The sequence below is a fragment of the Tachypleus tridentatus genome, chromosome 7 (assembly GCF_004210375.1).
Source record: "Tachypleus tridentatus isolate NWPU-2018 chromosome 7, ASM421037v1, whole genome shotgun sequence".
NCBI classification, from domain to species: Eukaryota; Metazoa; Arthropoda; class Merostomata; order Xiphosura; family Limulidae; genus Tachypleus; species Tachypleus tridentatus.
The window spans coordinates 174,729,459-174,801,547 of NC_134831.1; the positions used below are offsets into that span (position 1 = coordinate 174,729,459).

At 34.0% G+C, this 72,089-nt stretch overlaps 2 protein-coding genes and 1 long non-coding RNA gene across 7 annotated transcripts; 1 reads left to right on the forward strand and 2 right to left on the reverse strand.

The window, feature by feature from the left end:
- Positions 1–1,702: 1,702 nt before the first annotated feature.
- Positions 1,703–17,527, reverse strand: LOC143257306 (uncharacterized). The gene is made up of 3 exons (XR_013031778.1): positions 17,359–17,527; positions 2,252–2,321; positions 1,703–2,091 (listed from the first exon to the last, which is right to left on the reverse strand). It is a non-coding gene; the product is annotated as an uncharacterized LOC143257306 (long non-coding RNA).
- Positions 17,528–17,878: 351 nt separating this feature from the next.
- Positions 17,879–29,684, forward strand: LOC143257298 (3-oxoacyl-[acyl-carrier-protein] reductase FabG-like). 3 transcript variants are annotated; one of them, XM_076515746.1, is made up of 10 exons: positions 17,879–18,074; positions 18,396–18,474; positions 20,135–20,274; positions 21,974–22,066; positions 22,904–22,989; positions 24,944–25,037; positions 25,273–25,342; positions 26,275–26,311; positions 28,499–28,553; positions 29,477–29,684. In XM_076515746.1, the coding sequence occupies exons 2-10, from the start codon at positions 18,417–18,419 to the stop codon at positions 29,630–29,632; spliced, it is 789 nt and encodes a 262-aa protein (XP_076371861.1). In that variant the 5' UTR covers positions 17,879–18,074; positions 18,396–18,416; the 3' UTR covers positions 29,633–29,684. The 3 variants fall into 3 exon arrangements, with proteins under 3 accessions (XP_076371861.1, XP_076371862.1, XP_076371860.1); XM_076515747.1 differs by lacking the exon at positions 17,879–18,074 and adding an exon at positions 18,081–18,135; XM_076515745.1 differs by lacking the exon at positions 17,879–18,074 and adding an exon at positions 18,106–18,149.
- A 9,802-nt stretch (positions 29,685–39,486) lies between these two features.
- Positions 39,487–45,227, reverse strand: LOC143257294 (uncharacterized). 3 transcript variants are annotated; one of them, XM_076515741.1, is made up of 5 exons: positions 45,168–45,227; positions 43,569–43,641; positions 41,998–42,026; positions 41,206–41,400; positions 39,487–39,800 (listed from the first exon to the last, which is right to left on the reverse strand). In XM_076515741.1, exons 1-5 carry the CDS (start codon positions 45,210–45,212, stop codon positions 39,777–39,779), a joined length of 366 nt encoding a protein of 121 aa, XP_076371856.1. In that variant the 5' UTR covers positions 45,213–45,227; the 3' UTR covers positions 39,487–39,776. The 3 variants fall into 3 exon arrangements, with proteins under 3 accessions (XP_076371856.1, XP_076371855.1, XP_076371857.1); XM_076515740.1 differs by having other exon boundaries at positions 39,487–39,952; XM_076515742.1 differs by lacking the exon at positions 45,168–45,227 and adding an exon at positions 44,802–44,855 and having other exon boundaries at positions 39,487–39,952.
- Between the last annotated feature and the right edge of the window lie 26,862 nt (positions 45,228–72,089).

A 72,089-nucleotide genomic window follows, 5' to 3' on the forward strand; every position in this document is an offset into this window, starting at 1 on the left:
ACTATTGTGTGATCAGATTCTCACTGATCAACTGTCTTCAGATAAAAAAATCAAAACTTCGTTACTTTGTTTCACAGTTTTAGCGGAAAACTACACAAGCAGGAAATAGTCAACAGAACCCCACGCTCACTCTTGTGATTGAACCATCACTACAACTATGAAACCTCAGATTCACCAACAGAGTAGTCTAAACATCAGACTACGACTAGCCTTAAAAAAACATATCAAAATATCACATGTACCGAAAATGTTCATACGAATATCGATATACAGAAGGAAAGAAAGAACAAACTTACTTTACTGAGTTTACTCTGACATGCTTGGGACCAGCAAGGTCTGAAAACGATAAAAAGATAAAAATTGAAAATGGAGAGAGGATTTTATTCTTACAGTAACAACGTTTTTAAAACAAATAAAACTGTGAATTTGTTTCATTTAATGTTTACATTGAAACCTCTATCAACATTAAATTACTTTCTCGAATTATTAATAAATAAATAAATAAAAAGCATTGTGTGCGTAGTTACACCAAAACAAAAATAGTACACGAAGAAATCTATCGTAGTTATTTCAAAGAATGCTCACTGTAGTGATTTTGTGAAGATGACGGAGTACCGTGTTAATAATAAAACTATATTTTTGGGGTGGAGGTATAGAGGTATAAATACTATGTAGTGAAATTACGCAAGAATTTTTACAGTAGTGGAAGGTTACTGCAGTGCATCAGAAAGATTCATTGCTTTTGAACTGTGTTCACTAATATATTCAATTATTAATTAACTAACTAACTATCTCATCCTTTTTTAAACAATATCCGTTTCACTCTGCGTCACATGTCATCAGGATGTTACGCCCAAAACCTCTCTCTAGACTATACTTTGGATTATTTTATGTAAACATAAAGAATAATCTATTCAACATCAGAAGTATTTACCATTACATGAGATAAAATGTCCGTTGTTGATATTTTCCATCCTCATCTTCCAGGGATGTAAAACGATAAAAGATCAAAGACATAAGAATAAAATATAAAAATAATTATGTTTATATTTGTATCAGTTTTTAATTAATATATTTTGAGATAAAAATGTATCCAAATATATTAGCATTATCACAAATATATTTGTATTCTCATGTTGTTTGTCAACAACAAATGGTGTTAACATACGATAAAAGATTAGTTTTATACTACACACACAAACACATAGTTTTGATATAATAACATGACTGTAGTGACGTTCTTGTTTGAGAAATTAAAGTCGTGATTTACTTTTCAAAGCCAGTGTATTTTTTTTAAATAAGTATAATCTGAAACAAAAATGTTTATATTTAAATCGGAATACAAAATTTTAAACTCGATATTCATTATAACAAGCTTGAAATTAATCTGTGATATGTTTAGTAAAGTTCTATTCATACAGAAAGATGCTGGGTAAGTATAATATTTTCATTAAAAGAGATTAATGATTTTATGTGATATGACGTGAATTTACAAATATAAAGATTATCTAAAAAATATTTGAATGTTAACCATGTATCGACTCAGCTTTAATGTTTTCGAACAAAACTTTGAAACTCTTACTAATACTTGTTTGTCTTTTTCATTTCTCTGTGTACATCTATTTGCTTTTTCTTTATTAAACATTTGTTTCGAGTTGAAACCAGTTACGTATATATCAAAGAATGGACAAATCTTGGAAACAGAACTAGGTATATGCCAATTTATTCTCTCTCACAATGTCAGTTAAAAATCAAACTAAGACACACCCACAAGTGCTCTTCTCAATAATATCTCTATCCTGGTAACAACAGTTACAATTTGTATGAAGATGTTTTCCTTCAGTTAAAATCCAGTATGGCATAATTTATAAATTAGTACATTATCAGGAACTATTATTTAAATATTTATTATGTATTAAATACTTCTATGTTATATAATGTTTGGTCAAACCTTTATAATATAAGTTGAAAGTGCTTTACATTCTAACCAAGATTTTGTCAAATTTTTCTAGTTTCTACCATTGAAAGTCAGCCTCGCTCCCAGGCGTGAGAACACCACGGCAGTGGCTCTACCCATCCCTAAACGTGAACCTAAATGATAAGATATCAATTAATGTATGTAAATTTATAGAAGAATAATTTATAATAAATGGAAAAATATAAATAAGATGTTGATTATTTTATTTTAAATTTATCATATCAGTGATTTATATTGTAAAAAAATAATCAAAACTAATTACATTTCACCGACCTGTGATTAACGCCACCTTTTGGTACAGTTTTTTCTCTTGATGTCGTGAAGTAGCCATTGATGAAATTATCTACATCAAGAAACTATATTTAATGTGTCTCTTTTATTTTCTAAAGTCAGTAAACTATAATATAAACAGGTGTGTTCTATAACACCTAAGAGATACAACAAAACCAATATTTATTGTTGAAAACTTTCAACACCGACATTCAAGATTTGCTGATGTGTTGTAGATTACTGGGAATTTTATTGATACATTGATTTAAAACAAGATAGAAAACTGCACGAAAAACTACCGTTATCTTCTGCATATGTAAAGTAGCAAAATATATGTTTATTTATCACATACTGTATCTTGTGGGGATAAAATTATATATCAAAATACCTTTTCTCACGAAGATGTTACAAGAGTGTTATTTATTTTTTTAATTCTTAATAGTTTATATCGATATAAACATAAATTTGTAGGTTTTAATCAATCTCATAAAAACCTGAGAAGGAATTCATGAAAAATTAGACTTTCTCCTTTGACTGCCTGTAAGAAATATTTCAAAAATAGGGATATAAAAGGTAAAAATATAAAGAGAGAAATCTTACTTAGTACAGTTTTGCTGTTGTTCTGTATAGCTACAGTACTGTGTAAAACTGTGAGGACAACAGAATATATTGTCATTTTAATGTGGGTAATTCTTCCATTCCATTACAGAATGTAAATTTCAACATTATAGTAATGTTTCACTGATCCGTGTTAACAACTGAATGAGACAGAGTGAGAAAACTTATTATTATTTAGAATTCCTATATACTTGTACCAAGAGTATGTCATAAAAGTTCTGCTTCAATGAACATACTAATGAAATTTAAGGTATGAAATAACTTTCATGGTACCTTATCCAATGTCTTAACTACATAGAAAGAAGCTAGCAAGGAGCATATGGTAAAAGTAGATACTACAGGGTGTTCGGAAAGTCACTGTGCATTTTTGTAATCAGCATTCATTCAGTCTATTTCAGGCCAGCAATTGATAGCGGTGTTTAGATACAAAATAAGAAGGATCCAGGCCTGTATTGATGCTTACGGGGGTCACTTTCAACATTGTTTATAATTGTCATTCATATTTACCTCCTGTATTCTATATTGAAACATGTCTGTTAATAAACATACAAGTGCACAGTGTAGAAGTGTAAAAGAAGTCAGTTTAATAGCACTCCACAAATAAACTTTGATTAAAAACAATTTTTAAAATTATATATTAAGTTTTATTGTCATACCAAGGCCCACAAAATGTAGATAATTGTCACGAGAGCAGAGATTCCTTTTAAAAGCTTTACATGATGCAGGTTGAACATTCTGACAAATTGCTACAGACTTGAAATGTTCCCCAAACACTGCCAAGTACACCCTAAATCGTGACACCAAGACAGGTAAATATGAAAATAGAAAAGGAACAGGCAGAACACCTAAACACTATGACACCGATGTTAAATATCTTTGAATATTGAACTTTCTAAACAGAACGGAGACTGTGACTGATCTCAAGCATGAGATAAACAACCATGTACCAAAAGACAGAAAAGTGTCCAGATCTACAGTATCAAGACCTCTCAACAAGAATGAAATATTTGGTTGTGTAGCAGTTAAAAACCTTCACTTAGATCTACAAATATGAACTGAAATTTGCTAAAAGGTGCAAAACTGGGACTGTTGATGTTTGAGAAATAGTGTTATGGACGGGAAAAATAAGTCCAAGTTTGAAATATTTAATTTAAAGTGTTGGTTGTAAGTCCAACGAAAGAAAGGTGAAATAAACTTATCTCAATACATTACAACTACCATGAAGAGTGGTGAGACAGTGTCGTAGTTTGATGGTGTTTTATTGCTGAGGTGACAAAATAAATAGAATAATGGATCAGCACAAGTACAATCAGACACTGATCCATCATGGTTTGAATGTTATTCGTAATGGATTATAATACCAAGAAGATCATGACACCAAACACACATACAACTTGTGCAGAAATTATTTATCTAAGAAAGAAGATGCTGTAGTCATTAAAATGATACAATGACTAAATAAAGTCTGTAATAAAGACTCATGTCCTTCAGTTCATCATTTAAAATATACTTCTATTTATCAGTGCAAAATACAGTCAGAGCATTATAACGTGCGTAAATTTACTATTTATTACAGGTAGTTGTGTGAAGTTTATTTTATGTTAAGTGCACTGTTGATACACTTGACTTTTTTTATTCAAACATTATGTGATTTAATGTTATATACAGAGAAAATAACATATGAGCTAATGTGAAGATTCTTCCATTGTTCTTTAAAAGAAGACTGCAACCTCACACTTTTGCTGGTACAGTGATAAAATAATTATGGGTTCGATAGCCAGAATATGTCATAATGGTTCTGCTTGAATGAACATACTAATGGAATTTAAGGTCTGAAATAAGTTTCATGGTACCTTATCCAGTGTCTTAACTACATAGAAAGAAGCTAGCAAGGAACATATGGTAAATGTAGATACTAGAAGAAATCAGTTTAATAGCACTCCACAAATAAGTTTAATTAAAAACAATCTTTAACACTATATATTAAGTTTTCTAGTGACGCCACAGAACAAAAAATTGTCAGCAGAGCAGAGCAGAGATTCCTATTAAAAGCTTTACATGATGCAGGTTGGACTTTCTGACAAATTGCTGCATACTTGAAATGTCCCTCAAACACTGTCAAGTGTAACCTAGATCGTGAGATCAAGACAGATAAATTTGAAAATATAAAGGAAGAGACAGAACACCGAAACACTGATGTTATATATCTTTGAATATTGAACTATCTCAGGGTGTGCAACAGGCGGCCCGCGGGCCACAACCCGGCCCGCCAAGCCATTTAGTGTGGCCCTAGTTGTTGTAATCTAACCATGTGGCCTGATCTGTAATCCAACGCAAATGGAATATTTTTAAAAGCATCGATCCTACGGGATTCCCAGGCTTCGACTCGACAAACTTCTAAAATTATCTTTGCTAGAGAGGAGCAGGCCGAATTCGATTGGTCGGCCTCCTTAGGGCATGAATAGGTGACGTGCACTAGCACTATTGTCTACGACTCAACGTCATGTCCTGAAACTCGCCTTCGCCCGCTGGCGACAATTTTCCCTAACCTCTGCTGTCCGTCATTCATTATTGGTAAAAATTTTATTATCTTTTACAGTTACTACAAGAGATTGAAGGTAAATTGATTATTATTTAGCATATTGTTGTGACTTTACTGAATTTATTAAAATTTTTGCTTTCAGATGCATCTGATTCTATGTACAGTGTGACCTCGTTATTCGCGGGGTTACGTTCTTTATCCTGCATACTGTTATGTATTTCACTAAATTGTACCGTGCGTTACCGGGCTGTTCTTTGCCGTTTGCGTTGTTGGGGAAGCTGAGGCAGTCAGCCAATAGCAGTCCAATCTTGTTTGGTGAAGACGACAATTGATAAAACGGCTTGATTGAGTAAATACAACAGAAATCTCCTCGAAAAGCCCTTTCAGTCTCTGTGACCTACAAAACGCAGTTCGCGCATAACCCGCGAATATGCGGGGCCGCGAATGGCGAACCGCGAATAGGCGAGGTCACACTGTATTTTGCTATTCTCAATTAATTTAAGTACCGGAAGGCTATGATCGGGATGCCAATTTAGAAACATGTGTTTCTGTCCATAAGAGGTTCCATGTGTAAATAAATTCTATGTTTTTTTCTACTTTGCTATTTTCGTGAGAATAATTTTTGTTTTGATTTCAGGGCTAGTAAAATGTCAGCAGTTAAGAAACGAAAAATTGATGATGAGGGAAGGTTATTCAACAGTGAATGGTGCACAAAATATCTTGTTGTCCCACATAATCAAGGTGTTGTCTGCCTCGTCTGTCAAACTACAATTGCAGTCATGAAAGAGTACAATATTAAGCGACATTACGCAACTAAGCACTCCTCCCAGTTTGATGAAATTGTTGGTCAGGCACGAAAGGACAAAATTGAACATTTAAAACATCCATTGAAAAGCAACAAGGTGTTTTACCACTTTCAAGAAAAATTCAGAACTGGTGACAAAACTGAGTTTTAAGCTTTGTGAATGTATGGCAGAAAAGGGAAAGCCTTTCAGTGATGGAGAATTTATTAAAATTGTTTAACAATATTCACAGAATATGCATGTCCAGAGAAAAATATTTGGTGGAGCAAACTAGCCTTTCCCGCTTTACTGTCTCACGCAGGACAAAAGATCTTTCAGAGGACATCAAAGAAACTTTGAAAGAGAGATTGAATTCGTGTGAAGCTTTCAGTCTGGCTTTGGATGAAAGCACTGATATCAATGACACATCCCAACTTGTCATTTTCATCAGAGCTGTTACTGCAGGCTTTGATGTTTTCGAAGAGTTTTAGATATGGCAAGCCTTTCCTCCACAACCACAGGACAGGATATTTGTGAACAAGTGCTTAAGGTTGTAGAAAAGTTTGAACTGAATCCTTATAAATTATGTGGTGTTACAACAGATGGTGCTCCTTCCATGACAGGTAGGACAAATGGATTCACCAAGAAATTTCTAACTGCAATTGGAGCACAAGACGTAGTTGTAAGCCATTGCATTATTCACCAAGAGAGCTTGTGCACCAAAGTTCTGGATTTTGCAGAAGTCATGAAAAATGTCGTCCAATGCGTAAATTATATTCGAACACGAGGATTAAATCATCGACAATTTAAAACTTTTTTAGATGAGCTGGACAGTGAGTATTCAGATGTTTTGTACTTCTCTGCTGTACGTTGGCTTAGTAGAGCTGCTACTTTGAAGAGATTCTGGAATCTCCGAGAGGAGATTAAGTTCTTCATGGAGAGCAAACGTCAGAATGTGGACTTCTTGAGCAATGAGAACTGGCTGAATGACTTAGCATTCCTCACAGACATTACACAGCATCTGTCTGATTTAAACTTAAAACTACAAGGGAAAAGTCAACTTGTGAATAAGTTGTTTGAGCATATTTGTGCTTTTGAGAAGAAATTGGAACTTTTCCAGGTTCAGTTGAGAAGAGCCATATTGACCCATTTTACATGTCTTGCAACCAGGAAACTGGAATTTCCTAATCTGGATTGCACCAAATATGGAACCAGTGTACAAAAGCTGCGTGATGAGTTTGCAAACAGATTTCCAGATTTCAGACAAACTGAAATTAGATTGAAATTGTTCGCTCAACCTTTTGATTTGGCAGTGGAAGACAGTCCTGATGATTGCCAAATGGAACTCATTGAACTGCAGGCTGACATGGACACTAAAAGGAAATTCTCTGAAAACAGTTTGCTAGACTTTTACAAACTCTGTGTACGTGAAAAGTTTCCCAATTTGTCCCGTCATGCACAAAGAATTGCCTCCCTTTTGGTAGCACCTACTGCTGTGAGCAATTTTCTCCAAAATGAAGCTCATCAAAACCAAATGTAGAAGTCAGCTGACTGATGAACATTTGACCAGTCAGTTAAGAGTGGCAACCACTTCTGTCAAAGCTGATATTGACAAGCTCTGCATTTTGTTTGTTTTGTTTGTTTTGGAATTTCGCACAAAGCTACTCGAGGGCTATCTGTGCTAGCCGTCCCTAATTTAGCAGTGTAAGACTAGAGGGAAGGCAGCTAGTCATCACCACCCACCGCCAACTCTTGGGCTACTCTTTTACCAACGAATAGTGGGATTGACCGTCACATTATACACCCCTACGGCTGGGAGGGCGAGCATGTTTAGCGCGACGGGGCGCGAACCCGCGACCCTCGGATTACGAGTCGCACGCCTTACGCGCTAGGCCATGCCGGGCCGGACAAGCTCTGCAAGGACTCTAAATTTCAAGTGTCGCACTAAAATGATCACTCATGCAAAAATATAAAATATTATTGCTTGCATTTTGAGAATTTTTTTTAATTTATTGTGCATGTACACGAATAAGCTTGTTTTTTAATTGGCCCCCGCTTGATTGATGAAGTTGGTTATATGGCCCACCGACGAAAAATGTTGCACACCCTGAACTATCTGGACAGAACGGAGACTGTCACTGATCTCAAACATGAGTTAAACACCCATGTACCAAAAAAGACAGAAAAGTGTTCAGATCTGCAGTGTCAAAAACACTCAAAGATAATGAAATGTTTGGTTGTGTGGCAGTTAAAAACCTTTACTTCTGAAAAGAGCAAAATCGAGACTCTTGATGTTTGAGAAATAGTTTTATGGACGGGAAAAGTGAGACCAAGTTTGAAATATTTAATTTAAAGTGTTGGTTGTATTTTCAACGTAAGAAAGGTGAAATAAAATTATCTCAATACATAACACCTACCATGAAGCGTGGTGAGACAGTGTAGTGATTTGATGGTGTTTTACTGCTGAGGTAACAAAATAAATAGAATAATAAACTACCACAAGTACAATAATATACCGATCCATCATTGTTTGAATATTATTAGTAATGGATTATAACAAGTACAATCGAACACTGATCCATTATGGTTTGAATGTTATTCGTAATGGATTATAACAAGTACAATCAGACACTGATCCATCATGGTTTGGATGTTATTAGTAATGGACGTAATGGAAAACAAGTACAATCAGACACTGATTCATCACGGTTTGAATGTTATTCGTAATGGATTATAACAAGTACAATCAGACACTGATCCATCATGGTTTGAATATTATTAGTAATGGATTATAACAAGTACAATCGAACACTGATCCATCACGGTTTGAATGTTATTCGTAATGGATTATAACAAGTACAATCAGACACTGATCCATCATGGTTTGAATGTTATTACTAATGGATTATAACAAGTACAATCAGACACTTATCCATCATGGTTTGAATGTTATTCGTAATGGATTATAACAAGTACAATCAGATACTGATCCATCACGGTTTGAATGTTATTCGTAACGGATTATAATACCAAGAAGATAATGCCACCAAAAACACATACAACCTGTGCAGAAATTATTTATCCAAGAAAGAAGATGCTGTAGTCATTAAAATGATACAATGACCCTCACAGAGCCCGTATCACAACCAAACTGAGCAAGTCTGGGATTTGGTTGATAAAAAACGTCAGTTCTAAATGCATTTTATAGTAATGCATTAGAGACACGTCAAGTAAAATCCCAAAGAACACTTTGATTAACTATGTTGCAACAATGCCTGAAAGACTGTTTGCAAAAGTGGGCAACACAAAATATTAACTGTTTGCTCAACTCAAACACTTCCATTGAGTTTCTGTTGTACTAATTATAAATATTAATAAAATGTTGATGTTACATCTGTGATAAAGACTCATGTCCTTCAGTTCATTATTTAAAATAAACTTCTAACCCTATCAGTGCAAAATACAGTCAGGAACATTATAACGTGCTTAAATTTAATATTCATTACAAGTAGTTGTCTGAAGTTTATTTTATTTTAAGGGCACTACTGATACACTTCACTTTTTTACTCAAAGAATTATGTGATTTAATGTCACATACAAAGAAAATAACATATGAGCTTTTGTGAAGGTTCTTCCATTGTTCTTTGAAAGAAGACTGAAATCTAATTATTGACTTTGTCCTATCACTTTAGCTCAATATTCTTTCATTTTTTAATGAAAGGAAACTGCGAGCATATTTCTTTTAACACTAACTTTACTTCGTTTTTTACGCTGAAACCTTTGACCTTTACTCGCCGGATGTGATGCGAGAAGACTACTGCCCCAATTCAAACATTACAATATCAAGTGTCAGCACATTTGTTATATTATTTATGACAAATATTCACTTCTTAAATTATTTTAAAACATAGCACGGTGTAACATTATGTTGCCCAATTTTCATGTTTGTAACATTTAAATGAAATATACATAAATGTTTCTCCCTGCAGGTAAAGCGATCAAATAATGGGTTCGATAGCCTTCGTTGGACTCAGCACAAAAGTCGATGTGGCTTTGGTATAAGAAAACATATACACACACAGAAATAGTTTTAAAGAACGTGATGGTCACACACAAACACAAAACGTTTTGCACACTGAAACAAAAAAGATGTATAAGCTGGATCACAATTTGTTAATGTTTCATCTTTTAATTATTAAATTTCGTAAAAGTTTGGTTTGAGAAATATTTAGTGAAATCAGACGACTTCTGACGTAACTAAACTGACATCTTATTTTGGTTCAATTGCGACGTATAAGAATAGAGGGAAGGCAGTTATTCATAACCGCCCACCGCCAACTCTTTGGCTACTCTTTTACCAACGAATAGTGGTTTTGACCATCACATAATAACGCCCCACGGCTGAAAGGGGCGAGCATGTTTGATGTGACGGAAATTCTAAAACATGACCCTCAGATTACGAGTCGAGCGCCCTAACCACCGGGCCATACCGTGCCTTTTGACTGTGTTCTTATACTTTTGCATAGTACTGTAATGAGTAAGGTAATACTCGTACATAACAACACATGTGTTTGTATATCGTGATAAGATCTGTGATAGTAATATACACAATAATATATTCATTTGGTGAAACACATATACAATATCTACTCATTCTTTCATTGTGTCTCGCTGTTGTATGGATAAAGAAAACAATAACACGATGTAATAATCAACAAATTATTTAAACAGTTTATCATAACAGTAGTGTTACACATCATAACATGTGAACCAGGATATTTAAAACAACAAGAACAGTACACTATAAATATATGATACCAGAGCTAATTACGTTAAGACACAGAAAATTGTCAAAAACACAAACTGTAACATACACCAAAGCTACTCATCTTGAACTCGATTTCCCAAACAAACATAATATCAGTATGATCATTATTATATGATTTCACACACAAAGATGATACATAATTACTTTTTATCTGTTAAAATACTTCAACTAAAATGTATGAAGGACTGTTGTCTGCATGACAATCAATCAGTATAACACCAATGAAGAGATACTAATTGGTAGTGATAAACACCAGAGCCAGTGATAAACAGGAACCACTTGATCTTAGACCCTGTCTACAAGGGTCTAATTGTAAAATACAAAATTTTAAAGCAGAATGAAGACAGAAACTCAAGATGCGTATGTTGTTATAAAGCCAAAACCTGCAACATTATCAATATTTATGTGTAATAGTGACTAATTTCCATTCAATATTTCAGGCATTCATACAACTTGTTATAAGCCATATCGAATATTGGTTGAACTTGTTCTAAAACGACATCAGGCATTGGTTGAACTTGTTATAAAAACATCGTCATGCGATGGTTCAGATTTTTAATATAAATCACATCAAACATTTGTTCAAGATATTATACAAATTACACGAGACGCTGGTACAACAAGTTATGTAAACCACACCAGACACTGGTTCAATTTCTTATATAAGCCATATCGGATATTGGTTCAACTTGTTACATAAACAACGTTAGGCGTGTTTGAACTTGATATATATATCACAACATGCTTTGGCTCAACTTATTATACAAACTACAAGTTATAGAAACAACATTAGACATGCTTCAACTTTTAGAAATTACATTAGACATTAGTTCAATCTATAATACGAACTACACAAGATATTATATTAATCACATCAGACACTGATTCATCTTGCTATGTAAGCCATATCGGATATTCGATCAATTTGATTTATAAACCACATTAGACATTGGTCAACTTCTTATATAAACATCAGACATTGGTTAAACTTGTAATGTAAAGCAAATCAGGAATTGGTTGAACTTTTTATATAAACCACATCTCATATAAGTCATATCAGATATTGCTTCAACTTGTTATATAAGCTATGTCAGGCTTTGGTTCACCTTGTTATATAAACCACATCAGGCATTGGTTGAACTTATTACTCAAACTACATCAGATGTTGCTTCAACTTATAGAAACTACATTAGACACTGATTCAATCTTTAGAAACTACACAAGATATATTTAACTTTTTATATTAATCACACCAGGCAATGTTTGAACTCTTATAGAAACCGCATTAGTCATTGTGTTTAACTTGTTACAAAACAACATCAGACACTGATTCAATTTGATATATAAGTCATATCGGATATTGCTTCAACTTGTTATTTTAACCACACCATGCATTGGTTCAACTGGTAATATGTAACCCAAACTACAAATTGGTTCAATTGATCATATAAACCATGCCATAGATTGGTTCACCTCATTATATAAATTGCATCAAACATGCATTGGTTCCACCTGTTATATAAACCACGACAAGTATTGATTTAACTTGTTATATAAAACACATCAGTCATTCGTTCAACTTGGAAAATAAACCACATCACTTGTCGGTTCAACTTGTTATATAAACCACGTCATGCGTTGGTTCAACTTGTTATATAAATCACGTCATGCGTTGGTTCAACTTGTTATACAAATCACGTCATGCATTTGTTCGACTTGTTATATAAACCACATCAAACTTTGGTTCAACATATTACATTAGACATTGGCGCAACTTATGCAAACTATATTAGACATTAGTTCAACCAATTATACAAACTACATAAGACACTGGCTCAACCTATTATGCAAAAAACTTTAACGTCTAAGCTTGTGATGTAGTACAAAAACGTTGTTCTCTGCTTTATTAATACGTGTTAATAGCCATACCAGCCGTCCTGAGGTGAATTTTTACTTGAAGTGGATTTCTCGTCATAACTCGTTTTAAGTGCTAAGCCTAAACCCCTTGTGTTTTTCTTCGTACTTTTAATTTTAATTAACTTCTTTGTCAATGGAAATAGAAATGTTTAAAATTCAGTTTCAGTGATTACCATTTAATTGGGATAGAAATGTGAGTTATCGTGTTATTCGTGACGTAACAGCCTACCAATGTGAAAAAGCCCAGATGTTAATGTCTCGCATCGTGAACGACGCATGAGCAACTAAGAGTAAACTTTAAATTTTCCTTTTTTTCTCCAAGGAATGCGCAAAATCACATTTTCAAAAAGCCAGAAAAGTCAACTTTTTAAATCTAAGAACTACGGTTAGCCTATACAGACTCTAAGTATTTAATTTTAATGAATCGAAGTATTGCTTTACAAAAGTTATTATTCTATTCAAACAATTTTTTACCGTATAGTAATACAATTAAATATAAATACCTAAAAATACTTTAACTAATCGGACTTTTTAAGAGTAGTAAATCTTTCCTGGGTCATCCTGTTGGTCAGTTTTTGTTTTAATGCAAAATGAGACGTTTTAATGTTATCTGTAACTGACGAACTGAAAAGTGAATCGTCCGAAAAAAACTGAGTAAGTTTCCTAACCTTAAACCATCTGGTTGTTTTATCACGTGACAAGAAATATAAGGTGAACTGGGTAGTTTCAAACTATTGTGACTTGAGATATTATGTGATTTGTCGTAATAACCTTTTGCTGCAACTGGTGTGTCGTATTTGAAAAATAGTCATGATTATTTTCTCTTCTATTTTCACGGTGAAAAGTACACCAAAGAAAATAATGGTGATTCATCATTCTTGGGCCCGGCATGGCCAAGCGTGTTAAGGCGTGCGACTCGTAACCTGAAAGTCGCGGGTTCACATCCCCGTCGCGCCAAACATGCTCGCCCTTTCAGCCGTGGGGCGTTATAATGTGACGGTAAATCCCACTATTCGTTGGTAATAGAGTAGCACAAGAGTTGGCGGTGGGTGGTGATGCCTAACTGCCTTCCTCTAGTCTTATACTGCTAAATTAGGGACGGCTAGCACAGATAGCCCTCGAGTAGCTTTGTGCAAAATTCCAAACAAACAAATCATCATTCTTGTGTTTTGCCTTCCCTCGTTTCTCTCGTGTTATACTGTGGTTGTCATGACACATATTTACGACTTATTTACCAACGCTCTCAAAAACACCGCTTGCCTTTGTGGAGTTGACAGAAAACAATAAAACTACACAGTTTCAAACTTCTTGGGTAAAACGAAATCTTGAACTTGGCCGGTTACAACAAGAGGGAGAGTGAAACATGTTACTTTTCTATTGATCTCACACTTTGGTAAAGTTAGGGTTTTTGTGATATTAAAAGTGTTTTCCCAGAAACCACAGAATCCGCCTTTACTTCTTATATCCTCCCTTTGTGTTAGATATTCTATTTAAAACGTCTTCTCAAAATGGCACCTGAACATTTTCGAGAAGTAAGAACAGAATCACACCGCGTGTTGTTAGTTTGAAGTGTACTATACTGGGCAGTGCTAATGGGTCAACCCTATATCTCAGATGGTGAAACACTCTCCTAAAGTGCGACAGGTGTCGGTATCGAATCCGAGCCGTAGAAATAATTATAAAAAAGCGAAATTACTGAAAGAAAAAACTGTAGTCAAACTAGCATTCATTCTCAACTTTATGATGATGCATGAGGGCGGGCCTCGTCTCTGAGAGGAGGAAAAATATGGTATTTTGAGTTATCACAAAGTACCTTACTAGCAGGTCTTAATCCACTGATTACTGAGCTCAACAAGTTAAATAATATAGTCCGTACTCACTCTCATTGGTATTGCTAGGTGGTTAGGATGCTCGACTAGCAATCTGAGTGTCGCGGGTTTGAATCTCTCCATCTCACCGAGTCTGTTCCCACTTCCAGCCGTGGGAACACTATTTTTACGATGTTCCAAATAGTAAACACATTTACCTGCAAGTAGTTCTGATACTTAATTGGTCATTCTTTCTTGATTGTTTGGCAACACTAAAATATAGTTGCAGATAAACTCAGTAAATTGGCAGCTTTTCACTTGTATCCATACTCACACTTTTGAAATAGATACTACATCAAAGTCCGACTTACTTTCTTTCTTAGCTGTTTTGTACATGATAATGTAAACATTCACCAAAGCTTCTCTCATTCTGTGACGACACCAGTCTGTTTTAACAATCTCAGTTCAGTCTCTCTAAAGATGGTTTAGTAACTCTTATTACGAACTTGAGAGCGTTGATCGTGGTTAGTATCAACAGGAACGTTTCTCAAGATGTCTCTCTTCTCAGGAAATATCCACTATGTAACATTTTTTTTTATTTTTATTACTATAAATCACACTTTACCTTAATAATAATAATTGCTCAATACTTGAAACATTTGAAAAGCCACAAAATTCTTCAATAAACATTATATAGATTCTTTAATAAATCAGGTAAATTATACAGTGATTTTTAATGAACACAAGACATAACTAACACTTCCAATTAACGTTTAAAGTGTAAATAAAAATTTAAATTTATAATTAACCATAAGACCTACCACACTATTGGTGTATGCGGTTGTAATTGTATTTATCATATCTGTGGTGTCAAAGTAGTATTTCCACTTAAAAAACAAATCTTATGTAATGCCAACAGTCTAGACACTAAGTAAATGTGTAAATCAGTATATGTATGTATATATTGTTAAGGTACGTTCATACAAAGCTGAAAGCGACCACTATATATAATGTGTAGGGAAGTAAAGTACAATCGCTAGACAATAGTGTTATCTGTTTTTGTTGGTATATTAATGTACATATGCAATATCTGAGTAACAACTTATTCTGCAAACGTAATACATGTGTATTATGTTTCTAAATGTTCTAGTTATTAAAACGATTTTTATTTAATCTTAGTAAGTTAAATTCATTTTCTGTAGACTTCTGATAGATTTGTTGTAATATATGTTATGTAATCCTCATCGTGACTCTTACCCTCTATATTACAGGTTTAGATACCTTCCCAGCCCTACGATTATTAATGACCATTTATACTTTAAAAAGTAACGAATAAACTAACCCTATACAAAGAGAATAAAGATTACAATTACATCTTGAGTACACGAACATATGAATATCGATTAATAATAATTATTAATAGACATCTATTGTAAAATGTTAAGTTGGATAACTTAATATTAAATATATACATTGGAAGATGTAGTAATATTTTTAGAAGTAGTCTCATAACAAATCAACCTTTCCTCTGACAGACAGTTACTGTTGCCATATAACTAACCTGCTTATAAAAGTCACATAAGTTCATCTAAAATATTTAGATACATACTGATCTCGTTAAAAAATGATAGTTACTGGCATTCAGTAACACACCGTTATTATCGTAGTGGATCACCCCATACTGATTATCGTATCTTGTTAGATATTCAGCATATACTGAATAAACTCCCAGTCTACTCTTTGTACCAACGAATAGTGAGATTATTCATCACATCATAACGCCAACACCACGATCATTTTTTGTAGGACGGAGGCTCGAACCCACGACCCTCCGATTACGACTCGAACGCTCAAACCACTTGGCCATGCCTAAATCGTTTGTTCACTCTCAAGATATGACACTGATGCATTGTTACTAAAGATTATATGATTTCATTTTTTAAATAGTTACATGAACATCACTTATCTTTATATATAAAACATGTATTTTTAAATAGAATTATTCAAAGGTTCGTTATCAATAATTTTTAGAGGATATTTAACATAATTCAGTATTTTTAATTAAATTATATAATCTATCATAATAATACTGAGTTTTTATCTAAAGTAAAACTACACATGCACGCACACAATAGGTAGATGTAAATTTACTTGTAATAGACGTTTTGTAGAACACCATGTTGAAAGCTTATCCAAGTCTATCTTTCGCTTTTACAATAACATTATCAATTTATTTATTGGTATTATTACGTACGATAAGGTTTAGCCCTAATCAAACTAACGCAGAAAACGTACACATATTGATAAAGACTTAATTGATGTCAGACCTAAAACAAATTGACTTATAAATATAAATGCGATTAGAATTATTTTGTGTTATTCTAGAAATCCTGTATTTGAAGAAGTACTATTGCAATAAATATATTAATTTGTGAGCATAATTTGCTAGTTTTAAGTAATAATATATAAAGATTGATTTTTAAAAATTAATAACAAATATCTGATCCTATAAAAATACACCAGGTTTTGGTGACATACATCTACCATATACAACAACCACTGACTGTGTAGAAGTATTTGAAAATGTTGTAGTTAATTTCTCGAGTTTGACTTACCTATGTACTTTAATTCTACACCTGGGAACAAAACACATGTTTAGTGAAAGCTAATTTTTCTGGATGTACGAGACCAGAAACCTGTAAAATTTAACCATAGACTGTGTAAAAGTATTGAACTTTTTCTCAGGTAATTCTTGCTAGTCAATCTCCCAGCGAAGAATCAAGCCAGTTTTCCCTTTACGTGAAGATGCATAATCTCCTGGTGGTGTAATTTACAAACTATCGACACCTGATTAGTTTACACTGGTGAAAAAGAAATATTAATTTACAGAGTTAACTGAAATTACACTATTGAACCATTAATAATTAATATTAAAACAGTTCATTAATTAAATTACGAACCCTTTTACATAAAATTTAAAACTTATTTATTATTAAATAATAATATTTGTTCGTGTTAACTTGATCACCAGCTAACTACATATAGTTGTTATCCCTTAGGGTGCCAGGTTAACCTGGTAAAACGTTGTAATTATAACTGTTGTACACTTTATATTCCATAATAAAAAAGTTTAAATTCATCTTTATCAGTCACCTCGTTTTGGATGTTGTAGATAGAACAGAAGTTACAAAAAAAGAGTAACATTCTAAGATGAACCTAACCAACCAATCAGTAACTAGAAGCTCCCCTGATTAACGAATCAACAACCAGCAGTTTGTTTGACAGTAGAGGTAAAGATATCTACCAACAGCTGGAAGTTAACTAATTCCTGGTAAGTCTATTATTCTACATGAAGTAATGTGATATATAAATCTATAAGAAAGAAAACATCGGTAAAATGAACAAAGTTTGTATTTCTCGTAAAAATATTGTATTTGTGTAAGAATACATAATTTGTTTATTGTATTTTTATCTCTTGCTATTGGCATCAGACTTGTGTTAATGTTTGAAGGTTATTTATATTTAACGCAATATAATTAAAGCTGTGTGGTTTTTTTGTTGTTTTTTTGTTTTCTCAAACTAACATTTTTAAAACGGAGCCATACGTCGTTGGGACCTGAGAATAAATTTGTATGTTGCTGTTTGTTTCTAGATTACTTGTATAACAAACAGGATGGCAACCTTTATATCTACAGATAAGAAACTTGACCAGAAGGTGGCGATAATCACAGGTATGTAAAATTCTATAATAAAAACATGTTGTATGTCCTCTTACCGTTACCATTCAAACAGTACATCTGATACATATTTCTATATCCATTATCAATCATTCAATACTATTTTATAATAAACGTATTAAATATGTTTTTATTTCACATTGCTATATTTGTGAAATACTGTGATAAAATATATTCCTTCATGTATAACAAACAGTCTCGTTTGATGGCAGGAAACAATATCTAAACGATAGATATTTTATACACAAACATTTGTGACCAGAAATAATAAATTTAAAATGTCGTTATGATAAAATGATAACTGGTATATACTTAGGGTTTGTGAAAAATGTTACATTTGGACAATTTTAGTCTGAATAAACATGTTCCTGGTAAACGACCCCAGCACCTCTATATTACGGTGTTTTCGCTATATTTAGTGCCTTATCAGTTTATTTTATAAATTTGTATCATATAAGAAACGAATGTTTCTCAACATGACTACAGATTAGCTAATGTTGTAGCTGATTTTATCAGTGACTACTTCACAACGTTTTTGAGCAAAAGCTGGACCAGCAGGTGGCGTTAATCACAGGTTCATGAATATAATCAACTTTTATTGTTCGATATTTAACTCATACAAAAGCCAGTGTGTGTCTGTGTATTGTCAACTCTCTCATGACTTCTTGAAATAAAAGGATTCATAAAAACTAAAATGCATTTATTCAAATAGAATAGTTCGATTATTGTTTGCTTTTATGATTTTAGTGACGTGGGTGAAAGAGGTATGTGAGGGGGGATTTACATCGTGAAACCTTATAAGTATAGTGAGTATATTGAGCTTAAAGTGAAGATATAGCGTGGGATCACCTAGACTAGAGCCAACTGCATAAACTTTAACATCAAAATAAATATATCGATTCAATTTTAAACTTAAATCGTTTCTGAATTTAGCTAATTTATTAAAAATAAACCTCTCTAATCAACAGAAATTCTAAAGTTAGAAAACAAGATTTATTTTTCCAGTTTCGTTGTTTATACGTTTCACTTTATACTTACAGTACATAGACTAACAATAATATTAGGTTATGCTTTTCTTGCTATGCAACATAACATAAGAACCATTGTTGGAATGTTGTGTTACGAATTTTCATATATTTTAAGAAAAACAACTTTCACTTCAGATAAATATAAAATAATATATTTTTAGTATGAATCAATGTTTTGCCTTTAACAAAACACACTGGATAATTTATATATATCAGAAGTTATTAATTTTACTTATTTTTACTAATAATTATTAATGAATGCGTTACGAATTCATTTCATAAATGACCTTAATTCTGATTGGCTTACAAATGAATTTACCAACGTTTGCCTGCCTTGATTACACTTTACTAGCTCTTTATTGGTCAAACTTTATTTCACAAAATGTATTTATTTCAGTAAGTCATGAAATGTAAGGTTTAGGTTACGTGTGAGGTTGGGGTGGTCTTACCTACCTCGTCGTTTGTCACTGGCTGTAAACTAGTAATAAAATAAACGTTTAATACAATAAATTAAAATGAACAACATTCATATTAATATTGATAAACTAAGTGTCCATTCTTTCCCTGTTTGTTTGAAAGCTATAAACTCTTTCTTCTTCTACTTAAGTGGATATCTAAACATTTAGGTGCTACTTCAGGGATAGGTAGAGCCACTGCTGTGTTGTTCTCACGCCTGGGAGCGAAGCTGGCTTTGACTGGAAGGAACCAAGAAAATTTGGCAAAATCTGCTGAAGAATGTGAAGCAGTTTCACCTCATAATCTAAAGGTTTGACGAAACTTAATATAACATAGAAGTATTCAATACAAAAACTCAATTTAGACACAATACGATGTAACATAGAAGTACTTAATACATAATAAATGTTTAGATAAAAAAAAATAGAAAAAAACTATGTTTATACTCCAGATATATATTTATATTCATTTTATCCATCGTTTAATATTCGAACATATTAAACCTGATGAAGCCACACTAGCGAAACTTTGGTTAATTTTAAAATTGTATAGAGATATTTGGAGTGTAAAGGTAGTTTTTCTAAATATTTAACCAAAATGTGTAAATCACTTCAGTGTGCACTTTAAATGGGAACAGGTAGGAAATGTTTAAATAACAAATATTGTAAATGTAGTATCTTATAAATAACGCCATATTAGTTTTTCATTGAACTAAAATATGTTCATATAAATTGGAACTGTTGTTCCAAGTATGTAGAAACTAATGAGAAAGTCTAACTTATTTTGACCTTTAATTAAGAAACAAAATATAAAAATAAAATATATAGTTCTTACAACTCTGGTATTGTTCTGGGTCTATATAAATGAAACAGATTAAAGTATCCTCATATCATGGTTTATAATGCATTCTTTTAAATATACGTTTCTCAACCTAGAATATTTGATTTGTAAACAAGTTTCATAGCAATTAAAACGTAATAAATTATAATTAATAAGTGATACATTATAATTAAAATACTCAATTATAACAAGAATGTAACAGATTATAATTAAAGCTTGATAAATGATAAGTAACATATGATAAATTGTACGTTAGACTTTATACATTATAATTAAAACAATTAATTATAATTAGAACGTAATAAATATAATTGGAATGTGATAAGTTATAATGAAATCATGATTGTACTAACAACAAAATACACTGTACTAAGCTTTACAACAGAAGGAACATATTTCTACAGAGGAGTTTATTTTATGTGAACAGTTTCCAAATTCTGTTGGTGTTGTTAAGTTTATTTATAATGCAGAAAAATGAAGAACAAAGTTGTAGATTTGTGCATGCGTGAAAGACGTTTCATTACTATTACCATATATGGTGTGTCATGGCCGATGCAGATAGCAGATACTATCCATCCACCTAATGTTTTGTGTTGTTAAACACAAAACTATACAATAGTATCGAAACTCAATTATTAACGTTATAAACTCTCGTGCATTACCTTTCAGATAACTGGGGTAGCTATGTCACGTTAGTGAAGTTTTAAATTTAAATCATTTATTTGAATTTCAACAAAACGTGATTCTACGTGACATCAACAATGTTTCTTTAACGTCACAATGATTCAGGAGTGAAAATATTTTGATTTCTTTACTATTTTATAAATAAATAATCTTGAAAGTCACCATATTTTTTATTTCTCCCTCAAACATTCATTTATTACCAGAGTTTTGTTCTATCTTATTAACCCACCAGAAATATAGCAGAATGTCTACAGATATTTTTAATACCTGTAGTTAATACCTAGCTTCAAAACAAATCTGTTTTATTTGAAATATTTTAACATGTTTCTCTTTTTATAACTTACTACCTTTTTAATACAACACACGGTGTAGTAACATATAAAAAAATACAACAGTTTAATTCAACAGTTTACTGTGATACACACAACTCAGTATTTTTATTCCTGTTTCCTAACTTGAAATGTTCACTTTCTTTTGTATTTCAGCCTTTGTGTATTGTCGGTGATTTAACCATAGAATCAGATATTGAACGGATTATGAAGTCAACAATTGATACCTGCGGAAAACTGAATATTTTAGTGAGTTTAGTTATTACAAAAAATATAGATTTATCATATTACTTCTATACCATAATTATTTTTCTTTCGTCTTGAGTCTAATTCTTAAACATTTGAAGGCTAATGTTCCATTATTATTTGTAGCCAAAGTTTAACCTGACAGGCCCACCTTTTAAAAGGAACATAAAAGTCTTAGCACTCCAAGTAAAGAATCTAAACTGGTAAAATTTTAATGAAAGTATTTTACTTAGCCTATGGTTACATTTTTTTATGAATTAAATTTATGTCCGAGTAAATTACAAATCGTTCTAGAATAGCCAGTTATTTACAACTGTACTCAAGCCTTTTTAGGCTCAACAATACAGTTAAATGCTAAAAAGAAAATTGTTCTATCGAGAGATGAAACGCTTTTCGTATTGTAATTATCTATGACACATTTTGTAATGTAGTCTTCCTTAGAATTCATCTGTAATTGTAAGTCACTGCTCTTTAATTGAAGTGACACAGAACGATCAGAGATTCCAACGTGTATGTGGTTACAAATCATGGAAATTCACTAGATCACGATATATAATCACAATCTGTACTCACTAAAAGTAAGAGGTAGTAAGAAAAGAGAAATTATCTCAAATGAAGAGATCATTACAGTGTCAGTTGCCTAGTAACAAACTCAATCAGCATCAGAAGTTTCGGTCTTAACCCTAACAGCTGCCAAAGCTCTAGAAACCAAAATGTCTAAAATTCCGTGAAACACTTAACATTTTACACGCCTTTTATTTGTGAATCGAAAAGATTCAAATTAATATAAATATAAGAGGAAAAAGTTGGAACATTAAAAATGTTTTGTTTTTTCTTCAGGTTAACAATGCTGGAATAATAGCATTGGACTCAGCTGAAGATGGTTCTTTGCAAACACTAGATTTGGTGTGGAAAATCAATGTTCGGTAACGAAGCTAACATGTTGTAGTTATGTAGAAAAGTAAGGAAAATATACACACAATACACACATATATATATGTAGACAAACAAGGAGTGGACTGTGTGTATATACAATTTGTAATCAATACTGTACACACATAGTAATATTTGTTTCTAATCAAGTACAAAAGCTGGCTGTTTTCTGGCCATCATAGGTATTGAAACCCGGTTTCTAGCGTTTTACGTCCGTAGTTATACCGCCATGTCACATGAAGGTATATAGTAGTTTTATAAGAAGGATAAAGAAAATAATTAACACACATAATAGATTTATACAAAAACTATCTGTTTTACTTGGTGTTGTCGAGCTTTTTGAAAAAAAACAATAACATATTTCGAAAGGTAGAAAAATGTTTTATGAACTTATGAAAACAAAACTACGAAACTGTTTTAAATCAGGGCTTTCTTATGAATAATGTTTTTGGTTTTTCTTCACTGGCAAGTATAAATAGGCCCTTATGGAGAATATTTAGATTATCTTGTACACGTGTTAGTACCCGATCTGGTGAACAGGATAAGCCTACTTCTGTGTCTCACATTCCCCGTCATCCTTCCACGAATATTAAAATTTTAAACGTAAATATGTATTTCATATCATGTTCAGTTTCCTTTAATGTAAATTTAATATGTTAATATGAATGTGTTACTGTACTCACTTTATGATATTCATGTATGAAACACACAATAAACAAAGTGTAATTTTTCACTTTATAATATATCAAAACAACAATCAACTTCCCGTATCTAACCATCCAGAGGAAAATAAAGTAGAAAAAAATACATTGGTTCACTTCATTTTATCATAACAAGTGTGATAATGTAAACCTTTTTATTTTTACATAATGTATTTTATGGTAGACAACGCTATTTTATTTTATACATTAGGCCTATTGTTTTCTTTTTCCCTCACGACATTCTAATTCTGCATATATTTCTTCTCTGTATGAGTTAAACGTATAGGTAATCATTTGTAAATAAATAGACCTGTAGTTAGATGTTAACTAAAACTTACAGAAAATGACAACTCTGCTTAAGAATTCTTCATGCTGTATATATGTTAATGGTGAAAAAATGACCTGTTTGGGTAACAGACGATAGACGTGAAAATCAACTTAAAATTGTGTTTTACGCACATTCGCGTGTGAGAAGTGTGACTTGCGTATAGAACGCAGCGGAGAAAGAAAAAAAACCAAGCAACAAACAAACACGTTTGTTTGGGAATTTCGCACAAAGCTACTCGAGGGCTATCTGTGCTAGCCGTCCCTAATTTAGCAGTGTAAGACTAGAGGGAAGGCAGCTAGTCATCACCACCCACCGCCAACTCTTGGGCTACTCTTTTACCAACGAATAGTGGGATTGACCGCACATTATAACGCCCCCACGGATGGGAGGGCGAGCATGTTTGGAGCGACTCGGGCGCGAAGCCGCGACCATCATATTACGAAGCGCACGCCTTAACGCGCTAGGCCATGCCAGGCCTAAATAAGAAAACTTTATACATATATTAAATATAGGGAAAATATTGTAAGACTAGCTTCTGGAAGTTTCAAGCTTTAGTTTATTGTTATTAAATTTGGAATATTGTTTTCGATATTAAAATAAAGAAGTGTGTACGTTACGTTTAAATTCGCTATTAAATGTTTTTAAAGTAATATGTTGAATTAGAGAATATGAAATATCAAGTAGTATAGAAGTACTTCAGAAATAAAACACATTTGAAAATGAAATTCTAGTAACTTGTAATTAATATTCATATCGAGACAAATTTCATTCATGATAAGCGATGGAAAAATGTATAGGATCGTTGTGAAATTGCACGGAAATAAATATAATATATATATATATATCCTGTAGAGATATGAAACCGAAACCAGTTTAGTTTAAAAACATTCAAAATATTTTTATTCCATGACATCCAAGTGCTGTGTACCATTTGACGATGCTAGCTGTTCCTCACCTGATTGAAAGTAAAGGTTCGATTGTCAACGTTTCAGGCGTTCTCGGCAAAAGAGGAGTAAGTAGTCTAACATGGAAGAGCCAATGAAAAATTGTAGAATTTGATGTAATTAAAATTTAATAATGAAATGAAAGTTTTTTTTAATTATCAGTGTGTAATATATCTTGTTTCACCTCTAATATCACGTTAATAGTTATCCTATAATTTACTTATAGTTTCCGATAATAATAGTAATTATTTCATGGTCTAGATCTAATTTCTAATCACATTTTTTATCGATTTTTTTTTCTAGTATGTAGGAGCTCTCTCCTATACCATTTCGAAGGGCGCTTTAGATCAGTTTACCAGATCTGTGGCATTAGGTACGTTTATTAACAAATACACATATCTTGAGGAACAAACACAGTTTCATATAAAAACATCTGGTACTGTTTATTAATTACAAGTTATTTTTTTTGAAGTAAGGTTTTGTTTATTTGCACATCCTAAACTATAGATTCTCTCGTCTGAGTGATTAAGTTATGTTCAGCCCCATCTGTTTCATCATCACTTTTGACCAGTAGGTTCCCTTCTAGAAATGGTTACTGATAAAAGTTTACAGAAATTAAACCAAAAGTGACACTTTTGAATCCTAGATTAATCAAATATAATTCCTTAAACGTTCGTCAGAAGGGGTTAACAACACCACTAGTTTCTAAAGCATAACCTTAAGCCTAAAAACAAACTAACTAATTTTATAGAATAAGACACATTTCAGTCTGTATTTTCTCAATATGATTTTTATTAGCATTTTATATTTAATTTCATTATAGAATACGTAAATTCTAACTTCAGTCTTTAAGGTTGTTGTTACTGTAACCTTTCATTATTAGTTTAAAGAGTTCGTAAAAATTCTGTTTTGCCCGTTGATCGATAGTAACTGTCCTCCAACGTTAATATACTAATGTAATATTACTACATCGATTTAAAAGTGTAACAGGTTATTCAAAATATATTTTACTGGTGTATTGTCAATACACCGTATAATCTCTATAAACGTTATCTACGTTATTTATTATTTACTGAAATAAGAGTGAATATTTCTTAAAATAATCTCGATTATTTATTACTTTTTGATCTGTTTTTGTCTTAATATAATTTCACACCCTTAGAAAACTTTTCTCCATGATAGTTTCATATAAAAAATTTGAAAAGCTGGTAGCAGTGTTTATATTAAAAGCATGGTAACGTAAACCAGAGAAACAAATATTTATCACCGGTTGGATTTGTCTTTAACATTTTCTTATTTTTCCAGACCTTGCTCCCAAACAAATCAGAGTGAACTCAGTAAAGTAAGTGTGTTTTTATGTATTCATAACCTATATTCAGAAATGTGTTTCGAATATGTATCATATTCAATTTGATTTATTCAAAACTGGGCTCAGTTTATTGTTTAACGTATTCGCATTGTGAATCTGATGTATAGGCGGAGAGTATTTTGTTTTGGTATCTTATTCTGCCACATATCACATACATATTGCAATACATGGTGTGTGTCACGTCACGTTTTAAAATACATATATATATATATACATGTGATTTTATTTATCATATATATATATATATATTTGAAAACTTAACGTTGCTTAAATAATATAAATTTAGATTTACTGTATGTTATTGTTGAGTGTCTCTTAACAGGACGGAAATACTCAGGAATTACTTTTTGTAGTGGATGGTATAAGTAGCTTAGAGCTTTAACTCTGAGTGAAACCAAGAATGTAACACAATTAACATTTCTAAAGTTCATGAAATAATTTAAATTGTAAGACTGACTTAAACTCGTCCCGTCACTGGGGACAGGTTTCCTTTGGTTTTTGAATGTTACGCAAAGCTACATGAGGGCTGTCAGCGTTAGTCATCCCTAACTTATCAGAGTAGGACTAGGAGGTAGGCAGCAAGTCATCATCACCCACCGCCAACTTTTGGGCTACTCTTTTACCAAAGAATAACAGAATCGACTGTCACATTATGACGCTCCCACACCAGAAAGAGCAAGCAAGTTCGGTGTGACAGATATTCGAACCCGTGACCTGTGTATTTAGAGTCGAGTACCTTAACCACCTGGCCATGCTAGGACCCTGGGGAGGGTACTTTTTTAAACTGTATAATATTTTTGAGTTGTTAAAAATTAATTTTTACAAAGGGTGTTTTATTCCTTTATTCATAACATGTGTTAAAGAAGGTGAGGAAGGTGCTCTTTGTACATTCAGGGTAAAGATACCTCTCTTCAAATACTTGTGGAAGCTAAGCCGTCCCAAGTCTCTTATACTTCCCATCACTGACCTTAGGGTTTATGGTTTACAGTCATTGACGATCCTACAATATTTACCCAAGAGTTGGCGGTGGGTGCTCATAATTTGTCTATCAGCTCAAAATTAAGTACGGCTAATGCAGATAGCTGTTTCTGTAGATTTAAGCTAAAGTTGTAAAAAAAAACACAGTCATCCAGTTTTTATCTAATTTATATTATCTGAAGACAGTTAATCAGAGAAAATTTGGAGTTTTTTCCAGACCTGTAAAAGAACAATTATTTTGAGGAGTTTCTTATCTCTTGTTAAATATTAAAAAGTAGAAATTAACGTATTTTATGGATGCTTCACAAATTCTGAATTACCTCAATCACAACTGGACAAAATTATGATTATCAATGAGATAGGATATTAGATAATCTGTATTGTTTGAGTTAATAGTTATTCTGATATTTACTGTCGGGAAGGTCTAAGGTTCGAGACGAAATACTACTCAACACGTTCTGCACTATCAGCCACGGGCTCGTGACATAGCAGCAATCAGTTCCGTTTTACGTATCAGATTCAACATAGCTTTTCTGGTGACGTGTGCTGCTGGTTATTTGACTTTCTATTGCCAATGGGTCAACACTATTACTGTTATACCTGGCTATTTCGATTCACCTGTTGCATAAGATATCATTCAGGTTGTGAGTTCCACTTCCTTATAATAATACACTTTATATTTTTGGAAACTGTCTTCAACTTCGAGAAATATAGGAAGCTCGCAGAATGAAATTTCCAATTAATGTACAGATTTCTTAGGAATTTCACGTAAAGATACATAAAAGGTTTTCTGAGCAATACCGTCTCTATATTTGTTGTTACACACTGGACTTCAAAGAGAACAGCTAGGTAACACGATAACAACACCCTTCGCTAATCTTGTGATTCTTGTGTGATATAGGCGATTCCCGGTGTCACACTTAAGACTATACATGTATTTTTTACTCTATTTATAAATGATAATTTAATAGGATATCTATATTTATATTTAGTTTGATTTCTGTTATTAGTTTTAATTTATTTTCTTCGTATTTCTAATACGTTGAACGTATATTGTTTTTAATTTGTGAGAATTTATAAAGAATAGAATACTTTGGTTGGTGTTACCCTGCTGTTAAAATTTGTAAATAATGTTTTAAATATTTTACATGCTAATACTCTCTGCTTATTTTTATTTTGCAGTCCTGGACTTATTGAAACAAATATATTTTCAACTATTGGATTAGACGCAAAAGAAGTACGTGAAAAGTATATCAGTTTGTTGATATATAAATATAATACAATTTATTTAAATTAGAAAAAGTCACTAGATTCAAAGAAAATACTGTACAAGAATGTTAATTAAAATCAACAATATAGTGTTTGTTAGCATATTGGTGTCATTTTTGTTTACTATTGTTTGTGGTGCAAATGTTACTCGGAACATTCTAACCAACAAAGTAACGGATCCGTTAGCTATTTGGTTCGCGGGTGTTTTTCTTACAACAATGTCACATCTGGCTATCTTCAGTCTTCGTAAAAAGGAATCGAACCAATGGTTTCTGGTTGTAACTCCGAATACTTACCACCGCCCCACCGTGGGACAGTTTTTTATATGAACAGTGTACAATAATGTGCTTTTTTATGTTGATCATGTCGGTATATGTGGGGTTATGATAAACATTTACATTTTATAGAACTAAAGTATTTCTTCATAGTCATCATAAGGTGTTGGAAATGCTGTTTTTATTTATTTACAGGAATTAATTGTTCAGTTTCAAGTTTATTTTTTGTTCATTTAATCTCAGATCCCTGTTAGATAGTGTGTGTGTTTCTACCATACTGATAACAATCATACTGGTTTATAACTCATTTAAAATTACAATATTGAATATAACATGGCATAAATACATTTATTTGAGTAATAAATTTTAATGAATTCGTAAAACATTTCGAAAATAAAATCAGAATAAAACTAACTGGGGATATTTATTTTAAACCTAACATCAAATACACACTATAATTTTCAACTGCATGCCAGACGTTTCAATGAACTATTCGGTTTAGTTGAATAAGTGATGAACATATACGAAAGTACAATTTATATATACACTTTTCACTTTTTAACATTGAAAACTAACGTTAAATGCAACTAAATATCTTTAAATCTATGTATTACAGGTTATGAAAGAAGCAACCCAGTCATATCCGCTTGGTCGTGGAGGACAACCGCAAGAGGTCGCAAATGCAATTGCTTTTCTCGCTTCTGACGAAGCTTCGTTTATAACCGGAGAAACCCTTGTGGTAGATGGCGCTAAAACTGTCTCTTACAAATAAGTTTGTTTTTTTGTTTTTCTTCTTCAACAATAAAACCAAAGTTACTAATTTATTCCGTATGTTCTTTATTTGTGTGATAGTAGTTAAGGTGGTGATTTAACTGATCTAAGTCTATTAATTGACTGTTTTGATCTTTCTTTTTGGTGTAATACATTTTTTTTCTTTAAATAAAACATTACTAATTCATTCCGTTCAGCCTCTAGTTATTAATTTGAAAAAAATGGTCATTAAGAACAAAAGAAACGAAATTGTAATATTGTTTATAGATTTTTTATTAAATGGTAAATTAGCTAGGTGACAACAACCAAAGTATTCTATTCTAGATCAATTTCAGTCACAAATGTTCGCTTACTAAAACAGTTCTAACATAGAAATTCTACTTTTGTAGCAGCGTGTCTAATTTGGGTCGATGTTTTTGTAGATCATTTAAAAAACTTGAACGTGTTTGATACAGTTATATTCTGAACAATTTCAACGCGAGTGAACAATCAAATGCTGGCCTGTATTCCTGGATAACAATCTTGTCCAACAGTGTGATTTGACTGCTTCCGAAATATATAGAACGTAACATTTCTATACAACTGTAGTGTATTTATAGTTCTGCAGAAAGACATTACAGACAACTACAGTTATATATACAACTCTGTGTTACAGAAACTTCAATAGTATTTATACTTCTATCGAATAGATACTACAATTGTATTTACAAATAATATTTCACACTAGATCGTATTTACTTTGATCCAGGGTGAGATACTATTCTTCGCCTGGGAACAAACCACTTGGTTAATGAAAGGTAATTTTGCTGGTAGATCAACATAACCAGAAAATTTCCATATGCTACTGACTGTATAGAGGGATCGAAACTGTTTAATTTTATACGTCAATCTACACAAACATTGTTATTCTACACCTGGGAACAAACCACGTGATTAGTGATAGCTAACTTTACTGGTTCATTTGTAGAAGTATTGAACTTTTGTCAGTTAATTCTTGCATATCGATCTGCCAGATCAGAATCAATCGTATTTATAACTCTACGGTACAAACACTATAATTGCATTTACAATTAACTCTATATTACAGACTGTTCAATCGTATTTATAGCTCTATAGATTAGACACTATAATTGCTTTTACAACTCTATATTACAGACTTTAATCGCATTTATAGCTGTATAGTGCAAACACTACAACTGTATTTACAGCTCTGTATTACAGACACTTCAATCGTATTGATGGCTGTATAGCATAAATACTACAGTTGTATTTAGAATTCTAAATTACATAACTTCAATTGCATTTACAGCTGTATAATACAAAACACTACAATTGTATTTACAACTCTATATTACAGACACTTCAATCATATTTATAGCTCTATAGTTCAAGCACTATAATTCTATTTACAATTGTCACGTGACGAGGTCGTCGACTGACCTACGAGCAGACCAAGTGAGTTGAATCGGTTTAGCCGTTGGAGCTTCGACTAATACTAACTGCTGTCACGTGCAAAATTTATTTTAAGTGATGATGTCGTGACGAATGGAGCACTCAGGCACGAACTCAAGTCTTCACTGTTGAAACAAAAGAGACTCGAACCCGGGACGTCCAGTAAAACACTTTATTTATACTTCAAACATTTTACACTACACATATGTATATATAGATCGTCAGTTATTTCTATTACCATGGTGACTGGTGTTATGGAATAATTGCATCAATAACACTAACCAAGAGCTTGGGTATGAAGACATCTTTTTCTTCCATTAAGATTCTGACTCAGATACTCAGCTGTTGGGATTACTTAGATGAGTAGCTAACTGTCTCACTGGTCTTATTTTACCAGCCCTTTTATATCAGTAAAAGGGTGATTATCGGCTTACTCAAAGAAACAGCTAGTTTCCTGTTTACTATTTCTCTGAGTTTCTTTCGTGAAAAAACTCTTACCGACACACCATTAAACTGTCAAACTTTGTTTACGAACTCCTATGTCCTCCAGTTAATTACTAATTCTCTTTTTAACACGGACATGGTATTTAACTGACGTCATGACCTCTTCTCTATACATGTAAAGTATTTCCTCCACCAACCAAGAACAATGGTCCGATTATAGCGTCGTCTCATTAATCGAGGTCTTCAGGTTAAACATGTAAGTCTCTATATCTCCTAACAAGTTCGCTGACGTCAACTGATTTTGTTTCACATTCATGAGACGTATTCTCGATTTTAGTTTCTAGCTTCGGTAATCTTCTCTAACTCTGAGAGCGTCTATTTGTTCAATTTAAACACATAACTGAAATCCTTCGGTGTTTTAACTGACGTAATGTCCTAAGTTGTTCTGTTTATAAGCATTGTTGCTTTAAAAAAATCTTCGCTTATACCGCACTTTCAAATTACTCGCCGGACAACACGTTTCTCAACCTCTTTTCTTCAAATGTTGTTATTTTCTGAACATCATTACTTTGAAAAATATATTTACTTGTACGGCATCTTTCTCTGTTTATTCCTACAATTAATAATGGGGAACATCCATATACATAGCCATGCCTCTCAATGATATAGTACAGAAACTACAACTGTACTTAAACTCCAGAGTACAGATACTACAATTGTATTTAGTGCACTCCAATAGAAATAATACAATTGTATTTACAGTATTGACCAGTAGTATTCACAGTACATTCGAGCTATCTAACATATTGACCAGTAGTGTCTGTAGTTCATGTGATCTGACTAATCTATTGACCAGTCGTATCCATGGTATATCCGATTTGGCCAGTTGTAATACAAAACACCGGCGTCAATGATATTTCTGGACCATATGTTGATGTACCTATTTTAATGTTTGACCAATTAGTAAAGTACATTTCAGCCTGATGACTCAGCGGTAAATCTTTAGTTTTATAGCATTACAATTCAGTGTTCGATTTTCGCTATACGACAAACACACCAAAGTTACTTTAAGTTATCAGAGACAGGACTTACGATACCTAAAGTCATTTCTTTTTACCATCTATTTATGATTGGATTCTAACAACCAGACATACTTCCCTTTGTTTTACAAATCAAATCTGTGATCATTAGACTATTTACAACGTGCTACACATATTGTGCTGTCATCTACATTCAATAATTTCGTTATTCCAATTGTTAAAATATTAAAAGTGAATCTTTTTTGTTTCTAGAATACAAGGAATTACACATTTTTCTTACTTTCTAACAAATATTCATTTCAATATTTTTCATGATCATGTTAATAATGGTTCAACGGTAAGCCTGAAAGGTTATAACAATAAAATTCAGGACTCGATTCCTATGGTGACAACAGCGCAGCCACATAAGCAGGTTTTGGCTTAAAAGTAAACAAGCATTTTGTTGTTGTAGAACAAGAAAAATAACCAAACGAAGATTTATCTCTCTGTCTCTCTCAATTTTTTTAGCATTAGCCCGTGATGTGTTTTTATAGTTTTTTTCTGTAAGCAATTAATTTATTTCTCTTTTCATACTTTGTAAATAAACACCTCTGCAAGGAAACTAAATCACAAAATTTAAACCAGTGTCTTTAAACGTAAAACAAATCAGAATCAAAGTAAGAAAGTTTAGCAATATAACACACTTTTCATATCTTTGCCAAAGTATTTCACAAACTGTTTTATTTGACCCTAACTAGATGGCAGCACATTACGACTAATGTTTTACCCCGTAATTGCAAAGTTGGTTCTTAGGTTTCTCTTCCTGTTGTTTAGTTGTTGTTCTTTCTTTTTTGATAATCTTTTAACCGCAAAATTACACAATGAACTATTTGTTTTCTAGCCACAAATGGTATCAAACCCCTAATTTCAACATTTTGAGTCTAGAAGCTTATTGCTTCCTCTATGTGGGGAACAGCTCTAGAACTTGCACTGACAATGTGGCGTCCTTATCTATGCAATGTGGGGGGTGTCATAGGGCGCTAAAATGACCCCAGAAGGTCAACCAGATACGATGCATGTCTACGAGTAGGTTTTAAGGGTCATTGAGTTCGAATATGGTATCACATTTGGTGTTGCTTGTACCCTTCAGAATCTAAGGACGCCATTTTATCTCACTCAAATGCCAGAGGTGCTAAATTTGGCACACGTGCTCAAGTACCTCAGCAGGTGTCCTAATTGTTTTCTGTATGGAGACAATACCAGTACTTCAGAGCGTATTTATAGGAGGATATTTATAATAATGGTGTGTTTGCTTTGAGTAGCATTACATACTTAAAGACATCCTTACGTGAGACTTTCTCTTACCCTTAGTAGCTAAGAAAGAATATATTTACTGACTGGGTAGTATTTGATTACAATACCTTAAGAAAATAAAACTGCTATATTAAGATGTAGAAACAACAATAACAAATTATTTTCCATAAACACAACGAGTGGGCATGCTAAGATACACGTGTGGTCAGTTCAAGTAAGTTAGTCCTCGCATGTTCCAAAGTCCATTAGATGTTTTCTCAGGATATGTAGCAGTTTCGAAATAAATTATTTAGTTGTCAAATAACTCCCACGGTATTCTCAAATGTATACATTTCTGACATATTCAGGATTTCAATATTGGATACTTTCTTTGTCTGCAGGTGACATGTTTGAGGTTTCAGTATAATATAACTTGTCTGTTGCTGACATACCTTTGATTCAATACAGAATACCTTCTTTGTATGCTGCTAAAATGCGCTGGATTCCAATACTTTTTCTGTTGGCTACATGTTTAAGATCCTGTATGGAAAGCCATAATTATTGTGTCATGATCTCTATCCAATGTGGGATATATTGTTGATGGCATTTTAGAGGTCCCATGAGAAATACTTTGTCTGTTGTATGTGATGAATTTACTATTATATATTTATTTTAATATCGATGGGCCTGGCATGGCCTAGCGCGTAAGGCGTGTGACTCGTAGTCTGAGGGTCCCACATATTCATTAAAGATGTAGAATATTCTCAGATGTAGGAATCAACAATGTACTATGTGTATGTAAATGACAGTACTGTTGTTTTAGCTAAAGTTTCTATAATCTTGCCTGACACTTATAAAAGGCCTCACATGATTAAGAAAAAATAAATGAAAACTGAGCAGGTAATGTTGTTCCCCATTAATGTAAAGTATTCTATTATTCCTTTCTGCGTTTGTCTCTCCCAGTGAAACAGTGAATTTACAATGGTAAAATCAGAACTTCGATTCTCTTCTGTGAACACATGAGACAGCCTGAAGCTGTTGTGCTATACGAGAACACACATGTACTTCTTGTTGTGTTTACTTATTTTTTCCCTTTTGAGCAACCATCTTTTCGCATCTGGCTGCAGATAGTGAGAAGTGGTAAAGATGTGGGACGTTCTTGGCTGGAACACTCACATCTGCTCAAATTTTATTTTAGTTCTTAATCATGTCGTCCAGCGAGATGAGGTTAAACTGAATGGACGATTTGTTTATTTGTTTTTAATTAATCACAGTGGGATATCTGTGTTCTAACCACCACGGGTATCGATACAGGTTTCTGGTGTTATAAATTCTGTAACGGATTTTCTGTTACACGTGTAATTTAATATGTACGCTTGTTTCAGCGCAGTTTTATTTTTTGCCTGTGGGTTATATTGCGCAAGTTCCGCCTGTTCTCGAAATCTGTAGAAAATTCTTGAGTGTAAGAATCATCACTGTTCCTTTTACGAAAACGCGCTAGAACATTGTTGAAACTTCAAGAACTCGCGTGTTTGTATAAAAGCAGTTAACCAAGAATCAGTAATGGACAAAGGTTATTATAGGACAGCTACAGTCAGTGTTCTATGAGCATCGGAAGTTATAATTGTTATTAACGCCTATTAATCTGGAAATACAGAATTTAATACAGAATACCTTCTTTGTATGCTGCTAAAATGCGCTGGATTCCAATACTTTCTCTGTTGGCTACATGTTTAAGATCCTGTATGGAAAGCCATAATTATTGTGTCATGATCTCTATCCAATGTGGGATATATTGTTGATGGCATTTTAGAGGTCCCATGAGAAATACTTTGTCTGTTGTATGTGATGAATTTACTATTATATATTTATTTTAATATCGATGGGCCTGGCATGGCCTAGCGCGTAAGGCGTGTGACTCGTAGTCTGAGGGTCGCGGGTTCGCGCCCGCGTCGCGCCAAACATGCTTGCCCTCCCAGCCGTGGGGGCGTTATAATGTGACGGTCAATCCCACTATTCGTTGGTAAAAGAGTAGCTTGATAGTTGGCTGTGGGTGATGATGACAAGCTGCTTTCCCTCTAGTCTTACACTGCTAAATTAGGGACGGCTAGCACAGATAGCCCTCGAGTAGCTTTGTGCGAAATTCAAAAACAAACAATCAAATAATATCGATGTTTGTCTAACAGTATGTGGAAACCCTACCATCAAATCCATATGTGCTAATTAAACATCTCATTCCAAAATCATGGACATTCACATAGAGTTGGTCTTCCCTTTGCTAATATACCAGACTCCCCTCTTCTGGAAAGAATCTTCACTATATTTTGGAACAAGGCTGCGGGGATTCGCTCTTATTCAGCCACAAGAGCATAGTGAGTTTGGGCACTGATGTCGGTCGAGAAGGCCCGGTTCGCAGTCGGCATTCCGTTTCATTCCAAGGGTGTTCGATGGGGTTGAGGTCAAGGCTCTCTGCAGGCCAGTGAAGTTCTTACCAACCTTGACAAACCACTGTGGCATTGTTATGTTGAAACAAAAAAGAGCCTTCCCCAAACTGTTGCCATAAAGATGGAAGCACACAATTCTCTAGAATATTAATGTATGCTGAAGAATTAAAGTTTCCCTTTACTGGAACTAAAGAGCCCAAACCATGCAAAACAGTCCCAGACCGTTATTTCTCATTTACAAAACTTTATAGTTGGCACTATGCATTCAGGTAGATAGCGTTTTCCTGGCATCTGCCAAAGCCAGATTTATCCGTCAGACTGCCAGATAGTGAAGCGTGATTCATCACTCCAGAGAAAGCATTTCTTCTGCTTCAGAGTCCAGTGACGGTATGTTTTACATCACTACACCCGAAGCTTGTCATTGTGCATGGTGATCTTAGGCTTGTGTGCAGCTGCTCGGCCATGAAAACCCATTTCATGAAGCGCCCGACGAACAGATTTTGCGCTGATGTTGCTTTAAGAGGCACTTTGGAACTCAGTACTGAGTATTGTAACTATAAACAAACGATTTTTATGCATTTCAGCACTCAGCAGGCCCCTGCTGTGAGCTTGAGTGGCCTACCGCTTTGTGTCTGAGCTATTGTTGCTCCGATACGTTTCAACTTCACAATAACAGCACTTATATTTGATCGTAGCAGTTCCAGTAGGGCAGAAATTTGACGCACGGATTTGTTGGAATAGTGGAATCCTATGATTGTGCCACGTTAAAAGTCATTGAGCTCTTCGGTACGACCCATTCTTCTGCTAATGTTTGTCTATAGAGATTGTATGGTTGTATGCTTGATTTTATTCATTTTTTAGTAATGGGTGTGTCTTAAATAGCCGAACCCACTAATTAGAAGGACTGTCCATATACTTTTGGCCATGTAATGTATTTATAAAAGCATGAAATTTATACTGTTAAAGCTGTATTGCGAAAGTCTCACATATTCACTAAAGATGTAGAACATTCTCGAATGTAAAAATCAACAATGTACTATGTGTATGTAAATGACAGTATTGTTGTTTTAGCTGTAGTTTCTAGAATCTTTTATAGACACTTATAAAAGGCCTCACATGATTAAGAAAAAATAAATGAAACTGAGCAGATAATGTTGTTCCCCATTGATGTAAAGTACTCTATTATTTTTTTCTGTTTTTGTCTCTCCCCGTGAAACAGTGAATTTGCAATCAAGAGTTCGATTATCTTCTGTGGACACATGAAACAGCCTGATGCTGTTGTGCTATACAAGAACACACAACTACTTCTTGTTGTTTTTACTTGTTTCTTTCCCTTGTGAGCAGCCATCTTTTCGCATCTGACTGCAGACAGTGAGAGGTGATAAAGATGTGGGGCGTTGTTGGCTGGAACACCAATATCTGCTTTTTTTTTTTTTTTAATCTAACGAGTCGATGTTAAAGTGAATCGAAAATTTCTTTGTTTGTTTAATTTTAATTAACCACAAAGCCACATGATGGGCCACCTGTGCTCTAACCGCGATGGGTATCGATACCAGTTTCTAGCGTTATAAGTCCTGTAACGGATTTTCCTTCATACGTCTATTTTAATATATACACTTGTTTCAACACAGTTTTATTTTTTTCATGAGACCCAGCATAGCCAGGTGGGTTAAGGCACTCAACTCGTAATCCGATGGTTGCAGGATCGAATCCCCGTCACGTCAAACATGCTCGCCAAACATTCGTGGGCGCGTTATAATGTGACGGTCAATCTCGCTATTCGTTGGTAAAAGAGTAGTCCAAGAGTTGGCGGTGAGTAGTGATGACTAGCTGCCTTCCCTCTAGTCTTACACTGCTAACTTAGGAACGGCTAGCGCAGATACTTCTCGAGTAGCTATGCGCGAAATTTAAAACAAATAAACATTATTTGCATGTGGTTTATATTGCGCAAGTTCTCTCTGTTCTTTAAATGTGTAGAAGATTCTTAAGTATAAAAATCAACATTATTTGTTTAACGAAAACGCGCTAAAACATTGTTGAAACTTCAAACATCTCGCATGTTTGTACAAGAGCAGTTAACCAAGAATCACTAGTAGACGAAGATAATTATGGGACAGCTACAGTCAATGTTCCATGAGCCTCAGAAGATAAAATTGTAATTAACGCTTATTAATGGGGAAATACAGAATTTTACCAAGAACGTTTATAGATTTAGAATATTAGAAACCGTTCAACTTCAGTGAATTATTTCACATATTATTATTTCTGAAAGGATATTAAATATATCCGTCGGTAAAAATCAGAAGTCAACAGTATGAAGCCAATCAAGCTGGCCAGCTCAAGCGAGATTTGTAACAAGATTAGCTCAGAATTAATTTGCTCGTCGTGGACCTGGATCGTCGATAAAACATCCAGTTCTAGACTGGATATAAGACGCAGTAATATGGCCACATTAAGAATTTTATTAGCCCTAAACATTTCAACTGATAGAGGCCTCCTCGAGACAAAAACTCTGCATGTAATATATTTATAGTAATAGCTTGAGGCCCTGGATTTCAACCTTGTAAGTCTATGCCTTAATTCGAGGTTGCTCAGTATTGTTTGTAAATTTGTAAAACTGTTACATATAAACCATCAAATAACTATCAGTAAAAACCGTTATTATAAATTGTATTGCTTTTTTTGTTTGTATATTAAAATATATTTGCATTAAATAAAAGAAAATTGTTTGTATCAACGTTGTTGGTAAATATCATAAATTTGATACGTTATAACATTTCATTAAGTTTCAAATACAAATTTCTGGTTATTTGATATAATAATACGTTACGCACGTAATACAATAAATCGGAGACTCGTCCAGGATAAAGTTTCATACGTAACAGTCTGCAGACACACAGCTGTAGCACAAGGGGGCAAGACAAACCATGTACTTCCAAAGTAATATGGACATATCTGGATATAGTGTAAAGTTTTATTTGCGTTGGTTTTCAAATAAAGGAAACAAATACATTATCATATTGACATATAAAATTAACTGATTTAAAATTTTACATTACAATATCAAAACTGACCCCTGCGTGTTTTGATAATCGACGTCACGATAACAATATCGAACAAAGAAATTTATACCTGATCGTTAAATGACGTCACTCTGAAACGTCATATTGTTCTTTCAGGTATGACCACTTTACGACACTTAATTTGAAAGATTCCATGTTCCAATAAACAAATTTATTGACACCTTTTTGAAAATACAGCCATAATAACATTTCACCCAAATATGTTTAGATAACCCTAACATTTTAACAACGTAAGAAGGAGTAAACATACATGAAATAAAACAAAAATTACTTTATAAAGTACAAACATATTGAGGTGTTACAGCAGTAGCTGGAAAATTTATAGTCTCTTGGCTCCACTGACGTTCTAATAATATACACGTTTTGTATCATGTCCACTTCTACTAGATGTTTGCCTTGATAAGCATGTTTCAAAAGATGGGCTGTTTGATGCCCTGGAGAGATTAAGATAGCTCAGTGCTCTTGTTGGATTGGAAAGCCCGAGTATTTTGTCAGGGTTGAATAGCCAGAATGTACTCGCGTGATTGGATACCTTGGATGTTCTGGCAGTAATGGGTTGTCAGGATGTTTTGGCGGTATTCGATAGCTAGGGCGTTTTGGCGGTATTGGATAGCCAGGGCGTTTTGGCGGTATTGGTTAGTTAGGTTGTTTTATTTTTAATTTTGGAAGAATAGCTTAAAATTTAAAGTAAAAATAATATAATTATAAAATAAGAAATAAACTAAACTAATGTAGAAATTGGGTTATATTCTGATAAAATTTTGTTTAATTTCTTTATTTGTTGTTAAGCCTAAAGCTACACAATGAACTGTCTGCATTCTGCTCGTTTTGTTACGAGACCTCACATTTATCGCTAAACCATTAGAGCCCAGTCCGTTTAATATATTTCCTCCCCCTTTTCGCACTTGATTCTACTGGTATTTATTGCAACAAAATTATATGTCAAAACTAACATAGTGCAAATGTAATATGAAAAAAATTAAAACAACTGGGTTTTAATAATAAATAACTGTTAAATTATACACGATCTTTTGAAGTTCTATAATGGGAATTGTTTTAGCCCATCAGAATACCTTATACTCAGCATGTGACTGAGCGCCTAAAAGTGAGAGATGGTAGCACCCACACTGAAAACGATTCAGACAATTTAGTATTTAAATTATTGTAAATATGTTTAAGAATAGTTATCAAGTAAGTCCAATAATTGAACAAAAAATATCTGAAAATTTAAACTTTACTTTGTCAGGTAAAATGCTCTCGTGAAGCTTTTCAGAAAAACTTCAGGTACAAATAGAATGCTTTTTAAGATAAAATTTTAAACTTGATTTGGTTATTCTGAATTACATTAGTCGTCATAACGTGTCTCTTTTGTTTCTCTTTATGTATTACAAAAGTAAAGAAACTGGTTATGGTGAAATAATATCCTTGTGACCTTCAGTTCTCCATTATCTCTTCATACGTGCACAGTTTAACAGAAATTTATTTATTGCAACATTTATTCATTCGAAAAACACTGAAAATTCTAATACAGTTCAATGTTATTTGAGAGTTTCAACACTATCGGTAATAATCGATGGTTTGAACTCGATAGAACCAATAATTACTGACGGTTTGAATTAAGTAGAGTGAATTGTTATTGTTAAAAATTAAGATTACATAAGTGATGCTCCCGATGACTCAACTTTAAATGTGATGGATAAAAACACTAAAACTTAGGTTTCTATACTCTCGGTGAACGGAGCACAATTAGCCCATTGTGTAATATTTTACTTAATAACAAATAAAATGTATTATAATTTACATCAAATTCAATTTTTTGAATAATTTCTGTAGGCTAACCTTGCAATGAGTCTCTACGTCAGCATAGTAACCAGGCATGTAAAGCTGGTGGGAGCACTTAAAGCTTGTATTTGGATATTTCACCCACCCGTGCTTCCATCCACCACCTTTTTGCCATGTCCAATCTCTTCGCGAATTTCCACGTTGCCCACCACTACCACCTGAGATTACATCTACGTAATCCCACCGCTTGATCTTAAATAAAACACACAGAAGAAAACTGCATTTATTAAATACTGTTCGAATTTCATGAATTGTCTAAGGAACTTGTTTAAATTAAACAAAAATGCTATATTATTATTTCAATTAGTATTATTAAATGGCTAATTTTTAGCATGGTGGAATATTTGGCTTTACCGCCCAGAGGGCAATTTTGTACAATTAGCAAATATTTAACATTCACTGCTACCCGGACTTTTATTAACTGTAACATCAAAATAAATACACGACTCCAGGTCAATACATTCAACAATGACATAGTTACTGCCTGTTAATAAAATTATCTTATATTATTTGTTTGTTTTTAAGCACTCAGGTAAAAACATGATATAGAAAAGTCGCGTATTTTTGTTTCATTAATTTATTCTTGTTTGTCCATATCTAAAAAAAAATGTATTTTTTTTCTATTTTTTGATACTCTTAAATAAGTGAACGGCGAATAAAATATTATTCATGCATTGTTAAAATATGATTTTAACTTTTGCTTTAAATAGCAAAATGATTACATATATTCTGTCATTTTTAAAGTTTTATAACTTCAAAGCCATGAAAATAAATAATGTTTTGACTCACCCGGCTTGTACTGGAAACAGATAATAATCCTATAATAAATTTTAAAAGTCATTAGATACGTTTTCTCAATTACCAATAATGAAAATTTATATAATTCTACTTAAAAATAAAATATTACTTTAGATGCTTGTTATCAATTGTAAATAATGAGCATTTATACAACCCCAAATAAAAAAGATAAAATTACGTAAGAAACTCGTTGTTGCTTATAAAAATGAGGATTAATATATTCCTTTTTTGCAAATGTTGAATTGCATTCGATGTTTATTGATAATTATTAAAGTTTAACGTTTACATAATTCTATTTAAAAATACAAATTACGATATACACCAGTTAATCACTATTATTAATCAATGTTTATTGGTTTATTCAATATGTGTTTATAATATTTGGCTTAATTAAGGGTTAGTGCGAAGTGTCGAAAAGTGTCAGTGCCGTCTGTTTTACCTGTGAAATACGATAAATTTCGTAACCCTAAAATCAGTAGACGAAGTTCAGATGACTCACTGTTTAGCTTTACACTAAAAAAAATAACAAGAAGCTAAAGCCGAAATTGAAACTTTAATTGTGTCTGGTAAGTGACACTAAAATACAATCGATTGGTGGTTCGCTAAGAATATAATTATTTTTTAACTAGTGTCTTAATTTTAAAATGGCGGTAAATTACCAAGTTGTGGTAGAGTTCAGTATCCTATATCCTGCTTTAGGCCTTGTTTACATACTTTTGCAGTCAACTTTATTTTAATATTTTATTGTTTTTCTTACTTATCTGTTAAACAACTAGATTGATTATATGTTTCCTTTATTATATTACTAGTCCTATTTTCTATTATCAAACAAATCTATGGTTACTTACAACATTTGATCTATAGGCGTATTAAAATTTCTACAACAAGCAATTGCCGTCTATTCAATTAAATAGTCTCCCTAAAAATCTGTAAAATAATTAACAAACTTATTTACAGCCTCATATATCTTATAATCATGAAGAAATCTCTTCTAAGTTGTTATAACATTACATGAAGTAATTGATTCAGATACTACTGTGAGCGCTTGTATACTTTTTAAACAAAGGTAGTTAAAAATGGGATATGTTTCAATTACGTCGCATGACATGGAACAACATAAGTTACACAATTAGTGCAAAAATGATCTGAGTTAGAAGAAATAAACAGAACAACTTGTAGCGAATACCAAAAGGACTTTGACTGTCAATGATTTTGTGTTTCTTGTAGGCCAGTTGCACTAGGTGACAGCCAATAAACCTACTTCAATGGTGTCGACGATTTAACAATCAGACGCTATTTTTCAAGATAGTTCTAGATGAGTATATTTTCTCTGACGCTCTGAGAGCTTCTCCTTACAGGTTTGGTGCAATGGGGTGTTTTGTGGTGATTTAATTACGTAAAGCTGTTCTGAACACAATACTTACCATTTTGAGGACCCAAAAGACCGAAGATGTAAGGTGTTGTGTTTAAAACTACATTAATTTCATCATACCTGGGCTATGGGAAAGACCTCTCCTTTAATTTTTTTTTTGTACAAGATGTATTTCTGAAGCACTACCCACCTGATAAAAACAGGGTCACTATTCCCATCTCCACTGAGAGCCTTGAGACATAGTTATTACTGTTCTCTGTGGTCTGTAATAATAAACAGTTAAATTACTCCCTGACATTTTTCACTAGTTACCTACGGTGAGTATTAACTAAGTATCTTACCTCATAATTCAATTCCACTATTTTATTACATTATGTTCCACTGCATCGAAAACAAAAGTCGTTTAATGTTTCTATATGCAATATAAAGAACACTTTATAGCTTTACGTTTTATTTTGTTTCATAGTTCAATGAAAGATTTAATTATTTCGAATTTCCTTATTGTTTTCTTACTTGTACTGTCATATCTCACTTTCAGACGTGAACAATTAATTAAATACATTACAAGAGCGAAATACTGACAATTGTGAAATGATCGTATGAAAACAGTCTCTTTATTCATGTTTCAAAAATATTTCCTCACGTGAAAACGTTCCCAATTCTCGAGAGTGGCGTTAAGCCTAGTTTTTTTTTAAGGGAAGGGGAAATACGGCTTCGCATTTTACAAATGTAATTGATAAATTATTCAATTCTATGTTACAACTATTGAAGTATATGATACCAAACAAATATTCTGACATTATTGTCTTTTACGCTGTATTAATTTTAAATGCATTATCCAATCGACTCGGATTGGAACCCGAGAATTCTCCATAACTGAACGTTTGCTAATAAATCTCAATGCAAAAACAGCTATATCAATCCTCCAATGAAATTAAAAGAGTGATTAGATAAGACACGTGTAAAACCAACCTTACCTCTCTCTTGCTATAGACAATGTGATTTTGGTGTTACTTCTCTAAAGTTTGAGTACTTACCAAAAAGAGTGAACGGGTGGACGTGATGGAATTTCGCGCACAGCTGCACGAGGGATATTTGCGCTAGCCATCCTTAATTTAGGAGTCTAATACTAGAGAGAAGGCAGTTATTCATGACAACCCTCCGCCAACTCTTGGGCTAATCTTTTTCCCAACATATAATTTTTGACCGACATATAATAACGCTACAAGGGCGAACAGATTCGGCAAGACGCGTAGATTCAAACCCGCGACACTCAGGTTGCGAGTCGAGCATCCTAACCACCTGGCAATGCCAGACCTTCAAAACTGCAGAGTTAGTAGGAAGTATATTGTTCATCTAATCGTGCTCAATTGTCAGTGGGTTAAGACCTGCTAGTAAGGTACTTTGTAATAACTCAAAATACCATATTTTTCCTCCTCTCATAGACGAGGACCGCCCTCATGCATCATCTTAAAATTGAGAATGAATACTAGTCTGACTCCGGTTATTTTTTTAGTAATTTTAATTTTTTTGTTATTTCTTCGGCTCGGATTCGATACCGAGACCTCTCGCACGTTAGACGAGTGGTCCACCATCTGAGATAGGGGGGTTAACCCATCAGCAATGCCCAGTATCATGCAATTCAAACTAACAAAAGCATTTCTTTAAGTACCCTTCTCACCGTTATCTCTCATCTGTTCTTCTTTTCATATATAAATAAATATTGTTGAGGCAGAGGAATATATTTGAAAATAAGGTATGTAGGGTTATTATCTTTACCAGTCTTTACCTTTATCAGTCCAGTTTTAAAAAACATTAAAACAATAATTTGCATGGAACAATTTTTAATTTTTACAAATTTTGCTACTATTCATTACTCAAACACTGTATTAATTAAACATCATTTATCATAATTTAAAACGACTTGGAACACGCGGTGTGATTGTGGTCTTACGTCTCGAAAATGTTGAGGTGCCTTTTCGAGAAGATATTTTAAATAGAATACCTAACACAAAGGAGGGGATAGAAGAAGTAAGGGTGGACCCAATGGTTTCTGGGGAAAGCCCTTTTAATATCACAAAAACCCTAACTTTACCAAAGTGGGAGATTAATAATATAGTAACCTGTTTCACTCTCCCTCTTCTTGTAAGCGGCCAGGTTTTGTTTTACACAACAAGGTTGAAACTGTGTAGTTTTATCGTTTTCTGTCAAGCCCACAAAGGGAGACGGTGTTTTTGAGAGCGTTGGTAAATAAGTCATAACAGTATAACACGAGAAAAACGACGGGGAAACAAAACACAAAAATGATGAATTAGCATTGTTTTCTATGGTGTATTTATTCATCGTGAAAATAGAAGAAAAAATAATGATGACTATTTAGGATTACAACACACCAGTTGCAGTAAAAGGAAATTAAAATAGATGACATACGAACTTATGTCGCAAGAGTTTGAAATTACCCAGTTCACCTTGTATTTCTTGTCACGTGATAAAACAATCAAATGGTTTAAAGTTAGGAAATTTGCACATCTGTTTCGGGCGATACACTTTCAGTTCGTCAGTTACAGATAATATGAAAATTCTCATTTTGCATTAAAACACAAACTGACAACATGATAACCCAGCAAAGATTTAATCTTCTTAAAAAGCCAGATTAATTAAAGTATTTTAAAGTATATATATGTATTTGTATTACCATAGGTAAAAGAAATGTTTGAATAGAAAAATAGCTTTTCTTAAGCAAACTTTGATTCATTAAAATTAAATACTTAGAGTCTGTATAGGCTAACCGTAGTTCTTAGAGTTAAAAAGTTGACTTATTTGGCTTTTTAAAAATGTGATTTTGCTCATATGTTGTATGAAATGGAAAATTAAAAGGTTATCTAGTTGGTCATGCGTCGTTCACGATGCGAGACATTAACATCTGAGCTTTTTCACATTGGTAGGATGTTATGCCATGAATAACACGATAACTCACATTTATATCCTAATTAAATGGTAATCATTGAAGCTGAATATTAAACATTTTTATTTCCATTGACAAAAGAAGTTAATTAAAATTAAAAGTACGTAGAAAAACACATGGGGTTTAGGCTTAGCACTTAAAACGAGTTATGACGAGAAATCCACTTCAAGTAAAAATTCACCTTAGGACGGCTGGTATGGCTATTAACACGTATTAATAAAGCAGAGAACAACGTTTCGATATTCTTAGGTCATCTTCAGTGTTATTACCCATACCAGCCGTCCTGAGATACTGGTTACCACTCAGAACTACTTCGTTCTTGGTGTTGAATGAATATTTATAATTCAATAAGTTATTAAGTGAAAAGATAATTTCGCAGTTGATGACGTCCAAGTAATTTCGCTGACACCTAGAAAATAATATTTGTTTGTTTTCAGTTATTATTTTAAAGTATAAGGAACTAAAAGTATGATGGTTACAGTTAAATATACTAATTGTTTTCGTTTTTGTAGTAGATGTCAGTCTTAGACGTTGAAGTTTTTCAATAATAGATTGAACAAATGTCCTACGTAGTTTCTATAATAGGTTGAACCAATGTATTACGTAGTTTACATCATAGGTTGAACCAATGTAATTTGTATAATAAGTTGAACAAATGTTTAATGTAATTTGTATAAGTTGAACAAATGTCTAATGTAATTTGTATAAGTTGAACAAATGTTTGATGCAATTTGTATAATAAGTTGAACAAATGTCTAATGTAATTTGTAGGAAGCTGAACAAATGTCCAATGTAATTTGTATAAGTTGTGTGGTTTATGTAAAAAGTTGAAGCCATGTCTTATGTTGTTTGTGTAACAATATTTGATCGCCTCAGAGCTAATACATATTGTCGGAAACGAACGAAACACTTCCTTCCCGCCTCCCCCCCCCCCATAAAAAAAAACAACAACAACAAAGGTGTTGTGTAAAACGTGACATGTTTTATTGCTATGGTTAGTAAATTGTAGAAATATTCTTGGATAAACCGGTTTTCGGTAGTAGTTTTATAAGGTTCTCGATTACATTTACAATAAGGGAGGGTACCTTACAGTTTCAAAATCCTTCTCCAGTCAGAGCTCTTGTGATTTTATGTACTTGCTTCTTAACCAGGGTTCCTCGACAGACATCCAGGGATTTCACGAAATATTGTGGTTCTTCGTCGCGTTTTTTAAATTGGTAAATACACACTAGTCTCCTACTTGTTGTTCTATTACATCATTTTTCTTTGTTACTGTAATGTGTGTCGTAATGACGCAGCATAACACGTAACTGCATTGTTTCAGGCTAGTCAGCGACATGAGGTACAGATAGATGTTTGAGTCATGTAAACTTTTATTATTTGAGAGAACAAGTGTCTCGTTTTGTGTGCTCGCGTAATTGTTTTTACTTTTCACGTATGCATGTAGGTATGTGGCTGCATTAAACGTACAGTCATATGAAAAAGTTAGGACACCCAATGAAAGCCTGAGTATTTTTGTAACATTTTTGGATATATAGATATTTAATCTCAATTTTAGCAATACTGAGAGATTATAGGAATAAAACTAAACAATTAAAACTGAAGAAAAGACTTTTCAAGATCTTCTGTAAATGTAATTCTACAAAAATGCATATTCTAACTGAGGAAAAAGTTAGGATACTCCCACATTTATTCCCACCTAAAATGGCTCAACTCTCACACAGGTGTATCACACCAGGTACACATAATTAGAAGATCGTCACTCAGCATTTTGAATGAGGCTTGCCCTATTTAAACTTCAGACATGCAGTTTGGTGTGCTCCTAACTGTTGAAGTGAGAGTGAGCACCATGGTGAGAGCAAAAGAGCTGTCTGAGGTCTTCAGAAAGAAAATTGTAGCAGCTTATGAGTCCGGTAAGGGATTTATAAAGATCCGAAAAGATTTTTAAATCAACCATTCCACTGTCCGGAAAATAATCAACAAGTGGAGGGCTTTCAAAACAACTGCCAATATGCCCAGGTCTGGTCGTCCAAGTAAGTTCACCCAGAGAGCAGACCGCAAGATGCTAAAGGAGGTCTCCAAACACCCTAACATGTCATCACGGGACCTACAGCAGGCCCCGGCTACTGTTGATGTGAAAGTGCATGCCTCTACAATCAGAAAGAGACTGCACAAGTTTAACTTGCATGGGAGGTGTGCAAGGAGGAAACCTTTGCTCTCTAAGAGAAACATCAAGGCCAGACTGAAGTTTGCCAGAGAGAATGTAAACAAAGGCCAGGACTTCTGGAATAATGTTCTTTGGACTGGTGAGTCCAAAATTGAATTATTTGGACACCAGAACAGAGGAAAAGAACCTCATACCAACTGTGAAGCATTGAGGTGGAAGTGTCATGGTTTGGGGCTGCTTTGCTGCAGCAGGACTTGGACAGCTCACAATCATAGAATCCACCATGAATTGTACTGTGTATCAGAGGGTGCTTGAGGATCATGTGAGACCATCTGTACGAAAATTAAAGCTGAAGCGGAACTGGACCCTGCAACACGACAATGACCCAAAACATACCAGTAAATCCACCAAGAACTGGCTGAAAATTAAGAAACGGAGAGTCCTGGAATGGCCGAGTCAAAGCCCAGATCTTAATCCCATTGAGATGCTGTGGGGTGACTTGAAACGGGCTGTATATGCAAGAAACCACTCAAACATCTCACAGCTGAAAGAATTCGGCATTGAGAAGTGGGGCAAACTTTCTTCAGACCGATGTCAGAGACTGGTAGATAGCTACAAGAAGCGTCTCACTGCAGTTATTTCAGCCAAAGGGGGTAACACTAGCTATTAGGGGGTAGGGTGTCCTAACTTTTTCCTCAGTTAGAATATACATTTTTGTAGAATTATATTTACAAAAGATCTTTAAAAGTCTTTTCTTCAGTTGTAATCGTTTAGTTATATTCCTATAATATCTCAGTGTTGTTGAAATTGAGATTAAATATCTATTTATCCAAAAATGTTACAAAAATACACAGGCTTTCATAGGGTGTCCTAACTTTTTCACATGACTGTACGTACTGTGTCTAGAATTATTTTATATCGTATTCCAGTAATGAATGCTTTGAAGGGTTCTGTAATATCTATTTGTCGCCAAAAGAGTCCATTGGATTCAGAAAGGTTGAGAACTACTGTAGTATGAGTCTTTGTGCTACACAGATTGAAAACTGACACCTATCAGAACATGTGTGAACAGTAAACTTGTTCCGTTTAAACTTTACAGTTCTATTGACACTGGTTCATTTGATAATTTGGAATATTTTCCAGAACTACTAAACTACTTTGAAAAGACGATATTGGTAACTTCATTGTCAAAATTCTCCTGCAAGTTCATACTAATCAAAATAATAAGTTTCATTCATATTTTTAAACGAAAGTCAAAATTTCAAGTTGCAAGTAATATCAAATACTGCCACCTGGTTTGACTGCAGTAAAGTTTATTTCGAATTGTTTTTGACAGTTAAGGAAGTTTTTCTTTTGTTGTTTAGAAAGTCGTGAACTAGTGATTATCATGGTTTAAACTCTAAAATAAAAATTGGGCAATTAATCTGAGCATTAACATTTAGGGGACATGTCCCCCTGAAACTGCTTATAGTACACAACGTTTTAGTGAGCTGGTTATCTCCACGCTATCTAAAACCTTTATGCTTTCTGGGTGTGGCGCTGCCCAATAGAATACTTGTCAAAGTTATATAATCTTTTTAAAAAGTTTCATGTGCTGAATAAATGTTAATCAATATTATTTTGGTGTTTAAACGCATATTTTATTTACCTGGCCCTAAAACATGGAGAAAAATTAAAGGTTTATTACTACCAAATATCTTTTATCCCTTTTTAGTCGAAAAGAGTTGAAACTTTGTCAGAATGTCTGCTATGTGTTTTCTACTTCCTGACCTAGAATATACTGAAAAGGCCCAAGAACGCTAATTAAGTCTCTTTTAGAATTTGTACGTACCTTTATTCAAATAACGTTTCATTTTTCTGTGTACTTTTTACTAAAAATGTGGTGATTTAAATAATTGCTTCGAGAATGATGAGGGAAGTGTAAGAGTAGGCGTATTTTGGAGGTACAGACAAACTCGTTTTACTTAAATTGTATAATTTTCGTTAAACATTCAACAATGGTTTCGCGAGATTATAATAGTTGATATTGATAAACTCGCCATCTTACAGTGGACTTTATAGGTGTTTTATTTTATAAACACGTTGTTTGATCTCTAAATCTCGCCAGAAGCTTTACATTGTGTGAACTTTCTTTATGAGTGCCCTGTTATATCTTCACATGGTGAAATACTGTAGAACTATTTGTCACTCGCAGACAATTATTAGACGTTCTTTCAAAACAAACTCCGATGTTAAATAGGATGTGTATTTTTCTTGTTGTGTATAAGGTTATTGAGATAATGAGATGATTATATTTTGGGACATTCCCTACCAACAGACTAGAAGACAACTCCTCATTATTTGAACTATCGCTCGAAATTGTTTTTTGAATTATATCAAGTTACGTAAGTTAATCATAAGGCTTTTCAATGATAGGACAAACTGCATTGTTCAGTGGATAATATACAGTACCTTACCAAAACCACTTTGATATTTGCAGTTGTGTCAAAATAATTTTTACTTTTGTATAAAGACGGTTTGTTTGTATACGTCTTACAAAACACAGCTGTTGATGAAAAATAAAATTACTTTTTACTAGTGGAACAAACTAAGATGTGAACTCACTGCAGATACAGCTATAGAATGTGGTACTACAGTTCACATCTTAGAGACAATGTAAATACAGCAATGAAATGTGGTACTACATTTCACATCATACAGACAATGTAAAAAAAACAAACTCAAATGTGGTACTACCGTTCATACCCTAGGGTCAATGTAAATACAAAAAAAGAATGTCGTACTACACTTAACACCATAGAGACAATGTAAATGCAGCATTAGAATGTTACACTACAGTTCACACCAAAGAGACAGTGTAAATACAAACTAGAGTGTGGCACTACAGTTCACACCATAGATACAATGTAAATATAGAACTAGAATGTGGTACTGCAGCTCACATTATAGAGACAATTTAATACAGAACTGTAATGTGGTACTACAGTTCATACCATAAAGACAATTTAATATAGAACTAGAATGTGGTACTACAGTTCACACCATAGAGACAATGTAAATGCAAAATTATAATGTGGTACTATAGTTCACACCACAGAGACAATGTAAATACAAATTTAGAATGTTGTGCTACAGTTCACATCATGGAGACAATGTAAATACAGCGCTACAATGTGGTACAACAGTTCACTCCGTAGAGACAATGTAAATACAGCACTAGAATTTAGTACTACAGTTCACACAGTAGAGACAGTGTAAATACAACACTAGAATGTGGTACTATAATTCACACCGTAGAGACAATCTAAGTAAACACTAGAATGTGGTATTACAGTTCACACCATAGAGACAATGTAAATATAGCACAAAAATGTGGAACTACAGTTCACATCGTAGAAACAGTGTAAATACAGCACTAGAATGTCACACTACAGTTCACACCATGTAGACAGTATAAATACAGAATTATAATGTGATACCACAACGGTTGACATCATAGAGACAATGTAAATACATAACTAGAATGTAGCACTACAGTTCAAATCATACAATGTAAATGCAGCACTAAAATGTCATACTACAGTTCGCACTATAGAGACAATGTAAATACAGATCTAGAATGTAGCACTACTGTTCAGCCAGAACCCTGAATAACTCCACTATGAACACCTGAAGTGATACCAAAAAAACACGAGCTTTTAACTGTCCAGCCTTAGTGGTTTTGAACGTATTAAATTCAGTATTTCATTTGACTTTGGTAAAAAGACATTTTTACATCAGTTACACTTCTTAGCTCTTGAAACTATCTGATCCAAAAACCTTACTCAGCATTATGTTTGAGAATTTCATTGCTAAATCCAGGGTTCGATGCCTACGTCGTAAACAACTCAAGTAGCCAGTAGTACAGTTTTGCGCTTCAAATAACCAAACTATCTTTCTTTTTGAATATCTTTCAAGTAATCGAATGTTAAGGGAAAAACCAACGACGTATACGCCATCTGTATGAAAACCTTTTTTCTTACGAACTTTGCTGTCCAACGTATCCAAAATTGAGATTTATTTATTTTGTCTCTCTTGTTGAAAATTAGTTATTATTTGGTTCTACTCATATAAACTGTCATTATGTGTCACATAAAACCAAGTGGCGCCCCCTGCATTCAGAAGAACGGGATTTAATAGATAAAGCAGAGAGATATTAGACATTTCGATCTAAAAGCACTCACCATATCAGCATAAGAAATGTTGGTTGATTCCATTTATGCTTATTGTATCAAACTCTACTTTCAAAACGTCTCTCTCTCTTGGTTTCATATTTTCCCCGAACTTTCTTTTCATGAACTCTAAGTTTTGCTTTTCTCTGTTCATTTCCTTTTTATTTTTTTCACTTTTATATTCCTTACTTTGATTTCTCTTCATCGTAACTCTATCTTTCTCTCTGCGCGTTCTAACTATAAATCCAGGTATTTAACTCTCTAAATTTTTTACATCTCTTTGTATTCTGTTAACTTTAAACTCGATGTTTTCCCCTACACCAATTTTATGCAGCCTTCCATTTCCCTACCTTATAACCTCAGCTCCACTCCACAACTTAACTATTTAATGAAGTACAATTACATACACTACTGGCCAAAATCTTAAGGCCAATGAACATAAAGAAAAAATATGCATTTTGCGTTGTTAGACTCAACCACTTATTTGAGTAGAGCTTCGAAAGATGAAAATAAGAAAAGGGAAAATAAAAATAAAAAACTCTTTAGCATTTTAATAGGGGAAATGTGAACACTATGAAATTAGCCTAAATACTAGCTGGTCAAAAGTTTAAGACCATACCAAAGAAAAGTCCTAAACAGGGTAAGAAATGCCCAACAAGAGGTCTCAGTGGTGAGTTGCACGGCCGTCATTGCGAATGACTTCAAACATTTGTTTTGAAATGGTCGATATAAGCGTTTGCAGAAAGCTGGCTGGAATATTATTCCAAGTGATGAAGATGGCTTTACAAAGATCATGCGCTATTTGGAATTGACGTCCATTTCTATAGACATGTGCTATTGACTTGAAGTAGTACTTTGTTCGTTGTGTGTCATTGACTTATAGCAGTAATGTGTTTTTGTGTGTTATTGACTTACAGTGGTACTGTGTTTTTGTGTGTTATTGACTTTCAGTGGTACTGTATCTGTTGTGTGTTATTGACTTTAGTACTGTGTTTTTGTGTTATTGACTTACAGTGGTACTGTGCCTGTTGTGTGTTATTGACTTTCAGTAGTACTGTATCTGTTGTGTGTTATTGACTTACAGTAGTACTGTGTCTGTTGTGTGTTACTGACTTATAATAGTAATGTGTTTTGTCTGTTATTGGCTTTCAGTGGTACCTTGTCTGTTATGTGCTATTGACTTACAGTGGTACTGTGTCTGTTGTGTGTTACTGACTTATAGCAGTAATGTGTCTGTTGTGTGTTATTGACTTTCAGTGGTACTGTGTTTTTCTGTGTGTTATTAACTTACAGTGGTACTGTGTCTCTGTGTGTTATTGACTTTCAGTGGTACTGTGTTTTGTGTGTGTGTTATTTACTTTCAATGGTACTATGTCTGTTGTGTGTTACTGACTTATAATAATAATGTGTTGTTGTCTGTTATTGACTTATAATGGTAATGTGTTTTTGTCTGTTATTGACTTTCAGTGGTACTGTATCTGTTGTGTGTTATTGACTTACAGTAGTACTGTGTTTTTGTGTTATTGACTTACAGTGGTACTGTGTTGTTGTGTGTTATTGACTTTCAGTGGTACTTTGTCTGTTGTGTGTTATTGACTTTCAGTGGTACTGTGTCTGTTGTGTGTTATTCACTTCTTATGATGTGGTTTGAAATCTAATACCTTACTTTTTTCTTAATATAAGGAAACAAAATACACAATATACATATATCTAAAAACAATTTCAAACATAAATATCATAGAATATAACTCATTATAACTAAGGTATATACCTAAAGTATTATACCTAGACAGCTATAAATGACCATTGTCTCTCAAGTTTTATAGCTGTGTAGGTATAATGTTTTAGGTATATACCTTAGTTGTAATCAGTTATATTCTATAAATGACCATTGTCTCTCAAGTTTTCTGTAAGGAAAACCCTGAAAAACTTCTATCAGCAAAGACAACAGTCACTGGCTCTCTAAGGAAACCCCTGAAATATTAACCCTAGTTTGAACGTAATCCTTAGTCACAGTTGAAGTTCCTAGTCTAGTGATTCAGGGGGTTAGCTTGAAATCTTATAACCCTAAAATTCGAGGTTAAATCTCTTACTGTCAGAGACAAATCGTTGTGCAGTTTTGAGTTTGACTTTAAACAATTCAAGACAGCTAAAGCCTCGTGCAACCTTGTGACTTAGCTATAAGTTTGAAGTTTTATTATAACCATAAAACCAAGGTTCAATCCCTGTTGTTCGTACAGAAGAAATTGTCCATAGTGCAGCTTTGTGGTGAACATCAATCTATCTACAACAGGGGTGTGCAACAGGCGGCCCGCGGGCCACAACCCGGCCCGCCAAGCCATTTAGTGTGGCCCTAGTTGTTGTAATCTAACCATGTGGCCTGATCTGTAATCCAACGCAAATGGAATATTTTTAAAAGCATCGATCCTACGGGATTCCCAGGCTTCGACTCGACAAACTTCTAAAATTATCTTTGCTAGAGAGGAGCAGGCCGAATTCGATTGGTCGGCCTCCTTAGGGCATGAATAGGTGACGTGCACTAGCACTATTGTCTACGACTCAACATCATGTCCTGAACCTCGCCTTCGCCCGCTGGCGACAATTTTCCCTAACCTCTGCTGTCCGTCATTCATTATTGGTTAAAATTTTATTACCTTTTACAGTTACTACTAGAGATTGAAGGTAAATTGATTATTATTTAGCATATTGTTGTGACTTTACTGAATTTATTAAAATTTTTGCTTTCAGATGCATCTGATTCTATGTACAGTGTGACCTCGTTATTCGCGGGGTTACGTTCTTTACCCTCCCGCGAATAGCGAAAACCGCGAATATTGGATGCAGTTTTAAAACGTATATGTATGCGATTATATACTATATGAAATGCTTCCCAAACACTAATGATACTTATACTCATTGATGCAGTAATAATGTAGCAATATTGCATACTGTTATGTATTTCACTAAATTGTACCGTGCGTTACCGGGCTGTTCTTTGCCGTTTGCGTTGTTGGGGAAGCTGAGGCAGTCAGCCAATAGCAGTCCAATCTTGTTTGGTGAAGACGACAATTGATAAAACGGCTTGATTGAGTAAATACAACAGAAATCTCCTCGAAAAGCCCTTTCAGTCTCTGTGACCTACAAAACGCAGTTCGCGCATAACCCTCGAATGGCGAACCGCGAATAGGCGAGGTCACATTGTATTTTGCTATTCTCAATTAATTTAAGTACCGGAAGGCTATGATCGAGATGCCAATTTAGAAACATGTGTTTCTGTCCGTAAGAGGTTCCATGTGTAAATAAATTCTATGTTTTTTCTACTTTGCTATTTTCGTGAGAATAATTTTTGTTTTGATTTCAGGGCTAGTAAAATGTCAGCAGTTAAGAAACGAAAAATTGATGATGAGGGAAGGTTATTCAACAGTGAATGGTGCACAAAATATCTTGTTGTCCCACATAATCAAGGTGTTGTCTGCCTCGTCTGTCAAACTACAATTGCAGTCATGAAAGAGTACAATATTAAGCGACATTACGCAACTAAGCACTCCTCCCAGTTTGATGAAATTGTTGGTCAGGCACGAAAGGACAAAATTGAACATTTAAAACATCCATTGAAAAGCAACAAGGTGTTTTACCACTTTCAAGAAAAATTCAGAACTGGTGACAAAACTGAGTTTTAAGCTTTGTGAATGTATGGCAGAAAAGGGAAAGCCTTTCAGTGATGGAGAATTTATTAAAATTGTTTAACAATATTCACAGAATATGCATGTCCAGAGAAAAAATATTTGGTGGAGAAAACTAGCCTTTCCCGCTTTACTGTCTCACGCAGGACAAAAGATCTTTCAGAGGACATCAAAGAAACTTTGAAAGAGAGATTGAATTCGTGTGAAGCTTTCAGTCTGGCTTTGGATGAAAGCACTGATATCAATGACACATCCCAACTTGTCATTTTCATCAGAGCTGTTACTGCAGGCTTTGATGTTTTCGAAGAGTTTTAGATATGGCAAGCCTTTCCTCCACAACCACAGGACAGGATATTTGTGAACAAGTGCTTAAGGTTGTAGAAAAGTTTGAACTGAATCCTTATAAATTATGTGGTGTTACAACAGATGGTGCTCCTTCCATGACAGGTAGGACAAATGGATTCACCAAGAAATTTCTAACTGCAATTGGAGCACAAGACGTAGTTGTAAGCCATTGCATTATTCACCAAGAGAGCTTGTGCACCAAAGTTCTGGATTTTGCAGAAGTCATGAAAATGTCGTCCAATGCGTAAATTATATTCGAACACGAGGATTAAATCATCGACAATTTAAAGCTTTTTAGATGAGCTGGACAGTGAGTATTCAGATGTTTTGTACTTCTCTGCTGTACGTTGGCTTAGTAGAGCTGCTACTTTGAAGAGATTCTGGAATCTGCGAGAGGAGATTAAGTTCTTCATGGAGAGCAAACGTCAGAATGTGGACTTCTTGAGCAATGAGAACTGGCTGAATGACTTAGCATTCCTCACAGACATTACACAGCATCTGTCTGATTTAAACTTAAAACTACAAGGGAAAAGTCAACTTGTGAATAAGTTGTTTGAGCATATTTGTGCTTTTGAGAAGAAATTGGAACTTTTCCAGGTTCAGTTGAGAAGAGCCATATTGACCCATTTTACATGTCTTGCAACCAGGAAACTGGAATTTCCTAATCTGGATTGCACCAAATATGGAACCAGTGTACAAAAGCTGCGTGATGAGTTTGCAAACAGATTTCCAGATTTCAGACAAACTGAAATTAGATTGAAATTGTTCGCTCAACCTTTGATTTGGCAGTGGAAGACAGTCCTGATGATTGCCAAATGGAACTCATTGAACTGCAGGCTGACATGGACACTAAAAGGAAATTCTCTGAAAACAGTTTGCTAGACTTTTACAAACTCTGTGTACGTGAAAAGTTTCCCAATTTGTCCCGTCATGCACAAAGAATTGCCTCCCTTTTGGTAGCACCTACTGCTGTGAGCAATTTTTCTCCAAAATGAAGCTCATCAAAACCAAATGTAGAAGTCAGCTGACTGATGAACATTTGACCAGTCAGTTAAGAGTGGCAACCACTTCTGTCAAAGCTGATATTGACAAGCTCTGCAAGGACTCTAAATTTCAAGTGTCGCACTAAAATGATCACTCATGCAAAAATATAAAATATTATTGCTTGCATTTTGAGATTTTTTTTTAATTTATTGTGCATGTACACGAATAAGCTTGTTTTTTAAGTGGCCCCGCTTGATTGATGAAGTTGGTTATATGGCCCACCGACGAAAAATGTTGCACACCCCTGATCTACAACAACTGAAGACTATCGGATATCACTATAAACTTTCTGTTAAACTGGACATTGATATAGTTTGCATGATGTTAGGCATAATACTATGCAACAGACTGTCACAAGCAATGAAACCAGCTTTTGTGCTCTACCTGAAACGAGTAACGAAACCATGCATTTTTCCATAAAAGAGGTATTCATACTTATCGCAGAGTCACCGAGGACACTAATACAGAGATATAATGAAAAAAAAGAAACAAAAAAGTGTTCATATCTCAGAGAAATAACTCTCCTTCAGCATTAATAATATCAACTTGAGCCTCATTGAGTGATGAAATTAATACTGGATTTTGTATAAAGAAAAGTATATGAAGTTGAAGCGCCCCCACCTATTAAAGTTTATTTGTGAAATCGTCTCATTATAAAAATACTAAAAACGTGGGTTGTCTTTATTACCGAGGAAAGTTTTAAGAGCAGAAACGAAAGACGACAGACACGTCACCTGTGTTGAAGATATTGTAGAGATTACTTTGACCGCAAGATGGCGGTGTAAAGACTTCATGTTGCAATCAAGAAAATAATTTTATGCCACCCGAAAATAAAATGATAAGATAAACGTCGATACAATTCTGTTAGCTTCCCTGCATTTATACATCGAAAGCTTTGTCACGTCCATGGAAGTCGACAAAAATGTGAAGAAGGACTAATTTACTGTTAGATGTCTTATTCCGTCTTTTGTCCTCTTATTTCAAGATTTCGTCAAATATTATTAGTAGTTATTTCAACCGTAAGATGTCGATTTGTGTTACCGGATGTTATTTTTAAACTAAGATGTTCCTGTATTTTATCATAATTTTTTCTTACCGTAAAATGATGTGATGGAATCATATATATATATTTTCTCTGGTCTTTGGACAGTCTGACTGTACGCAGAACGTGTCCAACTGTAAATGATTAAAACAAAGTTTATTTTGAACTCATAAAAACCACTTTCCTTAAACTTAGCATGGAAAACCGTGATTAAAAACACAGTTTACGACAAATATACCCTAACATTTAAAATAAACAGAGAAATTCAGATTTCCTAGCAATTAAAAAGCAAGTTTTTTTATTTGGTTGTTTTTTGTATAACTTATGTAATTTACTCTCCCAACTACTGTATAAACAATACTTTTCAAAACTACCACTTAAAGTTAAAAACTTGACCAGCGTTGTTTTATAATTAATTTATTAATGAACATTTTTTGAAGTTAAATACAAAGCAACAAAATGTGCTCTGTTCACCAGGGATATCAAAACCCGGATTCTAGTATTGTAAGTCCGCAGACGTACTGCTGTGCCACTGGGGGACTAATGGTTTGTTTATTTTTTGAATTTCGCGCAAAGCTACTCGAGGGCTATCTGCGCTAGTCGTTCCTAACTTAGCAGTGTAAGACTAGAGGGAAGGCAGCTAGTCATCACCACCTATCGCCAACTATTGGGTTACTCTTTTACCAACGAATAGTGGGATTGACCGTAACTTTATAACGCCCCCACGGCTGAAAGGTCGAACATGTTTGGTGCGACGGAGATTCGAACCCGCGACCATCGGATTACGAGTCAAACGCCTTAACACGCCTGGTCATGATTGACCCGGGGGGGCTGATGGGCTAATGATGAAAGACAAATACGGAAAAAAATCGAGCGACATATAGTGTTCAAAATTTGCCAGCGATCTCTATTTAAAATAACATAAATATAGCAAATAGTAGATGAATAGTGTCCGTTCAACAACTGTGTTTTAAAATATAAGCCTGGGATCTTGGGTGTTGCCAGCTGTGAAGAGGACGCTGCTGTTTTACAAAAGGATCTAGATCATTTATTGAGTTGGAAAAATAAATGGATTATGGGTTTAAATTATGATAAATGCTATATATTGCAAGTGAGTTATCACCATTTGAATTATAAGTAGAACATTGATGGGATTAACCTGAACAGATTCATGTAAGAAATATCTTAGTTAGTTAGTCCACATTGTGTTCAGGCTTGGGCTTCGTACTTTGAAAAGGACATTGAACTGTTGGAAAAGGTTCAGAAGAGAGTTACTAGATCAGGAGTGGATGAAAAGCGGCTCTTTGGCATATAATATGCAGCTCGCAGAAATATGTTGGATGAGCTCCTTTTTACATCACAATTAATACAAAATGTAAATAAAAAAAATTCAAGCTTTATAATTGTTTACCGGGTGTAAACTGAGAATCCACTAGATTAAAACATAAGTTTAATGTTCATGGTGAGTAAATATATTTAATAATTTAAATCCTAATTTTAATGCTAAATTTGAGTCAGGGATTAAAGAAATTTTGGATCAACAAGGATTCCAGACGAATTGTGCTGGATAACACTGCACAACAAAGTTTTTGCTTCTTGAACACTATTGGGTGTTTCTCATAGATTTTTGCCTGCTGATAACGAAAGTCACATCCAAATTTGCCCATCACGTACCGTTTCATCGAAATCTTCAGTTTTGCTGCAATGGAAAAACGATATCAGGACGACTGGAATTCGTCAATGCTTGCTGACTACTGTTGAACACTGCAACGTAATGCACCGAACATTGAATACAAACGAAAATCAGTAGCGAAACAGTTTTAATTATGTTGAACTTAATAGCGTATTAGAAACATAAACGTAATTAAATACGTTATTGCCGGTAAACAGTTAACTGTCTATTTTTCAGAGTTCCTACGTGATGAAGCAAAACCAAAACTATATTTGTACATACCCACCAGGTACCTGTCACAATCAGCAAAAACTTTTCGGGAAGCAAAACTTTTCAAACAAATTGTTGTGCAGTGTAATCGGTAGTGATACAAGCAAGTATTACAGACAAATTGTGCTGGAGAATCAGTAATTGTACAAGACAGTGCTGACAATGTTAGTTTTAGCGGACGTGGCTTGTGATCGCTTGATTGTGGCGTGTTGCGGGCAGTGAAATTAGCGGAGTGTTAGTGTGATACTTTACTTTTACAGAAGTGTGTGAAAATTTTGTGAAGGAAGATGACGTCATCAAATTATAAGAAGCGAAAGTATGAAGATGAAAACAGAAATTTTAAGCTAGAGTGGGAGGAAGATTTTTCATTCACTGTTAGAGGAGGTGAACCTTTGTGTCTTATCTGCAGTGAGTTACTCAGTCATTACAAAGTCAGTAACTAGAAACGCCACTATGAAACAAATTACAAAAACATTTCATCTCATTGTCCATTTAAATAAAATTTATAGTAAAACAAGTTAACTGTGTTAAAATCATCACTAAATATCCAGTAGACACTGTTGACAACATTCAGTAAAGAAGTTGACAACGACTGAAACTAGTTTTGTTGTATCATATTCTGATGGTGAATTTGTTAAGAAGAATATAGCTGAAGTTGTTGTAGTGTTAGATCCAAATAACACAAAACTTCAGCGACTAATTGCACAAACAACAGCTTCACACCACACTACGGATCAGTGCTGATGTTGCAGACAAAATGCAAAATGATTTAAAGAATTCCGTTGCATTCAGCTTAGTCCTTTATGAATAAACAGACATATAAGACAACCCACAACTGGCGGTATTTATTCGTTATGTTTTCTCTGAAGTAACTGTAAAAGAAGATGTGTTGGACTTAGTGGCTTTTGTTTGTTTGTTTGGGAATTTCGCACAAAGCTACTCGAGGGCTATCTGTGCTAGTCGTCCCTAATTTAGCAGTGTAAGACTAGAGGGAAGGCAGCTAGTCATCACCACCCACCGCCAACTCTTGGGCTACTTTTGTACCAACGAATAGTGGGATTGACCGTCACATTATAACGCCCCCACGGCTAGGAGGGCGAGCATGTTTAGCGCGACGCGGGCGCGAACCCGCGGATTACGAGTCGCACGCCTTACGCGCTAGGCCATGCCGGGCCCGACTTAGTGGCGCTAAAAGAAACAACTCGTGGTGTTGACATTAAAAATGCGCTCTACAGATCCTTAACAGATGCTGATATTCCACTGGATAAACTCGTCAGTGTTGCAACAGATGGAGCACCTGCAATGGTGGGGAAAAATGTAGGATTAATTGCACTTATGAAAAGTGATCCCAGCTTTCCAGAGTTTCTCTCTGTTTATTGAATTATTCATCGTGAACACTTGGCAGCCAGATACTTGAAGTACGAGGTCTGTTCAATAAATACGCGGACTGACGTCATAAAACAAAATGTACTTTATTTAGAAGTTACAGGTCTGGGACCCCTTCAAAGTACTCTCCTCCCCAACGCACACACTTATCCCAACGGTGTTTTCTTGTTGAAACAGTCCTGGTACGCTTCTTTTGTAACGTCCTCCAGCTCCTTCGTCGCATTTGCCTTAATCTCGGGAATCGTCTCAAATCTTTTTCCTTTCAAGGGTCTTTTGAGTTTGGGGAACAAGAAAAAATCGCAAGGAGCAAGGTCAGGTGAGTAGGGGGGGTGGGGAAGAACAGTGATCGAGTGTTTGGCCAAAAACTCACGAGTTCTGAGGGCTGAATTTCGCAGCAACGCGGTGCATCTTCAATTTTTCGGTCAAAATCTCGTAACAAGATCCAACTGATATCCCACACTCTTTAGCAAGCTCCCTGACAGTCAGACGTCGATTTGCCCGCACCAGGGTGTTGATTTTGTCGACGTGTGGGTCGTCAGTTGACGTGCAAGGACGTCCAGGACGCTCATCATCTTCAATGGACTGTCGACCATCCTTAAAACGTTCATGCCACTTGAAACATACCGTTTCAAACATGCTTCATAGCAACATCACCGTAAGCCGTGTTAAGCATAGCAAAAGTTTCAGTCGCAGATTTTCCAAGTTTAACACAAAATATCACAGCAAGTCGTTACTCCTTCAGGTCATTCATTCTGAAATCCGCCAAACGAAAAAATTGCATTTCACTTTAAACCGCGTAGCTAATACACAAATGAAGATATCTGCAATCGGGAAATGGCGTCGTAATCAGCTGATTTGTGCGAACCTAGCGACACCAAGCGGATTCCCCTGGAACCAACTGGAGCCGCACAATTCAAACAGTCCGTGTATTTTTTGAACAGCCCTCGTATAAGGATGTTATGAAAATTATTCTTCAATGTGTCATTTTCATACGCTTAAATGGGAAGACCCACCGACAGTTCACAAATTTTATTGAAGAATCAGCCAGGATTTTGAAAACATTTGGTATATACATGTGTACTTTATGATTATTGAAACTTGTTCAAATTAACAGTTTAAAAACTGCATACATGAAAAAATATTATTACGTGCATGTATTTATTAATATTCATATAAAATTTACGAAACAATAAAAACGTGTGTGTAATATTTATTGGGCCCGGCATGGCCAAGCGTATTAAGGCGTTCGACTCGTAATCCGAGGGTCGCGGGTTCGCGCCCGCGTCGCGCTAAACATGCTCGCCCTCCTAGCCGTGGGGGTGTATAATGTGACGGTCAATCCCACTATTCGTTGGTAAAGAGTAGCCCAAGAGTTGGCGGTGGGTGTTATAACGAGCTGCTTTTCCTCTAGTCTCACACTGCTAAATTAGGGACGGTTAGCGCAGATAGTCCTCGAGTAGCTTTGCACGAACTTCAGAAACAAAAAAACAAGTAATATTTGTTCATGTCTTGTGACTCTCAAACATCTGTAGTTTATCGTATGTGGCTCTTACGTTAAGCAAGTTTGACCATTCCTGTTATAAAGTTTGTTCCATTGTCCCTCCCAGAACAGTTTCTGCGGGTGCACATGTAACAATACATTAGATGTAGAAGTCGTTAAGAATGTGGCTGAAGACAATTAACCAGACAATAGATAACATCAGAAGCAATATATTGTTAATAACAATATTGTTGTTTAGACTTTGGTCACTCTTTCTTTGAAAAGCTGGTCCGTTTGTGCGTGTCAATCTTGCTTAACTAGAATCTCTGTTGACAATTCACTTTTATTCTTTCAGTTGATTACAATCACCGTTCACTAATCACTTTTATTCTCCTGGTTCACTGGAACATCCGTTGACATGAATGTACTGGGTACCAGTAAAGTTATTGAGCTGTGTAAGAAGATGACCCATCTGAAGGTATGTCGTTTTTTAACTGTAAAAACATGACCCATCTGAAGGTATGTCGTTTTTGAACTGTAAGAAGATGCACTTTTATCATTCTATTTAATGTAAAATTATCAGAAGCGTTCAGTGTATCGGTGAAAACCTTTTTATCTTTTATCACAAACGTACGTGTCTTCATCGTTTTGCTCTTTAGCACTCAGTTAAAAACATTTCTAATCAGTATCATACTAAACAGTAAAATGTTTTTATGGACTGACATCCGTTTTACTTACAATTCATTCAGGCTTTAGTACACGTCTCTACGGCATATTGCAATTGCAACAGAGATACGGTCATCGAACAAAAAACATATTCTTCTCCGCTGGATGTTCAGAAACTAATAAATATAACAAGATGAGTTTGTAGTAATTAGAGTCAGTAAATTACTTCAAAAATATTAAACGTCTTTTACAGAAGAACAATTATCTATCATTAGATATGGATAATTCTTTCTCACAAGTTTCATGGAATCATGTGACCTTAGAACTTGCTTTAATATTGATGTAAACTATGTCTTTTGAATTGGCTAGTAAATATTTTAAACTAGTCATGATCAGAAAACAACAGTGATAATTTCATGTCCATCGCTTGAAATATCTTTACTCTATAAATTTCACGGCGCCATAATGTGATGTACAGTTAAATTCTGGTCTATCTGAAAAATATTTACATGATCAGACAAACAAAGTCACTTAGAAATAACTATTTAATGAAAATTCACGTAAACAGTAATGCACTGGTATATATAATAGTGTACAGAGTATAAAACGGTTGTGAGAGTTCTGTGTATGACACGGTTTTACGAGTTGAACGAAGAAACTTGTTAAAACAAATAATAAAACCCTTAGAAAAGTAAAAAGTAACTACAATATATTTATAGCAGAATAAGTTATTCTAAAGTAAAGTTATACTAACATAGCTCATATGTTAACAAAGTGATAAACATGTGATTTAAATAGGTCATAGGAGTTTTATTTCCTGAAAAGTTAATATTTTAGGAGATTACATGTGGTTTAAATATTGTTTGTGTGAAATACTTTGTAAATAAAACACGAACGTTGAAATCGAAGCTAGTCGTAACGTACCGCCAACGGCATTGTTTCATCCTGTAACATAATGTTACATTTGAATATTTAACTAAACAAAAACATATAAGACGATTATAAATAAAAATCCAATATGTAATCCGGACTCCTTGGACAAACGACAGACACAAGCGTGTTATTTATATAAATTAAATAAAAGTAAAGGTTTCCTTTAAAATTGTGAGAATCACGTGTCTTTAGAATTGGCTAATTGAATATTTTAAATTCAGGGGAAGCAGGTGTGCTTGGAATACTGATATAATTACTCTGGAAATTTATGGAATAAACTGAGTTTTTTTTATATAGTAGCTACAATATAAAAATACACTCCAGTTGGACAGTTAGAAGGGCCTGGTAGTAATTACTATATAACAATACACTCCAGTTGGACATTTAGAAGGGCCTGGTAGTAATTACTATATAACAATACACTCCAGTTAGACAATTAGAAGGGCCTGGTAGTAATTACTATATAACAATACACACCAGTTAGACAGTTAAAAGAGCCTACTAATAGTTCCTATGTATTCTTTACTCTATCTACATTATTATAATGTTGTGTTGTTACTGTGTTTTATTGAGTGTACACGTATAACTTTATATTTACTTGTACGAAACCAGTACCACTCGTTATTTTGCAAGTACTTCTTCAGACTTCTATGAAACTCGTTCCTCACGTTATTTTACACATATTACTTCAGACTTATTTCTCGCGTTCTTCACCTGAAGAGGTCACTTCGTTTTCTTCTACGACCTTCTAATATTTTGGGAGAAATAATCAACTTATCAGAGTTATATAGTAAGATTATTCTGTTATTTACCTTCCTTGAAGTTTGATACAGCAATGAATATTCAGTAGAGCGTGCGAATTTTCACCTCTTGCTAAGAACACCTGTTTCTACACTATATATATAGGGACGAAAGAAAATTATTAGCTTATTGATTTATTAATAATGATATTAAATTTATTTCAAATAAAAAATAATAACAAATAAAAGACTGATGTTATAAACAAATAAATAATATTGTGTTAAAGATCTTTCTTTAATTCTGTTTAATTTAGTTCAAACCACTACATTTTCTATTTTATAATACAACAACAATGTATATAAGGCCCGAATTGCTGTTATATTTGTCGTGGCATAGCAGGCCTGACGAATCTTGGTGCATCGTTAAAGGCCTCGTCGACACTGAATATGGCATACATACAGTATGTGTAGTACTTTGTTACACTTTCTTCTTTACCTATAGTCACAAGTTCACGGAATCAAGAATGTAACCAAAAATAAAATATTTGAATTCAACCAATCCTGTAAGTCTAATCTAGAGTATTATAATCCTGTAAGTCTAATCTGGAGTATTATAATCCTGTAAGTCTTATCTGGAGTATTATAATCCTGTAAGTCTCATCTGGAGTATTATAATCCTGTAAGTCTAGTCTGGAGTATTATAATCCTGTAAGTCTCATCTGGAGTATTATAATCCTGTAAGTCTCATCTGGAGTATTATAATCCTGTAAGTCTAGTCTGGAGAATTATAATCTTGAGAATTATAATCTTGTAAGTCTAATCTGGAGTATTATAATCTTGTAAGTCTAATCTGGAGTATTATAATCCTGTAAGTTTCAACTGGAGCATTATAATCCTGTAAGTCTAATCTAGAGCATTATAATCCTGTAAGTCTCATCTAGAGCATTATAATCCTGTAAGTCTCATCTAGAGCATTATAATCCTGTAAGTCTCATCTAGAGCATTATAATCCTGTAAGTCTCATCTAGAGCGTTATAATCCTGTAAGTCTCATCTAGAGCATTATAATCCTGTAAGTCTCATCTAGAGTGTCATTATCCTGTAAGTCTAATCGAAAGTATTATAATCCTGTAAGTCTAATCTAGAGCATTATAATCATGCAAGTCTAATCTAAAGTATTATAATCTTATCTAACATGAAATTCGAAGAAAACTCTATATTTATTATACGCATTATTAACTTGAAGATGCATTTACGATAGAAAGTGTTCGTACCCCTGCGTCCCCAGTAGTTTTTTGCTCATAACTTAACAAAGTATCACGATTAGGCTAATAGACGTATAATATATGATAAATATTATACTACAACACATCTACATAAATTTTTATGTTAATTAAACGACAAATAAACTGTTTATAAACAAATAACCAAAAATAGGAGGAGCATAAAGTGTTCGTACAGTTCAGAACGTGTGGAAAAACTGATGTATTCCCGTAAAAATTTTATTTAGTTTGGCGAATAAACTACATTATACCATTCCAAAACTAGACACTGGGGGTTCATAATTATTGGAATTTAGCCAGCAAAAAATATAATTCCGACACTTTAGCGCCCTCTCCGTCATCATCTGCTTGGTCATCATGGCGAACAGGAAACACCTGTCCAGTGATTCAAAAAAACCGAATTATTGTAAAATACAAGTCGCGTGTGTCTCTTTTCGGTATTGCTACACAACTTAATGTTCCAAAATCTACTGTTCAAAGCATAATTGCCAAGTTTAAGCTTACAGGATCAACTGCTAACCTCTCTCGTTCCGAACGCCCCACCAAAATTCCTGAGAGAACCAAGAGGAAGATTCTCAGAGAAGTTAGTAGGAACCTTCGTTTAACACGTAATGGCATACAGAAACTGGTAAGGGAAACTGGGGTTGAAGTAAACACCTCTACAGTTACGAACATGTTACGCTCTTATGGGTTCAAAGCATGCCGTCCTCGTAGAACTCCATATTTAAAGTCTGTTCATTTAAAAGCACAATTGAGGAATGTAAGAAAACATGTAGATAAACCCTTTACCTATTGAAAGAGTATTCTTTGATCAGACGAGACTAAAATCGAGCTTTTCGGCCACGATGATGTTCGTTATATTTTCCGTAAGATAGGGGAACGAAATCTCCCAAAGAACACCGTCCCTACAGTTAAACACGGAGGTGGCTCGATCATGTTATTGGGTTTTTCAGCTCTTCTGGTGTAGGCAGCCTTCACCGCGTCAACGGAATCATAAAAAAAGAAGAGTACGTTGATATATTAGGCACTTATATCAAGAATGATGCTCGGAACTTGCGGCTTCGATCTTCCAGAACGACAATGACCCTAAGCACACATCGAAATATATGCAATCTTGGTTGCAGAGGAACCATATAAGCGTTCTGGAGTGGCCGTCGCAGTTACCCGATCTCAACCCAATTGAAAACGTTTGGCATGAGTTGAAGATCAGGGTTCATCAGCGTCATCCGAAAAACTTGCAAGAGTTGGAGGCCTTCTGTAAAGAGGAATGGAAGAAAATACCAGTCGAGTACTGGCTAAGAGGAGAGATTGCGCCAAGTAATTCACCTGAAAGGCTACACAACTGACCATTAAAGTAGACGCACGAACACTTTTTGCCCTTCCTATATTTGGTTATTTGTTTATAAACAGTTTATTTGACGTTCAATTTACATACAAATTTATGCAGATGTGTGTTAGAATAATATTTGTAATATATTATACTTTAATTACCCTAATCGTAATACTTTTTTAAGTTATGAGGAAAAACACTACTTACGACACAGGGGTACGAACACTTTCTGTCGTAACTGTAGTTTTATAGACATGAGCAAAACGCAAGAGTGAGTGAACATAATTGCTATTGATTTAAAGTATTAAAACTAAACAAAGCAAGGCATCCTGATTGTCTTTTCTCAGTTTATTTTAAAGAAAATTGTTTCTTACCATTCTCTGACAAAACGCAGGTGAAGAGCCAGCCACAGAGAATTTCATGTTAGTTTCTTAGTGAATGTTAGCCTTTCTTATTCCCTCCTTCATAAATTTTGTTCTCATTTCTCTGTTTTTATTGGTCAACAGACAATATTTAAGTAAAGATGTGATTCCGACATATTGATAACTTGTCTATAATACTCTCAACTTTCTTATTGAAAAGTAATGAAAGATGTATAAATATATATACCTTAACTAAGTGCTGACTAAAACTACAATATATATAGTTTAGTATTTTCATCTTATGGGATGTTTATATTGATTTTAGTGAAAACCTCGAGGCTGTGTTATTATGAGTTGAAATAGTTATTCAGAAGAGTCGAAAGTTGAGATGTATCAGATTTATTCTCAAGATAAACTTGAGTTAAATCGGGAACTTCTTCATTAGGAATACTTATCAGACTACGTGACTAGGTTCAGCATCGTAATTAAAACACTAATCACGTTATACGAATAGTTTAAGTTGGATATTTAACTTTTGTGTGTATATATCTATGTATATGTGTGATTGGCTAGTATGTATGTATATATCTATGTATGTGTGTAATAGACTAGTCTATATATATATATATATATGTGTATGTGTTTGATAACCTAGTATGTATATATATGTCTATGTGTGTTTCTAATAAATGGAAATAAGTTTAGTGCTGTTGTTATTGCTTGAAAATGGAATTAAAACATTTCCGCCAAATAAGGTTCTTTCGAAGAAAGGAAGAAACTATATAGAAGTGTAAAATATAGTTTAGCCAAAGCATTGAAAATGTTTCTTATCCTCGAAAACAGTCGTTTGAACGTTAATTACACTATTTCTCTTCTGAACTATTATCATTTTACCGAAACGTTGAATACATTTTCTCTCATGAACCAGTATCGTTTGATCGAAACGTTGAATACAATGTTTCTCTCCTGGACCAGTATTTTTTGTCCAAAATGTGAATACACTATTTCTCTCCTGGACCAGTATCGTTTGACCGAAACGTTAATATTACTTCCTCACCTTCTGTGGCTAAGCTTTCATAACTTAGATTTTATATATTTGGTCATAGAAATCGTTGAAATTATTTTAAGGTTAGGAAAACAATTAATAATATATTCTGCTAAGTACAATAAATCCATAAACAAACGTTTTTTTTTTTATTTAAGTAAAACAAATATGTTACTTTAAACTTTCGACCTGAAACTTGATAAAATTGTTATACCGAAATTAGGATTTTAGCATGATGAGCGGTTTTTAATTTAGATTTGAATGAATAAATCCAGCGATTCGTTCAGATTACCTTAATTAGATGAATGAATAAATCCAGTAAGTACTGTTGAAATATGGACGTCAGTGGAGACTTAACACTTAATAAAGTTCTTTGACATGGTGAGTTAATCATTTGCGATATGTTAAACACGTGGCTATTACTGTTCGTGTGATGAGTTAACACATGGCTATACCTTACCTGTAATTTGTTAAACAGGTGGTTATACCCTACATCTGACCAGTTAATATGGGGTTATACCATACATCTGATTGCTATATCTTTAAGAAATATTTTGTGGTAATACGTAAAAGAAAACGTTGTGTATTGAATTAAAAATCGTCCAATTTTTTTCTTTTTATATAGTGTATTTCCATGTCGTATATGATATCCGAACTACGACTTATTCTGGAAACTATATCTAATTTCCTCTCTCTGTTGAACATGCTCTGTCTACTAAGTACAATTCAACTTTAATTTTCTAAACGTTTTTCCCACGATAAGAAATTTCCAGATTCACCTTGGAGGAATAAAAAAAATTAAAATTCAACGTGAATTTCGTCACCAATCAGATAATTATTTTATTTCTCTCGTTTGCCATCATGAAATCTGTGAATCAGGTAGCTTCAAGTTGTTATGGAATTTTACGTTTAATTTCAAATCTACTGTTTAAAACGTATTAAACGAATTCCGGTTTTCGAAGCGCCTTTTAAAGTTATGTGTGTAGAATTTCCTCTCAATCTTGTAAAACACTTCTACGGATAGAGGGCAGGACCAGCAAGGTGTTATCATAATGTAGGATATTTTTTATTTAATAAAATTTTACGCTATAGAAGTTTCGTCTTTAAGTTACAAGAGTGGCTGAAATAAATAAAGGTTTCTTTCTTTTTTGCCTCAAAAATGACTAAGAAATGAAACCAAATTTTAAGAAATTAAGAAAATACACATAATTGTATTTCTTATTCACTATAAAAATAAATTATTTCTTGGATAATAGCATGTGTTCGTGTTCTTTTTGTGGGCCGAGCGTGGCCAAGTGGTTAACATACCGGACTGTGAATTAAAAGTTCGAAGGTTCGAGTCTCGTTATGAACAAAAGAAAATCGAGCTCTGCATTGTGGAGCTGTGATTAGGAGGACAATAGTGATTTTTACTAACTGTCTTCGTAATTATGAACTGCCAAAGTTTTGAGTTGTTGTGGAGCTGTGATTAGGAGGACAATAGTGATTTTTACTAACTGTCTTCGTAATTATGAACTGCCAAAGTTTTGAGTTGTTGTGGAGCTGTGATTAGTAATTATGAGGACAATAGTGAGTGATTTTACTAACTGTCTTCGTAATTATGAACTGCCAAAGTTTTGAGTTGTTGTGGAGCTGTGATTAGGAGGACAATAGTGATTTTTACTAACTGTCTTCGTAATTATGAACTGCCAAAGTTTTGAGTTGTTGCAACACAGAACTCGTTATTTTGTGTTCATGTTATGCATGAAAGTTAGCCATAGTAGAGTTGTACACTAAGTACCCACTAGCCATAGAAGAGTCTATACCGATTGAAAGAGTCTACATCGGTAAATTAGTGTACATACTTTCTTATGAGTAGGGAAGTGACTACACTAATTATCTATCACTACTGTAAGTGGTTTCACTAATTATCCATTATTTTTGGAAGTCCCTATACTAATTATTCATGTCAATAAAAAATTTACATTCGACGTGAATTTGGTAACCAATCAGATGCTTATTTTATTTCTGTAGCTTGCGATCATGAATTAGATATTTTAAGATATAGTGATTATTTCTCTCATCTTACTTGAAACAAAGTTTTCTTGG

Excerpts from the sequence above, each read along its gene's own strand:
- LOC143257294 (XM_076515740.1), bottom strand. The coding sequence starts at position 45,212 with ATGCAAATTATTGTTTTAATGTTTTTTAAAACTGGACTGATAAAG. Across the intron at positions 41,401-41,997 it reads CTGTTTCCAGTACAAGCCGG|ATCAAGCGGTGGGATTACGT; the intron begins GTGAGTCAAAAC and ends GTTTTATTTAAG. Across the intron at positions 39,953-41,205 it reads ACGTAGAGACTCATTGCAAG|CTATCGAATACCGCCAAAAC; the intron begins GTTAGCCTACAG and ends AAAACGCCCTAG.
- LOC143257298 (XM_076515745.1), top strand. Across the intron at positions 25,038-25,272 it reads GCGTTCTCGGCAAAAGAGGA|TATGTAGGAGCTCTCTCCTA; the intron begins GTAAGTAGTCTA and ends TTTTTTTTCTAG. Across the intron at positions 28,554-29,476 it reads TTGGATTAGACGCAAAAGAA|GTTATGAAAGAAGCAACCCA; the intron begins GTACGTGAAAAG and ends TATGTATTACAG.